Source organism: Marmota flaviventris, chromosome Y (assembly GCF_047511675.1).
Source record: "Marmota flaviventris isolate mMarFla1 chromosome Y, mMarFla1.hap1, whole genome shotgun sequence".
NCBI classification, from domain to species: domain Eukaryota; kingdom Metazoa; phylum Chordata; class Mammalia; order Rodentia; family Sciuridae; genus Marmota; species Marmota flaviventris.
The window spans coordinates 9,539,724-9,611,812 of NC_092519.1; positions in this window are offsets into that span (position 1 = coordinate 9,539,724).

Here is a 72,089-nt window from a genome sequence, read left to right on the forward strand (position 1 = left end):
AAATGCCCAGGAATGGCTGTATTTTGGGTTTAATATCTTTGCTAAGTGTTTAAGATGAAGCAGTCAAACTGACTTTTGTTTCTATCTATTGTTAACAGTCAGCTGAGCTTTTATGGGAATCATTCCTGGGGAAACTTGAGTGAAGCTTCTCAGTTCTGTTAGTGCCATTTGTGCTAGGATGGGTCCAGGTCTAACTTGACCATGTGGCTTCCCTTGGAAGCATCAGGGAGGTCTCCCTTCTCTGATGACTCTCCTCTTCATAGCAAATGCACTGATTGGCTTTCTGTTCTCCAGTGGTCTCATTAGTCTCCCTGATCGGGAGGTTATGTGGCCCAGAGTTGCAGAGCTCTTTAGAGAAGTCCCCTGTTCCCTGGATTCGGACTGACTCAGAGGGCAAGAACAAAATATTGTTTTTTTTCTGGCCCTTTTAATTTAACTTTAATTTTAAAACTTAATCTTAAACATCCAGCAAGTAAATTTTAACAGCCTTATATTAAGAGTACTGGGCTTTAATGTCTATAACTTTATAATTATTTATATTTTTATTAATTTATCCTATCTGTCTTATAGGTGATGGCTTATTATCTTAAATTAACCCATGTTGTGTTCTTAAAGCAACACTTCTGTAAAACACTAACAGGGAATCTTTAGATCACTTATAAGGAAATTACAAAATAAAATTAACAAGAGTAAAAACACTTAGTTTGTGTAATATCTACCCTGAATTTTTGGCTGAGTTATACATTATAACCCCTGTTTGAGCTCCTAGTAATCTTGACAGAAAAAAAAAAAAAAAAAAAAAAACATTTGAACATAACTTTAAATGAACTAAAATCTGGCCTACTGCTTTCGTAGTCATTCTCACATGTAGTAAGATGGGACACAGAGCCTTTTCTCAGGTAAGGCAGAGCTCTTTATAAATCTTAAGTGTTTTAGTTCTAAAGATGATCTTTTTTTTAAATATCATTTTAAAAAGTTTACATAAATTGTTTGAGGTCACATGAACATTAGCTAACACCATATGATATCACATTTAAAACATGAATTAAAGAAAGGCTGAAAGTTTTTTAATCTTTTCATAGATTAGGCTCTCATTAACTTAAAAATACATTTAAATTGTTCCCCAATATAAATAGTAACATAAAACTTTACATATCTTATTGATAACAGGTAAATAAATCCCCAATATATTTTTTTTACCATACAACTTCAGAACATCAGCTTGATATAATGGTCTTTTACAGTTTCTATCTTACAGACTTGTATACCTGGAAGATATGAGCACATTAATAGCATCACAATTACATTGATGTTTTTATATTAACCAAGTTTAGCTTTTTTAAAAAATGACAGTATAATGCTCTAAAATAACAGTTCTTAATTAACCAGTTGTTTAATTTTTATGGTTGCTTGCTCTAGAAAAAAAATAAAACTTAATAAACACAATGTTATGGGTAAACTTATGTTTTAAGAAATTTTTGTCTCTTTAACACATGACTGATTTTTACAATCTTATACAGACCTTAGTACAAACTTATACAGACCTTAGTAAATCAATCAGATATCTAACAAAAGTACTCATGAATGAGTAATCCCATATCAAATTTACTTTACTTATTTTATCAAAATATTAGACAAGTGTATTGAACAGTGCTAGCCATTTTTGTTGAACGAAAAGTCCTGGAACCAAGGCATATTAGACATTTTATAGACATTAATATTTTATTAGTTTTTTTGAACACCTAGAAAAACTTGTAAGCTTAAATTTAAAGACATTTATTTTTATCTGTTTATCCAATTTAAATTGAATCATTTAAGTCACGTGAATTAAAGATCTTTGGATCCACTTTTTAAAATTTTTTTTTTTATGAGCGCTCCTTATATATGCTATTTTGTATATCATGTATATGATATATGGACATATAGACATACAACACATAACAAAAGTGTGCACACATAACAATAGTAAAGGCCTTGTAGCTTTTCGCAGGTGAAATCTCCATTACAATGTTTCAAAAACTCCACAGTTGATCAAAGATAGAACTGATCAGAAAAATATTAACCTAGGTCTGTAGGATCAAAATCATGAGCTCAAAAAAATACAAAATCTAAGGAAAAAACAAGAGTCCTAGAAAAATAATACTGGCCAGTAATTAGTCAATACCATAAAATTTACTTTTTTTTTTTTTTTTTTTTTTTTTTTTTTTTAGGCCTCAGATCAGTATCCTACTGAGCTGGCAGGCTTCTTTCATTTGCATTTCAACATAAGTCCTGCCTGAGGTCTGAAGGAGCAGGAAAAAACTGCTATTCTGAGCAGACACCTCAGGCCTAAGGCATTTTAACCATAAGTCATAATTTTCAGGTTCCAATGTTGAAAATTATGATACAAGTTTAAGATACAATTCACAAAATTTCATATCTTTACATCTTGTTTTGTCAACAGATACCATACTATGATTTACTATCCTTGTCCAAATTAATGCACTGGTACACACAGTAACATTTTCACAGGCTACCCAATTCAAAATTGGTGAAAAAAAAGACTGAATGATTGGGAAGTTACTTGCCAACTTGGAAGTAGACTTCTTTAGTTTTCCATCCTAAGTATTTAAGTTCTCTGGCATGAATTATCTGAAATCATAAACTAAACAATTACCTTTACCCAACTTTTAACTGCAAGATTGTGCAATGCTTCAAAAACCCATTCAGATACCAGATTGTTACAATAAAACATCATCTTTTAGACACACATTCAGCCAAGATCATTCCCAAGAAACAATTTATAATATCAACACACTATTTCACATGTCTTAAAGGGCCAGAAACAAAGACACAGGACAGACAGAAAGGAGCTCCAGACTATGGCTGACAGAGAGAAACCTTTAAAACAGAGCAGATAAGAGAAAAATCTCCTACACCAGTGGCACCATAGATGCCCCCACAAGGGGACCAGATGTTTTCACAGAGGGGCAACCTGAAATGTAAAATCAAGGGTCTCCATGGTGACTTCACTGCATTAAGTGTCCCCTTTTTCTTTTTCTCTTTTTTTAAGAAGACAGAGGTGGCATAATCCTTACAATGCAAGGAAGGAAGGCGGGAATTCCCCAAAGCAACAGAGCTTCAGCAGCTGCTGGGAGTCCCTCAGTCCCTCCTTTTACTTACAGGATTAGCTCCTCTGGTTTGGTTCCACCCAAGGCGCGCTCCATCTCCTAACATTTCAGTAGTCAGCACTAAAAAGTTCGAGGGGGGGTGGTGGTGGTGGTGGTATCAAAATTTGTAACTGAAAATTTGGTTCCTGACCTTGAAGCCAATTAATGCCAATTTAATAATGAAGACAGGGTTTTGAGAAAAAGAAAAAGGGAGGTTTATTGCTTTGCTAACAAAGGAGAAACACAGGAGACTCTGTCCCAAAAATTGTGACTCTCTTTATCTGGAGGGACAAGGGGTTTTAAAGGAGTCTCACTTGTTAACCTGGGAGATACTCAGTTCTTTGATCCCCAGCAGGCATTGCCCTCTGCAGTGGGTGTGCTCCAGGCAGCCAGCTAGGGGCTTCTCTCATCCTGCTTAACAAAGGGGGGTAAAGTTCATTGCAGTTCCTTAAAACAGTCCAAAGGGGTGTCAGGCTTACTTGCTTTATTACCCATTTTCACGTCCAATATCCTTAAGTTTTTACCACAGAAATCACACAACAAAACACACAAAAACAAACAAACAAACAAAAATATAGAACACTGAACAAAACATAACAGAAACACGGCACCAAAACAGAAAAACAGAGGAGCAATGCAACGTCTTGCTAAAGCTCCGGGGTAGGAGTGCGTGCATGCCCATTGGCACCTCTCTACCCTCCCAGAGGAATTCCCTACAGAACAGAACAGAAGACAGAACAATTTCTCATTACTGTCCTGGACAGGAGTATATGTGAGCCTCACCAGGCCACCTCTCTGTCATCAGAAGAGATCTCCCTTAACCAGATACCAGATGTTATAAAGGTGCCACTTACCTGTGGAGGCCTCCTCCACCAGGTGCTTGCTAATAGTTTTAGTGAGGCAGTTCACTGCAGTGCTCTGGGGACTGAAGGCTCACTCCGAGGCCTTGGAACGTCTCAAGTTGCTCACCCCCTAGAGTGGCTCTCCAGCCCAAAGCCCTGGACTTAAGGCCAGCTTCAGAATTTCCAGCAGTCTGGTCTTGTGATCTGGTCTGGCAGGGTCATCTTGCTGGGGAACTCCAAAATGTTAGACCAGGACACAAGAAAAGACCATTGATTCCAATTAAAATCAAATTAAAGCAAGCTTATTATTTTGACCGGCTGGGCTGCTTCTCCCTCCCAAAATGGTGGGAACAAGACAGAACCCCGCCTTTTCTACAGCCCAGCTTTATAGCCCAGAAAGTTACACAAAGGGGGGTTACAGATAACAGAACTGTGACAAGCATCACACTAATGGTAGTTTACATTTTTTGCTGGCCCCAATATTAGAATTTATGAGGACCATTAGAGCCTCAGAGAGGGTTGTTGTCTGGTCAGGGAAGGCCAATATTTATGAGGTGTCACTAAAGTTTCAGAGAGGGCTGCTATCTGGTCAGAGAGCCAGGCATGGGTGAGTTCAAGGCATGGGCAGGCATTCCAAGCAGGTTCAGAATTTGTAGTAATTTATAGAAAAGCTGAAATTATCTTTTCATGGCTTCTGGGTGAGTTGGCTCCCAATTTTAAGAAAAGATCAGGTTGGGTCTATCAGATATACATAGATGTGGATTTTACTGGGGGTTATTCATACATGTACAGACATCATTTGGTCAGTCTTGTCACTAAGTACCTCCCTTTTCCATCCCTCCTCACTCTTTTGCAATTATGCTGCATCCTATTTTGACAAGACATGGTCTGACTGGCACTGTCACTGATTTACTGACCAACACTGAAAATGTCATAAAATTGAAGACTTGAATCAATAAGTACAACTGTCATGGGAGTTTCAGAGAGGATCGTCTATATTCTGCCATGAGTTCACATGCTTCTATTGGGTAATTGTTTTTAACATTTACGTTTTAGTTGTAAGTGGACACACAGTATCTTTGTTTTATTTTTGTGTTGTACTGAAGATCAAATGCAGTGTCTCAAACATGCTAGGTAAGCACTATACCACTGAGCGACAAACCCAGGCATAGTGGGTAATTTTTAAGTTTCTGTGTGTCATGGCTGACTGTGAGTACTAGGGCAAATAATATGGACTAACTACTTGTAAATTTGAGATTTTCAACAAACAAATGTGTATATCAATTCACATCATTATGTCTAAATCCATAATGAAATAAGACCAAGACTAAAATGCATGTTTCTGCACAGTCACACTTGCTATTATGCAATGAAAAAAAAATTGCTATCTATCATTCATATAAAAGCTACTATTTTTAGTTTGTTATTTTACTCAGTTTATGATACATAGTATATATAACTGTGATAAGTCCTTGAATTAAGTGATATATAAAAAATTATGAAATACAGAAAGGGATAGAGGCATTACAAAAAACATCAAAATTATTTGATCTCAGTTTTTATTAGAATTATATTCCAATAAATTGGATTCATATCTTTATATATTACATAAAATTTATAAAGTCTCTGTATAATCCTAGTTCATTCATAACATATCCAAACCAGACATGATTCTCACCAAAACAAAAATGTAGTTACTCCACTGATGTACGAAATAACAAAGAGAATTATTCAAATATTGAGATTTTTTAAAAACTAACTATATTACTTATAAAATACTAAAAATCCTTCAAGTGTGTGTCTGGAAGCCAAGACAGTATATTCAGGCCAGTGTGATGTCTGTATGTCTGTGTTTCTTATAACGTAAGTTCTGCATTTTAATTTTTCTATTTTGAGAGCAAACACATAGCCAAGTATTCCCCATAACCCATCATGTTCAAGTTTAGGAAATATTTCCCAGCAATCATCTGTAACCTAATAACAGTCAAAGGACAGACATAAAACCAAAAATAAAGTCAATATTTAGAATTGAAGACAAAAATAATCTTTAGGGATAAGAATCCCTTAATTTGATACTTTAAAAATAATAACAACCTGTCATGAGGGGGTAAAATTGTGACTTATGCAGTTGAGAGAGAAATAAAGAATGTCTACACATTTCTGCCCCTTTCAATGCTTTATTCACTCAAATTACACAATATAATTTCACTCTATAAATTCTTAATAAAGAAAACAGCAATTCTTATTGCTAGGCACTGCAATAGACAAAATCAATTCACAGCAAAAAATTCAGATTAATTAATCACAGAAAAAAATTCTAGATTATTTTGCAGTTTTATTCTAAGAACTGCAAAACACACTAAATCATGACAGACTAGTGACAGACATTCCCTCTGCATGCTAGGTTCAAAAGTATCAAGCCTTAGGCTTTATATCCAGCAGATGCACACTCACTAAAACTACAGTAATCAGGTCCAGAACCAAGTCAGTTTTTTTCTGGCATGGCGTGGATGACCTGTTGAGGAGAGGGTCTGGAAAAAAGTTGATGCTCTCACAGTCCAGATGAGGTTATAGAGTTTGAGAGTGAAAAGGATCTCACAGGGGAATGGTGACAAGTAATGAGATGTCAGTCCAGTTCCTCACCAGGCTTTCCAGCCCGAGTGCATCCCTGTTTCAGTTGGCTGAATCCCTGTTCATTAGCTCTATTTTTTTTACACTAAATTTTGAGGCTTTATGACCCCCCTTGAAATCCTTATCAGCTACCATCAGGACATCATTTACCCTGGGGTCAGAAACATCTGGCCTTGTGGTCTGCACCCTTATCTTCTCACTTTATCCTCTCATCAGGAGAGTGCAGTCTGCCAGAGGCTTCACTCTGTTTATCAGAGTAAGGGGAAGAAATTGTCTCAGGACATACTGGAGGGAGCTGTGGGTGTGCCTGGTGAGACTGCAGGTTTCAAACTGGAGTTTTTAAAATGGAATTACTTAGGCTCAGGCCTAAGGCCATTCTCACCATTCACCCACTTGATTCACATTGTACATCCTGGGGAAGGGGTGCCAAAGCTTGGCACTGTGAATCATCCATTCCATTGGCCAAAGGCCACACTTCACATATGTCCAAAAGTCATTTCTCATTGTGGTTCTTTGCATTGTTCCATAATCAACAATAGTAATCATAGTTGAATTACATCTGATTAAGACCAAAATGTTTGCAATGTACCCAGGGATTAAAATTACAATATAATCAAAATCAAGTGGTATGATACAGTTAAGACATTTATAAATTTCTTTTGCATGTAAGTCCCAATGGACTAATAATGTTACATTTTCTCAGTTGATTCTAATAGTCACTGTAAGGCTCTCAAATGCTCTGAGATATATGAAATCTAAATATTGACTAAAAAACCAAGAATGAGGATGGTTCCTCTAATTTTATATACGTAGGTATTGCAATTCCAACTTCCATCATTCTGTCTTTATTAAAAGTTGGACTCTGTCCTCAAGTCACCTCCTGGGCAACATGTAGGCAGAAAAACAAAAGATTGAGTTCTCACTGTTCCATTATAAGCTCAGGATTTAGATTTTCAATGGCTATTTGTGCTGAAAAAAATAATGTGACTTTCCATTGTTTTGTAGCCTGTGAGTGACACTTGCAGGCTTTCAGAAACTGGGAGAACGTGAGTCCATTTTTCAGTCCAGCCACATACACACCCCTATTTGCTCCAGCAACCTCCCTGCTCATTCCACATCTGCAAAATGGTATTTATGCTTCTTTGGATCCTATCGTGGTTTTGAGGATCAAAGAACAGGATGTGGGGATGAGTGGGAGACCCCACATAACTGGAAGCCTTGTAAAACCATGGGGGCCATGGGGCTGCAATTTGGGCCTGAGAGACATTAGTTTGCAATGCATGGCCCGATTGGCTTCTGGGGAAATTTAGCAGGAAACCTACTCTGCATTTATCATGCTTGTTTTGGTGCCAATAAACTCATAGAGAGACAAAGGGGCAATAAAAATGATTAGGCCGTAGTATGCAACCAGACCACATGTGCTTAGCAAGATTAATCTCTTTATGCTGATTCCTTGTTAATAAATAAGAAGAATAGGACCCACCTCATGAATTTTCAGGAAGACTGAGAGATATGTGTGGACAAAGCATCGAGCCTCATGTCTGGCACACAGTAAGCTCTGTAAATTTTATCTGTGTTTTAAAAGGCAATTTAAAATTTTTCTTCCTCCATAGACAGTAACATCCTGATATCTTCTCTTTCTGCTTTTAGAAGAGTGGACTTGCCCTCACTGTCCCTAACACAGCTCTAACAGGAGCCATAAAGGTTCCTGAACAGGAGTGACTGCAAGATGAACCTGGGAAAGGAAGTTAAGGAGAGGAGGCCATGGCTAGGAGGCTCAGGAAAGGCAGTATTTTAATCACCCCCAAGGGCAGGCATGTAAAGGGCCACTGAGAGATCACAGTGATAGAGTGCATGCTCAGGCCAAGCAAGAAGGACCAGGACCAAGAACACAGGACTTGTTGTTATATATCCACTGCCCACTCTGCTTGGTGCTTTACCCTGGCCAAGGAGAGCAGCATGATCAAGTCATTGCAGTCTTTTCCACTGAGTGAGCACTGTAAGAGTCATTGCCTTTGACTGACACTTGGCACCACCCATGTGCTCTCTCTAGAGGAGACAGGTTTCAGAAGGAAAGACCATGGCTTTTCCAGGAGTGGGAGATAAAAAAGAGAAAGAGAGGGAATGGAGTGAGAAATCCCAAGATGGAAAGACAGATACCTGGCTGCTGACCTAAGCACACAGGATAGAATGGAGCAATATCAGGTGAGGAGCAGACAGATTTAGGCCAAACTCCGAAGAATCATGTTAACTGTGTTAACCAATGGTCTGTTCCTGTAACAAAATCAACTTTCAAAGAGGAAAGGTTTACTTTAGCATGGAGTTTGGAAGTTTTAGTCAGCTGTTGGTTGGACCTCTTGCTTTTAGCTCCCTAGCAGAGGGAAGCACATCATGGCAGAAACATGGCAGAGAAGATCCTTTCACCTCCTGGTAATCACAAGAAAGAAAGACACCAGGGCCCCACAGTCTTCTTTGGGGGCATTCCCCATTGACCTAAAGCCTCTCATCAGGCCCCACCTTTCACAGGCTCTAACCCCCCCTCCCAGATCCTCCTACACTAGGATAAAGCTGCCAACACATGGGCCTTAGAGATACACTCAAGATGCAAACACAGCAATTACAAATATCCCTTGAACCCTTCTTCTGTGGCAGGCACACTGTGAGCCACATCCATGACCTTTCTCACTTAATCCTGACTATCCTATTGTGATGTCATCCACAGCACAACCCCAGCCTGTGAACAGGAAAATGAGCCAAAGGCAGCCATGATCCTCAGTCATGGAGATGAGGCAAGTAGGATGGCAAAGCCCAGCACTGCCCACACAGAACCTTCTGAACACATGAAAGACACAATTAGCACATAAGCACCCCATGAATTAAAAATGCAATGGACTTTGCATTGAAACCCAGGGCTTAATAGACACTTATTTTTAACACAGAGTTTTATGGCCATCAAAACTGAGGAGGAGTGGAATCACTTTTATTGGCCTCCTAGAGGGGACAGCACATGAACCAAGCACCAAGAACTCTAGGACATCCTACTCTGAAAAAGAAAGTGAACCCCCTGCTTGTGTCCAAAAGAGAACCAATTGCAGGTGCCACAATGAACACTTATTTATTTGATGACAACATCCACTTTCCCATTGCCTACTGCTGGTTGATATGTGGTAAGAACAACGGCAGATGGCTGTGTTTTTGTGAGTTTGTGCATGTGTGTGGGGGTGGGTGGGCATGTGTGCATATAGGTAAGTGTGCATGCATGCATGTAAACCTTTTGGTGGCTTTGCCAAATACGGCTAGAAACTGTACCAAATGACATCTCCAAGGAAGCATCTGAGCAAGGGTTTAAAAGGGTCTGGTTGCTGTGTCACATTACTTTGATTCATTCTTTTCTTTTTGCTTTTGAGTGTCAGTCTAATGAACCAAATAGTATAGCTCCAGAGAGCAGCTTATGTATTCTAAAAAAAAAAAAATCAGAGGATTTTGTAATCAGAGGTGATTTCTTAATAGTTGGAGGTGTCAGATGTTCAAAAGAAACACCATGTGGTGTATTCATACCCCTGCCCTGTTTAATGAGATTATTTACTGATAGATGGCAGTTTTCAAAAGCAACCCAATCCCATGAAATGGCACACATATTCATGTAAATGTTTGTTTATTTTATCATGGGTGTCTTTTGGGATTTTTTTTTTTTTGCTTTGAATTTATTATTATCATCAACTGTAATCAGTGACTTGTTGAAAAATGTGGGAGGACCTAATTTATCTCTGATGACACACAGTTGAGAAAATCCTTTCTGTTTAAAATTCAATGAAACTTATATATCTGTTTTCTGTGAGGCCAGAAAGGACTCCTGGGATAGAATTTAGAGGAAAACAATATTTTTTTTCTTAGCCCCTTTTCCTAAATACTTTAACTTTTAGAAATAAAACTGGCTAGCCAATGGAAACACTTCTTTGATAAAGACTAAAGATTTTAGATAAAAACAGCCAGGCAGGTTTCTACACACACACACACACACACACACACACACACACACACAGGGAAACCACTTTTAACTACACAGAGAATGTCACTTAAACCCAAACAGATGTGGTTTAATTTTGCTTTTGATCTTCTTGTAGATTCTCCTCAAAATGGTCACATATGGATAGACATAATGACTTTCAGATGAGGGAATTTAATTTATCTCTGTTAAACAGCATATTGGTGCATAGATCATGTACACCTCAGGCTCCAAGCCTTGGATCAGAGACAGCAGGGTACCAGGGAGAATATATGGTGGACTATTGGTTTAGTGCAGTAACCAGTGAGAAATTAAAAAGGGAGGAAATAAGCAAGGGTGCCTATATCATGTCATTTTGAAAACAAGGAAGTCACACTTGTCCCCTCTGGTGTCAGTAAATCATGGCAGAGTCTCTGCTCCTCAAACTTGGAAATGCTCCTAAGACAAATTGTATCATGATGCTCTTATAGAACCATGCATAGGGGATTCCTATAGCTGTCTGTGTCCCTTCTCTTTATCATCAAGATTTCCCAATATTATGGCTGGAGAAGTAACCCCTGGAGCCAAATTCATTCAAAACACAAAATGTCATTGTTAGTCATCCTGTAGAGGGACCTGCTGAAACACACTGACTTTACTTTCAACCTCAAGGTGGTGAGAACAGCCACCTCAGGCCTTAGGAGTCAAAGACTCAGACAGATACAAACCTTGTAAGGTTCCCTTGACCTTCTCCCTGTTTCCCTACTTGAATGACTCTCATGGTGAACCAGGAAAGCTGTAAGTGAAATGTGGTGGTCTTGTCTCCAAAGGTATCCCCAAGAAAGAGAACTCAGGGGGAATAGGATGCTGGGTAACTAACACCTAGCACCATCAAAGGACCTGGGGGAAATCCATGGGCAGCCCTTTTCCAACTGTCTCTCACTTCTCCATGTCTCCTTCTTAGTCAGTGTCATTTCCTACATGGTAATAACCATTGAGAAGACTGAAGAAGCCAAAACCAGAGGAGAAGGAGAGAAAGTGCTTATGTTTGTTGTGTGGGATTGTGTGTGTGTTTACAAAGACATGCATATGTGTGTGGGTGGCATGTGGCAGTTGCGAATGGGGTGAATGAAGTGGATGGTGGTGGCCTTGGTGGATTTGTGATTAAGGACTGGGAAAGTGGTCAAATGGCCCCAGTCTAAACACAAAAGTGGAATCCAATTCATCAGTGGTCAGACACTTTCTAGAACTCTGCTGGCTCTCAAGCAACACACCATTGCTCTGTATTATGTCCTGCCCTATGAGAAGCCTCCTCTGGGTAACTGTGTGATATGAGGCCATTGCTAGCCACAATCTAATCTACCACAATCTAATCTACTGCAGTCATCTACCATCTACCATGTGAATGCTTATTATTTAAAAAATGCACTTGTGTTTACATGGCTGGAGTCTCAGAGTCCTCCTCTTAACCCACTTGTGCTTTTTGTGTGGATGTGTTTCCTGGTCTCTGAGGAAGCTGCCCCTGCTCAACCCCACTCCAAAAGAAAATAGAAGACTCCCATGGCCTGTGTTGTGCTGATTCCCATGACAGGGGCTTCCAGGGTGATGTTCTCTACCAAGCATGATGGTGGCTGCCAGAGGATGGGAAAGGGGAACACAGGTTCATTGAAAGAGCAGTGGGGCAGTTCCTGCAGGCTGTGAGAAAATCTAGCCAGTCCTTGGGAAGCACTAGGGTGGACACTGAGGCAGGGCCAGGGTGGAGGACAGCACTGACTTCCTCAGAGTATGCTTGGGTCCTACACTCAGAGTAGGGGGACTAAAGGACACAGTCCTCTTATCTGACTTTAGAAGCAGAAAAAGAAGACATGAGAATGGCAGTGTGACTTTGGAGAATTGGAAGGCAGCTGAGTAAGAGTCAGAAAAGTCACTGGACCAGGGGGCCACACTGCTGACTTCTAGTCCCAGAGCTTTTTACCTGCATCCTATTACAGGCCACCTCCGCCTTCTCTACAGACCCAGTGCAAAACAAAAAGGTTGGATAGGAAGGCTTTAAAAACTCTTCCAGCTGGGGAACAATCTGAGCAGGACAGTTTCATGTCACTGCTATGACTCCAAAAACACAAACACTTTAACCACATGTGTGGCAGAAAATAGAAAGGGTAGGGAAGGTGGAGAGGGACACACCAGGCAGAATGAGCACAAGTGAAGCTACATGGTCACTGGGCCTGATATCTATGAGACTATATATAGAACAGTAGTTTATTTTTCTCAGAGTTCCAGGGGCCAGAAATTCCAAGGTGTGGTATCTAGTGCATCTCTGACTGCAACACAACATGGCAGATGGCTTCCCAGTCAAGACAGGTGCTAGAGAGAGCTCACTCCAAGGCTAACACATTAAACCATTAATTCAGGAATGGTTTCATCTAGTAGTTCAGGAATGGATTAATCTATGCATGAGAGCTCTGTTTCTCAAAGGTCATGCCTCTGAACACTGTGAAAATGGTCACCAAGTTCCCTATACATGAAACTTGAGGGACACATTGGAACCACAGCAATTTGTAATTCAAACTATTTTGGTTTTCCACTCCATGTGCTGATCTTAGAAATATTGAGACTACATCCATGCACACACATTGGTGTGTGTATCTCTGCTGTATCCTTGGAGACATCCTACAGGGCTAAGATTTGAGTGGAGTCACCAGCTCAGTCTTTACCTGGGAGTCTGATGACAGAAATACAAATAGATAATTTGTATGGAGGACCTGCCACAGGCCTGATACCCTGTGAAATCCTTGACAGACACATCTCCCTCTCTTTTTCACAACAATCTCATAATTCATTAGGCAGCTCATTTATTTTTATTGCCCACCTACTGTGTGCCAGAAACTCTCCTGGGCTCTAGACAGACAGCAACAAGTAAAATCAGTCCAAGTCTCTGCTGCCATGGGGTTGAATCCTATTAAAGAAGAGAGATGATAGATGTATATACATGATGTCAGATATTTATGAGGCCTGTGGGTAGAAACCAAGCAGGCCAGGGAAGTGAGAATGGCAAAAGGAAAGGTGGGCAGTGTAGGATATTCAGAGAGACCTCTGTTGAGGGCAAAGAGCAACAGACTGAGTCCCATGTCCAGGCAGAGAGAACAGCAGATGGCCCCTTCTATGGAGGGATACCCAGCAGCTCCAGTGTTTTTTAATAAGAGGTAATGATCCCACTACATCCCAACATGGGATATGCTTCCCAGACCAAAGAGATGTGGGTGGGGGACAGCTGGGACCACATGGGGCCAGCAGCTCTTCTTGCAACCCCACACATTAGGCCAGTTTCTTAATGCAAATACCCTGCCTGGAGACTGCCCAGGGTGGCTGAGGTCTTCTGCTCTCTGGGGCCAATGGAGTAAGAGCCAGACACAATGACAGGACAGAGAGGAACTGCACAATTTTCTGGTGTTTTTTTCTCCTTATTCTACACCAGAGCCTCAGGCCAAACAAAGAGACACTGGAGTGTGATTTTCAGACAGTATTCAAAGAGTGACCAGGGCCTCCACAAAAAGACAGATGGGCTTTTGCCACAGGTGACAGGGAGCTCAGTGACTGGAGCTCCAGGCTGCTCTCCAGAGCACCAGAACCTGTGTCTACCCACAGACTTTGTAAATGAGATTTCTGGGATTGGCACCACGTTTCACCAAGTGTGAAAGTGGAGGCTCTCCCTGTGAAGAGTAATCAGACACATTTGAGGGCAGGATTTAGCTCAGGAAGGACACTGATCCAATATTTCCAAGGGCCTGGCTTCTGTCCCTAGCACCACTACACAAATTGATAAAATAATAATAATAATAATAATAATAATAATAATAATAATAATAATAATAATAAAAAAGAACTTAGAAATTGTCTTTAAATGTAAAGTTTCTGAAAAATTTCCCAATGGAATTAAAGCCTCCAGGGGCAGCTTTAAAGCTAGATGGTGGGCACAGCATTCTTCAGGATGAGGATGCCTCTTTTCCAGGCACTCTAGGAAACTCTGATCCAAGGTTTGGAGGGGCCAAGGGGGCAAGATCACTAGGCAGGCACACCCTTTTCTCTCTGCGCTCTGCACTGATGGATATGATGATGGGTGTTATGGTTTGGAGGTGAGGTGTCTCCCCAAAGCTCCTGGGTTAATACAGAAATATTCAGAGTTGAAGTGATTGGTCTGTGAGAGCAGGAACCTAATCAGTCCAGTTGGAATGGATAGGCTGTTGGAATGGGTGTTAGCTGTTGGCAGGTGGGGCATGGCTGAAGGAGCTTGGTCTTTCTGCAGCCTCTTCTGCTCCCTCTCTGTCTCTGTATTTACTGACCCCACCATAAACTGAGAATATTTCTTCTCCTGGATCCTTCCCCCATGATATCTTCCAGTCCCACCTCAGGCTTGAAGAAATGAAGTCTGTCATCTATGGACTGGGACCTCTGAAACCATGAGCCCCTGATAAACTTCCCATCCTTTAAGTTGTTCTCATTGGGTATTTTGGTCAAAGTGATGCAAAAGCCCACTAAAACACTGGGTATGGCACACAGTGAATCCATGAAGGTGTACACATGTACACACACACACACACACACACACACACACACAGAGGTTTTTATTCATGACATGAAGTTTAGTTTTTTGGTTTTTTTTTTCAAGGTTTAGTGCTTTAAAATCAAAATTGGGTGAGGAAGGATTTTTTCTACTCTGTACACTTCAGAAAGCATATAATTTTTACACTAAAAAAACAAGAAGTATTATTGATCAAGTGGATAAATAAAAGGAAAAACCTTAAAGAGATGCTAAAAGACAGAGTTTGGTGTCTCACCCACAGCTGACGATTTCCCCTCAATTTCACTGTTGGTGTCTGTTTAAAAGGGTGTATAAGGCATATCCAGGTTTTCAGGCATCTCTGGCATAGCTCAGGTTGTGCTGGGTGTGCAACTGTGGTCCCCAAAGAGAAATACTGTGGAGTCTCCCAGCCCTCTCTTAATGGCCCAGGGAGCAGTGAACAGTCACTGATCTCCAGTGAATGTTGGCTTTTTCCTCCTTTTGGTGATGACAATTTCCTACTTTGGGGGGGGGGGGGTCACATAGTTGCCAGTTAGACTTGCACAGCCCACTGAGATCATGGGACAAGCCATCACTGTGGGACAAGTACTGGCAAGAATGTGCTTCTGAATGGCCTCTGTACATCCCCTCCTTTTCCTCCTTGGAGTGGTGATTCGGGTGAGCAGTGTGAGCCACCTGCGTGCACTGGCAGAAACATTTGTAGAGGGTCAGAGAGCAGCAGGGAGCAGCAGGAGGAATCTGGGGGTTTGGCACATTTCTTGGAGGGCAGCTACTGACACACTGGAAAACGTGCACACCTCTGGAATATTCCAGAAAGAGAAGCCTAATTCTGGTCTGTCTCAGCTACTACTTTTGTTGCTATTGTGTTTCTACTTTCTTTGTTTATCTATCTATCTATCTATCTATCTATCTATCTATCTATCTATCTATTTTTAAGAGAGAGAGGGAGAATTTTTTAATATTTATTTTTTCAGTTTTTGGTGGACACAACATCTTTATTTTATTTTTATGTGGTGCTGAGGATCGAACCAAACACCCCACACATGCAAGGCAAGTGCACTACATCTTGAACCACATCCCCAGGCCTAGCAATTTACTTTCAACCCTGATCATAACCTGTTGGGTTGATAAGACACTGAAGTTCAACTTGGACCCAGAATGCTGCAGTTTTGCATCCCTCTGTGCCTTCCTTTAGTGCACAGGTTGAAGGTCTGGACTGAGGTCTTCACTGCTGTCTCTGCAGCTCTCAGGCCTCTGATCCACACCACCTGCCATCCAGCCTCCAGCTTGACTGTGGCTCTTCTCAGACTGCATATTTATGTGAACCAGTGCTTTGTGCTGTCTCTCTTTCCTTCTCACCTCCCCTAGTCCTTCTCCTCCTTCATCCTCCTCTTTCTCACCCATCCTCACGTCAATTCTGATTCCTTGGAGAACTCTGACTCATGTGTGCACCACCACCATGCACATACACATACACAAAATCTGCATGATAAGGCCCTAAGGGCTCAGGGAAATTCACTGGCCTGAAACTTAATTTATGCCAAAGCTCTATTGTTTAATGTATGTTTTCGAGTCCCTGTGAAGTCCCATACTAAAACACAGGGCATCTAATGTTATGATTTTCTTGGTAAGATAAGTCAGTTCCAGGACACATGAAAATAAATAGTAAGAAAGAAGGTCCAAGCCCAAAGCAAGAGAGAGCTGGCCCAAATTCTGAAGCAGCACGATGTGGGCCACTGATGAAAAGATACACTTTATACATATAAATATAGAAAATAAATATTAAATATATTACAATATATTTTATGTATAAATGTGTAAACAAAATGATATAATTAGCATAAACATAAGGTATATAAATGAATATGTATTTATTATATAGGTCTATATACACACATGCATATACATACATGCACATGCACACATATGCCTACATACATACATACATATATATGGTCATTAGATCAGGTTTTGCTTGGTCCCAAGGAAGCATAAATAAATAAAACAAGCAAAACTAATAACTTGCTGGAATGTTACAACATTGGGTTGTGGGAAGACTGGAGACAAAGGAAGGAAGGCTCTGGAACCTTATTGTTACTGATGAAAAGACTCAACTCTCTTATTCTGTCTTGGGCACTTTACCTGAGGTTCTATGCCCTCAGTTAGTAAGAGGTCAGTGGATGTGGCTGGTCAGCTTTGGCACTGTGCACACACCACTGAATCAGGATGCAGCCAGAAGTAGGACAGGAAAAGGACATGCAGAAGCAGGCACCATGGCTGACCCTGACAGAGCAGGACAGGGGAAATTCCACAAGCAAAATCCTTGGTTTATCTCCCAAAGGTAGGAAAGATAATTCCTGGCTAGGCCAAAGCAATAGCTATTTATTATAATACTAGCTTCCACCTGGGGATTTCCTTCTAGCATTTCTTGGGAAAATGATATAGGCATATTTTTCTGAATCCCACATTCTAAGACATTGAGCTTGGGAAGTGAGAGAAATAGGAAAATGGTTTACAGTTTTCCACTGAGAACAAAAGAGCACCATTCCACACAGAGATGCTGCTCCTCAAAGGGACCCATTGGTGCAGAAAGAAAGAGACAGCAGGAGGTGCTGACATGCAGAACTGCAGGTCAGTGTCCTGATTCAAGCCAGGGCAGGAGAGAAGGGGCCACATGCTCACTCTCTTTGGGGTTGTGGGCAGCTGTGACCACATGATAAACACATATCCTTGGTGCTGTCTGCTGCTAAGGGTGACATCTTACAAAGTCAGCACTGTGCTAATCACACACCTCTCTTTCCTCCACTCCATGGTGGTTCTCCAAGAAATAACAGGCTCTGAAGCAAAACAAGCCCTTCCCTGGTATTTCTACATGTGGTTCTGTGCAGAGCTAGTCTTGCTAAAAGATTAGACCTTACATTAGTTAAAAACCACCCAGCAATACCTGCAGGTGTGTGCCCATGAATGAATGTTCAACCCAGGCTACAGCTCTCTGTGATTAGTACCCAACATACTTATGTATCTTACTAATTACACAATTTTATTGTCTTTCTCATAATGAGTTAAGCACATGAAGAATATCAGAAGCATTTTAACAGCAATTGGTGATTTATGTGTTTTTTTTTTTTTTTTTTTTTTGGGGGGGGGGGTGGGGGGCAATTCTGGTCTTTTGTTTCTAAATCCCTAACATCAATATCAGTCTGAAATTTGAAAATCACCAATCCCAGGAAGTGACATCATTCACAGAGCAAACAGGGAGATGGAGAATAACACTTCCAAGATGGGACGTGTCTTCCCCATTCAGTGCAGGAGACTCTAAGGAAGGAAGCCAGGGAAGGCAGGGGAATTTGGGCTGGGAGGACTGAGACAGAGGCATTGTGTGTTTGTGTGAGGCAGAGCTGGAAGGAAGGCAGGAGGAAAGGAAGAAAGGAAGGAAGGAAGGAAGGAAGGAAGGAAGGAAGGAAGGAAGGAAGGAAGGAAGGAAGCAAACAAGCAAAGGGGAAGAAAGGAAGGAATGCAGGAAGGAAGGAAGGAAGGAAGGAAGGAAGGAAGGAAGGAAGGAAGGAAGGGAGGAAGGAAGGGAGGAAGGAAGGAAGGAATAAGAAAGACATGGACTCTCTACAGGGAAAAAGGAAATCCTTTAGAAAATCAACTTTTTTTTTTTCCTTTCAGTGTTCAGGGTTACATAACTGCCCTAACAAAGCTATATTTTTTTAAATGTAAAATTTGTTTATATTAAATAAAAATTTGCTTTGGAGACTACATTTAAAATATGCTAGACAATTAATCTTATGTACAACATTATATTCTTAATAGGAGATAGTAGATAATATCTAGTTTGTTATAACATGCATTAGTGTCAGGTAATGATCACTAGTACATTTGTTCTTACATGTGAGAACATGTCTAATTTTATATACATTCATCTTTCCAGGAAAACTACAAATAATACGACAGGAATATTAACAATTATTACACCATGCAAGGCATTTTCCCTGAAATATGACATTGTCATACACTTGTCCATTCAATTAGTATGTAGAGTCCCAAAATGTGAGTTTTGATTAAATGGTAAGTAATAGGCAAACTGCCTACTTTTCATATGACTATTTTGATGTTAATCAGACAAAACTTAAATGAAAACATGCAGTATAGAAAATAGGCTTGAAAAATCAGTTTTCAATTGAGAATATATCCTAGAAAAAAATTTTAAAGTATAAATCTATGAATGCTAAACTCTTATATGGTACTTCATCTTCTTTCCTTGGGTATTTCATATAATATTCAAGGAACATACAGTCTTAAACCCTGTGCTATCACATTGACCATCTTGAATGATAAGATAAGATTCAACAGATCTTAACTTTATGAAACATATAAATTTATTGACCATCAACTATGTGAAAACTCTAAGGCTAGACTCTGGTATGAGGAGTTCTTTAAGCCACTGTGCATTTTCTAGCTTGCATGGTAATTGCTATCTAATTTAGAAGCTGTGTGATTACCAAAAATTTATTTAAAAAAATCTATAATTAGAAAGAGGCGTATAATTCCAAATTACTCATATAAGCATATATTACATTAATACATCTGAATAAATGAAGAATGTGAGATCACAAAACAAAAACATGGACCTAAAACTCCTCACACAGCTATAAAAAGTGCTGTAATTACAAAGCAAAATAATTGTCTTTTAGGTCCAAAGCAGGTTTTTTAAAAGTCCTGTGGCTAATAAATGTCTATAACCTCTTTATTCCAAATTTATTGCTGTGCATGCATTATTATAATTTGTTTGAAGAATCATGTTTTTGATCTAATGTTTTATTTCAAACAACTCTCTTAAGAGTACTAAGAATTTTTCTTGTAACATCCATCAATAATTGTATTAGTACCTTAGTTATACAGTGAATTTTGAGCCTACAGGAGATGTTTATTTAAAATTTAAATCTTCTGTGTCACTAAAAATGTAGAAGATATATTAAAGATGACTTTATTGTCTAGGAAATAGAAATATGCCAAAGAAATTAATTCCAGGTTTTTGGTCATTTTTGAGGCACTGATCTGTGTATAATAAGTAAAATTTAATTGTATTTGCAGATTTATGGAACTATGCTTAAAAATGAATGTGCCTTGAGAGAGAATATTAGTATATTTAGCTTCTACATCTATGTCTAGAAAATTTACATAATATCATAAAAATTACATGATTTGTGTAGAAATGCTATTCACTGTATCTTTATAGTATTTTGAAGAGATTCATAGATTTGGTATTTTTGCTTCAAATATATTTTGTCAAAAATAAACAGAACATGGTCATATTCTTTTTGTTATATATTATATCATCAATTTATGGTGACATTATTATTCTCTTTCAAGCACAACTATATATAAAAAAAATAGTGGTTTTTTTTTTTTTTTTTTTTGATGCCATGTTATCTTCCAAAATTCTTATCCTGCGTGAAAAACAATGATAATTTTGTAGTGCAAAATTAAATCCTTATAAAGCCTATTTTATTTTCTCCAATTTTAATCATGGGTCTAAATTAATATTCAAATGTATTGAACATTTTTGATTGTGTATTATAAGCCCATAAACTAAGCTAACTTACTTAGACATCTGGATCTTCAAATATACAAGTCTATTTTACCCACTATGAATTAAAGTAACAGTCAAAGAGAAGCATAAAATGAGATAAACATCCACAATGAAAAGAGGAGTTGATCTTCAATGACAAAAGACTTCAAAGAACTTCTGGAAAACAGAAAGTCTGGAAGTAGATTGCCGCAGTCTGGCTGGGCACAAAATCACGAGCCACTCAAGCAGGAACAAAGTTTATTTTTTGAAACTGCCGCCAATGTCTGGTAGGCACCCAGGAAGATTTTTTCCACCCACGCGGCCTCCTCCCCGACCCGCCGAGCAAGCTCCTCCCCCAGAACTCCCTCCTACTGTACTTCCCCAACCAATGGGAACTCTCCAGGAGTCCCGTAGCTGGCCTAGGTGAACAGCAGGAGTCCAATATCCATATGAATGCAAATCTTAACATAATCATATCATCTCAATGGCTAGCTGGCGTCACCTTTCGACCAAAAATGCCATGCATCATATACTTGGCTCTTAGCAGTAGATGAAGGATGCATTTGAGTTTTAATTAGGGTTTCCCAGGAGGTAGATTAAGACCATGACTTGGCATCTTGGAAGTCTATAAGTTATTGTGCTTCAGATCAGCACAATGGAAATAAAGGGAGAAAAGCAGGTTTGGGCACAGAATCTGGGGTTGCAATCTAATCTCAAAGGAGGCTTCTGCTTACCCAAAGTGAATGGGGTTGTCTTGCACTCTCACATTTGTTCCTACTTGAGACATGTAGTGTGATTTACATGAGTCTCAAACAGTCTTGAGTGTAGGAAGCCTTGAATGATTATAGCCAAAATAAAACTCTCTTCTATTGATAAAAATATTTTGAAAATACCACTTTCAGCAATTGTCTGGGAAATGAATCCCTTCAGTCCTAATGGTGCCATAAAGCACAGTTCCCTATAATGACACCACAAAAATTGACTTTTTTGTCTAAATGTTATACTTAGTTTATGGTACTGGTGAGTCTCTATTCCTGAAGAAAACTTATAAGGGAAAACAGTGCAATTAATTACAGTTTTGACAGCTGTGTAGACTGAATATCAAATTAATGGTCATCTTGTGTCTCTTCTGCTGTTCATTTTAAATCCTGTAAATGTACTTCTTTTGGTCTATATAACTTAGCTGATTGAGTGAAACTCATACTCATTCCCAAATCATTTGAGCCTCATCACCATAATTTTCTCAAAACACAACTACTGCACTGGTGCTTTTACAATTCCTTGCTGGGAGCCATTAGCCAAGTAGGTATGACAATTTCCTTGCCAGCGTATCCCATGTTGCTGACATGTTGCAGCAACATTGAATGTAGGTGACCTTGCTCAAGGACCAAGGCAGATTAGGGTGTTCCCGGTTTTAAGATAAATCGTGTTTAGGGCGTTCCCAGTTTAGGTTCCAGGTTTAAGGTTTAAGATTATTCCTCCTGGGAATAGGGCGTATCCTGCTGCCTGAGTTCCCCTTGAGTTCTCACGTGATTCAGACAGTATATTTTGGAGATAGAAGCCCAGTGGAGGTGAATTTGGGCAGAGAACGTGGATTTGGGCAGAGAACGTGGATTTGGGCAGAGAACGTGGATTTCCCCAGAACGTGATTGTAGACGGCCGGTGTGAGTTCGGGAATAAAGAGTTGCTGTTTGAATCTACAAGCTGTGTGGTGGCTCGTGATTGTGTGCCCAGCCAGACTGCGGCATTTGTGCCCAGCCAGACTGCGGCATTTGGTGGCCCGTACGGGGAACTTCTGAAGCTTAGAGGTAAGTGAAATTTCTCGCTCTTGAGGAAGAGAGAAAGAATGGGTGACCAATTCAAAAAACAATGTGTTATTGTTTTGATTTATCTTGTTTTTGTTTCAAGCTGCCTATCCCTAGAAATTTCTCAGGCAAACTGGAAAAAATGGTTGACTAAAGGTTTGAAGTTTGTCGGCCCTGAGGAAGAGAAAATTGATACAATGATTTTTTATTCCGTTTTTGTTTCATTCAGTTTCGGCTTTGTTTTGTGCTATCTTATTGGGTTGCGTTATCTTTATAGTAGATTAGAAATTAGTAAAAAACAAACCGAAAAGATGTTAAGTAAATTGTTAGAGGTTCAGACCATGGAGAAAGACATTTTAGATCAAGCAAAAGAGAAGGTCTCTCGAGCTAGTCAGACAGAGGAAGAAAATGTAAAGGAAAAGGGGTTGTTAGGAAAAAGGCCACAACAGGAGGCTGTTAGTAACTCCGTTTTATCACAAGAGGGCGTAATTCAACCAACAGCCCCACCGATGGAGACAGCTGAGTGGCCCTCAAACCCTGTAGTTGATAAATGGGATCCTGAGACAGGACCTCAAAGATTAGCATGCCCTGTACTTGAACAGGCAGGAGGGCAGCGAATTCACCGTGCTTTAGATTTTAAAACAGTGAAGCAGTTAAAGGAGGCTGTAACAACCTATGGTCCCCAAGCTCCCTTCACGGTAAGCATGGTTGAGTCCATTACTAACTTGGACATGACGCCAGCAGATTGGGCTAGCATGTGTAAATCTGTACTAAATGGAGGACAGTATTTGTTATGGAAGGTTGCCAATGAGGAATTTTGCGCGGAGACAGCTAGGCGAAATGCAACAGCCGGTTACCCTCAAAGAAATCTAGATATGTTGTTAGGAAAAGGACCTTATGAGGGTCAACGGCAACAAATTGAATATGATCCTGCTATATATGCACAAATTGCTGCAGACGCAGTTAGGGCATGGAAGACTTTACAAGGACATGGAGATTTACAAGGTCAGCTATCTAAGGTAATACAGAGAGCTAATGAACCTTACGCTGACTTTGTAGATATGCTAATTCAAACGGCTGCCAAAATTTTTGGGGATACAGAACAAGCAATGCCATTAATAAAACAACTGGCTTATGACCAAGCAAATCGTTGCTGCAGAGAGGTTATTAGACCATGGAGACATGAAGATTTAAACACATATATTAAATTATGTAGAGATATTAATGAACAAGGGCAAGTCTTGGCAGCTGCAGTACAACAGGCTTTAGATGCCAGGCCAAAAACATGCTATGATTGTGAACAAACAGGAAATTTTAAAAGGAATTGCCCCATAGGAGGAGGGTTTAACAAAAGTAGGTATCAAAGGAATAGAATACCGGGTATTTGCCCACGATGCCGTAGAGGGAGACATTGGGCTAATGAATGCCGTTCTCAAACCACCATAGAAGGTACTCCCTTATCAAAAAACGGACAAAGACCAGGTATTTATCCACGATATCGTGGAGAAAGGCATCAGGCTCCATTGCCAAAAAACGGACAGGGGGGCCCAATGCCCTGGGGCCCACAACCACAAATATACGGGGCAGTGGAGGAACCCAGCAACACCATCAGGCTAGTGCCCAGGACACATTGTCCATTAAATCCCTCATCAGACAAACCCGAGGGAGCGCAGGGTTGGACATCTGCGCCTCTGCCAGAGCAGTATTAACTCCAGAGATGGGAGTTCAAATCATTCCCACAGGAGTAAAAGGACCTCTTCCCCAAGGAACAGTAGGCTTATTATTGGGACGTAGTTCATCTACATTAAAAGGACTTATGATAAGTCCTGGGGTAATTGATCCCGATTATGTAGGTGAAATAAAAATTATAGCTAGTTCTCCAAGAGGTATATCAGTAATTTCACCTGGAGATAGAATAGCACAGTTGTTAATAATACCAAGCCTACATAATAAATTTCCTAGTCATAGTGTAGAAAGAGGTTCCAGGGGATTAGGCTCCACAGGTGTAGATTGGGCTATGTTGTCTTTAAATTTAGATTCTCGCCCAATGCTAAAACTAAATATTCAAGGTCATGAGTTTAATGGGCTACTGGACACAGGAGCTGACCTTAGCATCATATCTCATCAAGAATGGCCAAAACATTGGCCATTACAACAAGCCACTCAAACGCTTCGAGGCCTAGGAGTGGCGACTAATCCCCATAGAAGTTCTATGATATTAGATTGGAAGGATCCTGAAGGATGTGAAGGAACTATACAGCCATATGTATTGGATCATCTTCCTATAAATTTATGGGGAAGAGATGTCCTAGACCAATTAGGTTTGACGTTAACAAATAACATCAATCCTAATGTGCCCACTACTAGGGCTAGACAAGGCTTTAGGAAAGAAAAAAGATTAGGAAAACAAGGGCAAGGTATAGCAGCACCAGTACAAATAGATCAAGGAACAGAAAGACATGGGTTGGATTTTCAGAAAGGGCCACTGAGACAATCAAAATTACTTGGAAATCAGAAAGACCAGTGTGGGTTCCTCAGTGGCCCCTGACTAAAGAAAAGACACAAGTAGCCCATGATCTGGTCAAACAACAATTAGCGGAAGGACATATACAACCTTCCATATCTCCCCATAATACTCCCATTTTTGTCATCAAAAAGAAATCTGGTAAATGGAGATTATTGCAAGATTTAAGAGCCATTAATAATGAGATGGTTATTATGGGACCTGCTCAATCAGGGATTCCTCAATTGTCTGCTTTGCCAAAAACCTGGCATGTTTTAGCTATAGATATTAAAGATTGTTTTTTTTCAATTCCAATTCATCCCGAGGATAGTCCACGTTTTGCATTTACTATCCCTGCACTAAATCATGAAGGTCCTGATCAGAGATATGAATGGAAAGTACTCCCTCAAGGGATGGCTAACAGTCCAACCATGTGTCAAATATATGTTAACAAAGCAATCCAGCCACTTAGAAATCAAAATCCTGAACTACAAATATTTCACTATATGGATGATGTATTATTGGCACATAAAGATAAAAACATATTGCTGGAATGTTATGCCACACTTACAAACTTATTAAAAAATTATAATCTAGAGATAGCAATAGATAAAGTACAATTAAATTTTCCAATTAATTATTTAGGAGTTCTATTATCCTCAACCATGGTCCGTCCACCAAAAATTCAAATACGAGTAGATCAACTCAAATCACTTAACGACTTTCAAAAGTTATTGGGAGACATAAATTGGATAAGGCCTTATCTAGGTATACCAACAGGAGAGTTGGGACCTTTATTTGATATTCTAAAAGGTCCATCAGATCCAAATTCACCCCGCATGTTAACTCCTAAAGCAAGAAAGGCATTAAAAATTATTGAAACATATATGGAAAATATGCATTTGGATAGAATTGATATAAGTTTGCCTTTATTATTTATTGTACTACCAACAAAAAATATTCCTACAGGAGTATTTTGGCAAGAAGGTCCATTATTGTGGATACATTTATCTTATTCTCCTAACACTATTCTTACTAGGTATCCTGAGGCTGTAGGACAATTAATACTCAAAGGAATAAAAGCAGCGAAGGGAGTGTTTGGAATTTCTCCCAATAAAATTATTACTCCATATACTATGGATCAAATTGATGAGTTAGCTAATGAGTTAAATACTTGGGCAATAATCATGTGTAAATCTAATGTTACATTTGATAATCATTTACCATCTAATCCTTTGTTGTCTTTTTGGTCTAAACATCCTGTAGTTTTTCGTAAAATGACAAGAAAAACACCTATCATGAATGCTCCAAATATTTTCACTGATGGGTCAAATAATGGTACAGCAGCAGTAGTTACCCCTGATCAAACTTTTACATTTTTAGTACCCAAACAATCAGCTCAAAAGGTAGAGCTTAATGCAGTTTTACAAGCTTTTTTGATGTTTAAAGATTCTGTATTTAATTTATTTTCTGATAGTCAGTATGTAGTTAATGCTATAGTATCTCTTGAAGATGCTGGTAGGATTTCCCCTTCTTCTACTGTTTTCTCTTTGTTTTCCACTATACAAAGTCTAATCTGGGACAGAAAAGATCCATTCTTTAGAGGACATATTAGGGCACATACAGGATTGCCTGGAGCCCTTAGTTTAGGCAATGATTTAGCAGATAAAACTACACATGACATACATATTTTCTCTACATTTGAAGAAGCTACAAATTTTCATAAAAGGTTTCATGTTAATGCTAATACTTTACAAAAGCGTTTTAAAATAACTAAGGAACAAGCCAGACATATAATAAAACAATGTCAAAATTGTGTGACATTTTTACCACAAGTTAATCTTGGAGTCAATCCTAGAGGACTGATACCTAACCATATTTGGCAGATGGACGTCACACACTTGCCAGAATTTGGAAAATTAAAATATTTACATGTTACAGTTGATACTTCTTCTGGATTTTTGATGGGCTCCCTTCATGCCGGAGAAAAAACTAAAGATGTTATAGCTCATTGCTTACAAAATTTTGCCACTGTGGGCGTTCCTAAACAGTTAAAAACTGATAATGGTCCTGGCTGTACCTCTACCTCTTTTAAACAATTTTGCTCATCATTTGGTATTACTCATATAACAGGAATCCCATACAATCCACAGGGACAAGGCATAGTTGAAAGAGCTCATCAAACTATTAAAACATACTTATTAAAGCAAAAAGAGGGAATTGGAAAGGGGTATATATCCCCCAAAGATAAACTTAAAATAACGCTTTTTACTCTAAACTTTTTAAATTTGGATTCATCAGGACTTAGTGCTGCGGAAAGGCATATGTATCCAAAAAATGTACATAAGCCTAAAGTACTTTGGAAAGATATTCTAACAGGACAATGGAAAGGTCCTGACCCAGTGATTGTCTGGAGTCGGGGGTCTGTTTGTGTTTTTCCACAGGGAGAACAGCAGCCCATTTGGATTCCAGAGAGATTAACTAAAACAGTCTCTACAGATCGAAAAGAAGATGATTTGACTCAAATCCATAACAGCTGATATCCAGAACTCCAGCTTGGCCATTCTTACATCTGCGACAGTGATTAACCAGGATGCTTTTTTCAATAGCTATTTTATTATTGCATTTTTCCACATCATAAGGTTCTATTTTTATTTTTTGAGCTCATACAAACCTAGGTTAATGTTTTTTCTGATCAGTTTTATTTTTTGACTGTGGAGTTTTTAAACATTGCAATGGAGATTTCACCTAGGTAAAGCTACAAGGCCTTTACTATTTTCTTATGTGTTGTACGTTTGTGTACACTCTTGTGTTTTGTGTTGTATGTCTGTATGTGCGTATGTCCATATTTCTTATATGAGGAGCGCTCATGAAAAAATGGATCCGAATTATTATTATTTTTATTCACGTGATTTAAATGGTTTAATTTAAATTAGGTAAACAGCTGTTAAGGATTGTTTTTAAAGGTGGTTAACAGATCTGTTTGTTTACTAGTTTAAATTAGGTAAAAGGCTGTTAAGGATTGTTTTTAAAGTAGGTTAACAGATCTGTTTGTTTACTTTCACCTTTCCTTTTCATTATATTTAATAATTCTTTTCAGGATAATGTCTCTTTAGCATCATTGCCAGAATTCCTATCTCCATCCCAGTGCCGGTGAAGAACTCAACAAGTAATGCTCAATCAAAGAGTCAACTTACTTTGGGAGGAAACGGATTTTGGGAGGAAATGGACATATTGATAGATTCCTCTGCTTTGAACTGCTTGCAGAACTTGCCTGGACTATGTAACTATCGTTTGGTGCAGCGAATTGTGTTAATGCTGGCATATCTTTGCTGATGGTGTCACTAGTGATGCAATTTTTATTTCCTTGCCAGCGCACCCCATGTTAATTGTGGTAGTGCTGACATATCTTTGCTGATGGTGTCACCAGTGATGCAATTTTTTCCCAAGGAGCCGTCAATTGGCTTGGTGTCGTGGCATTTCTGTATCCTCCTCCCTTCTGCTAGTGATGGTCTAAAATTTGGGGGCCAATGGCTTATGCTGGACCGGTAGTCAGTGACGGGTATGATCCAATTGCAGTGGTATCAACCTAAGACAGGAGGCTGACGCCTAAAGGTCAGTTTTCCGATGACGGGTAAGAACCATATGTTGAATTGGACAACCTACCAGGCACGGTCCATAAGCCACATTAACCTCACTCCCCCACTGGCACCAAGGCCAAATTTGGGGGCCAACAGAGGTGAGGCAAAGAACCTCACCCCCCACTGGTGCATAGACCTATCCACAAGTATGGCTGTATGCTGGACCGGTAGTCAGTGACGGGTATGATTCAATTGCAGTGGTATCAACCTAAGACAGGAGGCTGACGCCTAAAGGTCAGTTTTCCGATGACGGGTAAGAACCATATGTTGAATTGGACAACCTACCAGACACGGTCCTTAAGCCACATTGCTTGTTGTTTAATTAATCAGAAGGGGGGAGATGCTGGGAGCCATTAGCCAAGTAGGTATGACAATTTCCTTGCCAGCGTACCCCATGTTGCTGACATGTTGCAGCGACATTGAATGTAGGTGACCTTGCTCAAGGACCAAGGCAGATTAGGGTGTTCCCGGTTTTAAGATAAATCGTGTTTAGGGCGTTCCCAGTTTAGGTTCCAGGTTTAAGGTTTAAGATTATTCCTCCTGGGAATAGGGCGTATCCTGCTGCCTGAGTTCCCCTTGAGTTCTCACGTGATTCAGACAGTATATTTTGGAGATAGAAGCCCAGTGGAGGTGAATTTGGGCAGAGAACGTGAATTTGGGCAGAGAACGTGGATTTGGGCAGAGAACGTGGATTTGGGCAGAGAACGTGGATTTCCCCAGAACGTGATTGTAGACGGCTGGTGTGAGTTCGGGAATAAAGAGTTGCTGTTTGAATCTACAAGCTGTGTGGTGGCTCGTGATTGTGTGCCCAGCCAGACTGCGGCATTTGTGCCCAGCCAGACTGCGGCAATTCCTGTTAAGCAAGTGAGTACTAAAAAGTATAGAATTGGATCATCTATTTTCAAATTGAATCATCTGATTTTTATCTCCATTGCAACATGGAATCAATGTCTTTTTGGTAACGAGAGTGAATTGACCTAGCTAGGATTGTAATTTCTCCTCTTGCTTTCTGTTTGCTTAGTACATAGAATTTAGAGTCCTAAGGTGCAGTTTAAATTTTAGTTGGAATCTTGTTTGACATCCTGTTAGAAAAGTGTCCTTTTAAATAATTAGTATTTCTAAAACTGGAGAATGCAGAGGCATGGCATAAGAAAATATAATTGCCAAGTGGGTTAAAGGGAGTGATCATGAGTGAAGATCCTTCAACATTGACACTCTGGTTCCTGGATCTATGTAGTCTATCTCTGGGTAGCACAACCTGATATAATGATGTGAAATTTAAGAAGTGTTATCAACACCATGACCTGTTCCAGAATTCTACCAGGCCAGCAGCTTTTTTTGGTAGATAATAATACAGTTGATACCATGGTCATAGATCAATAGTAATATCTTTATTTTTGTTAAGTGTGGTCTGATTCAATTTTAGGCATAATCTATTGGCAATTTATTAGTGGTGCTTGCTTAGTATTTATTGTCTGAATAAGCAAAATGTTAAAAAAAATGTTTGGGTATTTTTGGTTAAAATTACTTCTGGGTTAGAATAGGTCCAATTGTTAACTTATTATGAGAGAATGATGAAAAGAATGATGCAGTAACATCATAGACCTCTTCAACTGGCTGGATATTTGGAAGAAGAATTTGATAGATAAAATGTGGTGACTGGAAATCACTATGGTACTCAGTCCTCATTCATAATGTGCATAATCTGAGGCTGGGTAAAAACAATTAGCCAAATCAAGTTGTCAACTTGCTTGTCTTGTAGAATGTCCATGATGTATGTGCTTTGGTATGCAATAGCATGAAATCCAATGATATTTACAGTGCATTGTCTCTCTCAGAGATCCATCCTGATTATTGTACCCCCCAAATTTCATAGACTTCAAAAGTTCCTTCTAGACCCTTGACCAATCTTTATATATTTCCTATTAGTTTATGCACCTTCTTACCTGAGGTAACTTATTTTTTCCACGTGAAATTAAGGATGAAGTATGTTGCTAAGTATTCTGCTCTTTGGAAAGAGGTTTTTTTTTTTTTTCATATTTAATTTTCAATGCTAACCTTGAAAGATATCGTACAATGGTGTTGTTATTTTATTTCAGTTTTATTCTAAATGAAGCTAACTCATATTTATTTCTAGTGACATTTTGATAAAGGTTCACCAATTTCCTCTTTTATCTGATTCACAAAAGTGTCCTTTTCCCAAAGAAGGAAATGAATAGGTATTGTATCTCTTCTTTGCTCTAAAATTGATTAGTGTTTTCTGAGGAAGAGTGTAACATCAGTTACTATCTTCTTGGTTAGTTATTTGCTTAGTTATTGGTCACACTCTACAAGATTGACCTCAAGTGAAATGCCAAGGAAGATAGAGAGTAAAATAAGTAGAAGCTATCAATTAATTATACTTTTGTAACTGAAGTAACGTTTTTGAAGTACTATATGACTTGCATATCTTTCTGCCTTCCATTTAAAATAAAAATATAAAAGTCATCTTTATTTGTGTGTATCACCAATAGACTTCTAAAAATAAAATTTACACCTATTTTTTCTAATCCTATTCATGATTTCTCTATTTTCTTGATTATATGAATTTTTATAATTGATACTAACTTGATAATCTGTGTCATTTCCTGGTTTACAAACACTTATTGATTTTTGTCTCTTTTTAGTGATAGTTGGCCTTCAGTGACTAAGGGAAAGACCCCTTCCTCTCTGCTCCTCCCAGCCCTGCTAAAGCCTCTCAGCTTCCCAGACCCTCATGCAGTTGGTTTTAAATTCTTCCAAAAGCTGTTTTACTGTCTACTTTTCAGGCAAAAAAAAAAAAAAAAAAAAAAAAAAAATTCAAAAACTTGAAAAAAAATACTTCAAAACACACACACACACACACACACACACACACACACACACACACACAGAGAGAGAGAGAGAGAGAACCAGAATCATCTTTAACATAACTTTTTATATGATGTCTCAGATCCCCATAATTTTGCACACAAGATTCTGTGTTCAGTTGAATTGTAACTTTTTTTTTTTTTTTTTTTTTTTTTGTATTTGGAGAGAGTGTGACTATTGAACTTGAAACTTTTTATTCTGGGTGACTTGTGGTTTCTAGTGAGGTTAAGTGGGTGAGAGGGTGATGGGAAAGTGGGGGATTCTTTCCTACCATAACATGAAGTTTCCCCACAGTCTACTCTCAGGTTCCAGACCTCAAGTTTTTCTTACAGTAGTATAATTTGATTATTCTTACTTCCCCTTTACCCATAAGTTTTAACTGCATTTTATCAAACTGCACTTATTAAGAACAATTTTAAAAATAAAGTTATTGTTCGCTTCACCAGTCTGCACTTATTGCTAATGGTTGCACTAACCTGCTATGCTTGTTAATGATGTCTGAAAAAGACATATTATTTTCCATTTTTTATCCAGTTTCCTACATATATATTCTGGAAAGAAAATTAGGTCTGGAAATATTCGATTTTGATTGAATGGTATAATCAAGAAAATAAAATGTAATATGCTAAATATATCTCCAGAATTTCTCAAGTAGCTATGCTTAAAACAAGGAGAATATCTTGAAAATAAAAACCATGGTTATCATCAAGAAAGCAAGAATAGAACCCAAGTATTTATCATTAATGATGGCATATAGATGATAAATACAGAATAACCTCAAAATTTAAAGGAAAAAGAGTATTCAACCAGGTATTCTAAACTGAAGCTGACTATCAATGATAAATAAAAATAGATTTTCATAAATAATAAAATTCTAAAAAGCTATTTCCTGTGCCTCATTTCAAAGATAGTTACTCAATACAGAAGAAAAATAAAACAAAGGAAGCACAGTTTGTTAACAGAAACAGTGTCTCTTACTACAGAGCTCAAGAAAGTAAAGCTGATTCTGCAGTAGACCTTCAAAAGAGTTTTGTTAGCATATCTAAGTCCTACCTTTAAAATGATTGGTTAATAGAAAATTAGCTAGAGAGTAGTCAAGTGATTGAATGTAGCAAGAGTTAGAAGATTCTACCTGTCTATTTTCCTCACCACACACACAAAAAAAATTATATTAGAAAGTACAGGGCGGGGGGGGGGGCGGGGGAGGAAAGTCATGAAAAAAGAAAGTAAAAAACCACTAAAATCAAATAGAAAGTCAAGTTCTGCATATGAAACAGAGTAAAATGTGCACTTTTTGTAACATTTAATGGGATAGAAGAAAGTAGTATTGATTGTTCTTGATGATAGGAACATCCCTCCATGAGCAGCATTCATGTCCTGATATGGAATGTCAGAAAGGCTAGTAAATTAGAGAAAGAAATCATTCTTCTGTTGTGTATTTTGTGATAAAAACTATTTTAAAGTAAAATTTGTGAAAATTTTTAACCTTCATAAATTTTATGAAGACAAAGAATGCAACACATAATTATTTTAAAAAGAGAATAACTAACTGATGAAGCATGAACACAGGGACTTGTAACTATTAAAAATAGATTTGGGTGTAGTGATCTGTACAGATGCTGATACTCAGAAATAATAAAGTGTCCAATGTAGATTAAGCAAGAAATCACAGAATGCATATCATTATGATTACATAAATGATAATCAATCAAACACTAAAGCTTTTTAATATTTTATTCATTAGGCCTGAAGAGAAAGAAATGGCCCCTGAAACTAAATTGGTTTTCATCCCTCTCTCATTGCAATTAGAAAAAATAATGGGAACACCTAATACATTGTGAAGGGTCTTCTAATGTATATAGTTCAAGATGATGGTCAATATAAGACAACTAGTAGTATGTATGGCTAAATTTATTGCCTTTTAGAACTTTACATAGTCTCAGATAGAGTGGAGGTCGCTGATTTGGGTGTAAATTTTTTTAACTACTGTTTTATATTATACTAGAGATTTAACCCAGGGGTGCTTTATCACCCATATATATTTACAATTCTTTCATATTTTGAGACCTGGTCTCACTTTGTTACCAAGGCTGGCCTTGAAGTTTTGATCCTTCTGCCGTGGCCTCTATGGTTTTTTGAGATTACAAGTATGTTGGTACATGAGGCCTGGACACTACCTTTTTATTTTTTATATGCATCTAATAATCAAAACTATTTTAAATATTTTCACATTTTCTTTGAGATAAAATATTCAATGCTACCTTTGCACATTGGTTTTCACCCTCACATTTTTTTTTTTCAAAATGCCAATCTTCATGTTGAGTAGTTATACTTTTTTTGACCATAACAAGATATACTCATTAGATTCTATTCTGAATTAGCAAAGTCAATTTTATATATGTTTTAGAAAAAAACAAATTGCCATAATTTTTTCTGTTCATGCTCTTAATAGAAGTACCTCAGTCTTAGTCATCATCAAAAGAAAGATAGGAGGAAATTTAGTAAAGTCAAAAGATAAGATCCAACACTTGGCCAGTTCTTGTTTCAAGCAGATACTTATGATTTGATTGTTTTTCCTTTAAATTTCTTCATCTGATTGCTCTGATGGCCTTTCCTATGATATTTAATAGCTCCATTTAAAAGCACTAGTTTATGTGAAAGGTAGATACTAAGGGATATAAATATCTGAAACAAATTAATAGTACTCAATATGTTTCTCATGATTATATACAGCTTCCTCCCACTGTTCTGGGATTGCAATTCATAGATCTTTAAATGACTTCCATTCCTCACTATATTTCACTAATCAGCATATGCAGAAATAATTTCTCAACAAATTTATATTAAATAAGAGCAATTTAGAGAAAACAAGATATAATTTATTACACCTGTGAAATTAAAACAATATATGTGGCAGTTTGCCAAGGAATAATTGGCATATTCAAAGAATAAAATGAAGAAGTCTACCAGAATTGTTGCTTTCCTTTATGTGATAGGGCACAGTTCATTGTCATGTTGTTTCAAAAAGATATTGACAGTACCCTTAAAAAAAAAAAAAAAAAAAAAAAAAAAAAAAAAAAAAACAACAAAAAAAAAAGTTTTCATACTTTAACATGGATTTTACTTGAATTTTTTTTTAAAAAATTCTACCCTTTTATCTTGCACACTGAGAAGGTATTTGCTGGGGTGAAACACAGTGAGATACTGATCAATCAATTGTATTTTCAACTAATGTAAGATGCATCTCTGACACGTTTGCAATTGTTTTCATTTTATATAATAGCATCATGAACATTTAGCATGAAAAGAGGTTGCTCATTAATTTTGGTATCAATACTGGGTTTGGAACATTGAAAAGATGTTGAGAAAATTACATCTATAATGGTGAAATCTCCCAATTCTTTGTTTTCATCTTTCCTGTGGTGCTTCTGCTATTGATATTAGTATGTTAACTTTAATTTTCATTGCCTATACACTTTCTTAAAACATAAGACACTTAGAATTGAGGAAATCACAGACAGCATGTCTATTTCATAAACTGATATAAGACTCAATGAAAGATTTCAGCATTATTAATGTATATTTTATGAAAATTCCATTGAATCACAATGTGACATACAGTAGAAAATTTTATATAGCTAAAGGTTTTTTAACAAGTATGTAGTTCCAGTTATTCATTTGCTGAACTTCATTCATTTATGATATAATAGTTGATAAAAAAAAAAAAAAAAAAAAAACATCAGAGTGTCTGTTTGTTGAAAAAAAATTGTTTGGTGAATTACTAACAATGCAGCATGCAATTTTTATTTATTATTAGTTCATCATACCCACATAGTAAGATTGTTATAATATTCAATAAGCATGAAATACCACATATCATATTGTGCAGATTATATAAATGCTCTTATTATTTCTTCATCCTTTTCACAAATATTTATCAGGCATTTACTATATGCTAATTAGAACTAAATTCTTTCTAATTATTTCAGATATTTCAAAAAACTGCAAAACCTCATTTGAAAAGGGCAATATAGATTTCAGAAGTAATTACTGTTTCTCTAGTGAATAATGTGTATAGAAATCTGCTGAGGTCTTGGGGTATGCAAATATATTTGAGATGCATCAGAGATTGTATATAAAAAAACAGTACTATTTATCATTTTATATAAATGAAGTAAAATACCATACTAAAAGGTTAAAAAATTAACTTTTGGGAAAAAAGCAAATGGTGCACTAGTATTTGAAAAAAGGTAATAATAATTTTTACTAAAATTAGTTGTTTATGGGTCTCATTTCACTCTTTACTTTAATTATCTATCCATTTTGTTAAGTACCCCTACAGATGTTAAACTATATAAGGTACATTTATTGTGGTCTAAGGTGTTAGTGGAAAATATTGGCATTCAGTGAATACTGCCACCAATTTTCTGTCTGCAGTAATAAAAAAACTATTTCAAATTTATTTCAATGAATAGTTTTGTTTAAAAGTAACAGTAGTTTTTCAATGTATAAATTGCTAAGATAAATTTGGGTGTTCCCAAAAAGTCTGTAACAACCATTTTTGTTGATCTTTGTGTCATAGTGTATAAGAAAAATTGCTTCCATACCCCAAACCAGACATCATTGGAATAACCTTTTGTAGTATCAGCATATACAAGGTTAGATGAGGACTTTTGCATCTTTTCTCCTTTTACTTCCCACCTACAACATCACTTATTTATCACACACACACATGCATGTGCACACACACATTGGTGACAGATATATTTCAGTTTCATCTTCCTCCTGTTCAAATATTGACTTACAAAATCATAAATTGAAAAAAAAAAAAAAACACACTAGCACAGTGGTAAAGGCTGCTAAAAAGATGGATAATGAAGTGCAAAAGTTCAAGATTGGAAAGGAAATAGCTATGAGGCAAAATAATAAAGCACAGTGACAACTCATTTGGCGGAGCCTGGTGATGTGTGAATACACTCAAGGCTGAGAAAAAATGTTTCCCAACGAGTTGGTTTTTCAGGGGCCATTTCTAGGTTAAACTGAAGACAAAGGAGATTTTTCCTAAAGGTCTCTGAGAAAAAGAAAAAAAAAAGATCAAATTATGCTTGAAAAACAAGAGCAAAGGTCAATAATTCTTCTCTCCCTCCCCTGGCTCTTTCCCCAGATTTGCTTCAGGGAAGCTTTTCCTGCTAAAGGCCCAGCTTAGTCTTGTTCTGCAAACCTGGATATTAAAACAGCACATGCCTGGGAATTGTTGGCAGCCCAAATGATGTTTCAGTAGCAGAAAGTCTGTAGCTGCTCTATTTTGTAGTACTGAGGTTCGGAGTTCTTTCATCTCTTGATTAATTTCTGCTAAAACTTGTACCGTAAGGTTAGCTGTTTTGCTAAAACTACAGGCTAATTTAGTGATTTCTCTTTGAATTTCTACCATTAGTCCCAGGACTGGTAGAATGAAAGCTGCTGCAATTGCAAAGTCTAGTGGGTCCATAAGGATTACATTTTCATTGCAATTGGGGGGCAGACTTCGGATAACTCGGTGGGGAGATGCCAGGGATGGCAGTAAAGGAAAGATCCTCCCAACAGAGTAGATTCCAGAGAAATTGGTAGGCAACACTTGGAAGGTTGTCTTATTACAGAGAAAAACCGATCCTGTAGGAAGTCGTTTGCCATTGGGTAGGGAGATATATTATTCAATAGAACAATTTGGTGGGGATCGAGGAAGGGTGCAGTCTATGCATAGACAATGTTTCTGGACAATTAGTGAAGCTGGCAAGGCTGACTCTGTATGAGACACAGGCCAGTTTTGCTGTGTAACTCTATCCCCAGTCACCTTATCATAGACATCATATTTTATAGAGAGGCCCATAAGATTATTAGCTAACAATTGATGGACCAAACTTCCTTCTAGTATGCAGAAGGAACTTTTGTTCATAGTATCAACAGCCAATTGTAGCCAGAAGTTCTGGTTACTTACAGACTCTAGGGGGCTCACAGAAACAATAACATTTAAAGTGGCACTTGGATAGACAGTATCCACCAGGGCTCCCTTTTTAAGCTTAACACAGGAATATTGCCCTGAATCTTGTGGGTGAGCTGAGTATTTATAGATTCCAAAGTTTATATTACCTCTTTGGGACTGATCTGTGAGGTTTTTCCATGGTCCCTCCCTGAATATCTGACTAAAACCTTCTTGGTTATCTTTACACCATGTGATAGGGCTAATTATTGGATCCTGACAGGAGTAAGTGCAATTTAATATTAGTGGGGATCCTGCAATGGCAGGTCCTACCTGGGCTATAGAAGGGGTGCAAGGTTCACTGAAACTGGCATAGCTAAAACCCAAGAATACATATATATTACAACAAGTGAAAAACATTAGCATAATGTTTACAATGACAAGGAAAAAAGTGAGAAGTTAATGACAAAACATTAACCCTTAGAAATTTTAATTTTAAAGGGTCCACGTTTAGTCACTTTCCACCTTTGGTTGCTTGATTCTCCTCCAGTGGGTTCTGCAGGTGCCTTCTTAAGCTGTGAATGGTGACTCCATGCAGGAATGCCAGCAACTTTGATGGCAGTCAGAGTGCGGAGAATCACGATGTAAGGGCCTTTCCACCTGGGTTCAAGACTGTTTGTTTTTAACCATCTTATCAGCACAGCGTCTCCAGGCTGGAATGAATGATCAGGCGATCTGTGTCCGATGGGTTGAGCAGCCTGAACCTGAGGAAAGATCTTATCCATGATTGGTTATAACCCTTTAAGTGCTTCTGAGACTGGAATGTCTCCCAGCAGATCTAGATGTATTCTGGGAACCATAGGCAGTGGCCGCCCATAAATTATTTCATAAGGGGTAAATTTTTTCCACCCCGATAAGGAGTACAATGGGCCCTCAGCAGGGCAAAAGGCAGGAGATTAACCCAGTTACAACCCGTCTCAAGAATTAATTTAGTCAGTGTTTCCTTCAATGTTCTATTCATCCTTTCTACTTTCCCTGAGCTTTGAGGATGATACATACAGCGTAATTTCCAGTTTATATTAAGGGCCTTTGAAATCAATCGAGATAATTTGGCCCTGAAGGCCGGGCCATTGTCAGACCCCAAAATTAGAGGGAGGCCAAATCTAGGAACAATCTCAGTTATTAGCTTTGTAACTACTATTTGTGCTGTTTCCATCCAGGTTGGAAAAGACTCTACCCAGCCTGAGACAGTAACAAGAAAGACTAACAAGTATTTATATCCATATAGTCCAGGTTTAATTTCAGTGAAGTCTAGTTCCCAAAATTCACCAGGTACAGTACCTTGACTCCTGTTTCCTTGTGGAAGTTGGTTCCTTTTAGCGTGTACACTTGCACATGTCATGAACCGATTTGAGATATCTTGAAGCATCTCTCGATGTCCTGGTAGTCAGACATAGGGTGAGATCAATTCTGACATCTTCTTGGGGGATAAAAGCATGGCTTGATGAAGATTAGGTAGTCAGACATAGGGTGAGATCAATTCTGACATCTTCTTGGGGGATAAAAGCATGGCTTGATGAAGATTAGTTAACCATTTTCTCCCTAGTAGCTTAGGTATATATATATATATAAATCTGGGATTGTCCACCAGCCATGACAGTTTTACTGGGCCCCCATTGAGGAGTATGAGTTTATTTCTTCTGTAGTGTATGACGGGGCCTCTTCCCAAAATTTAACTGGAAATTTTGGATAATTGGAGAGTTCTAGGACAGCTTGGTATTTTGGCTCTCCAAGAGCTATTTCCCTGGCTGTTTGATCTGCCAGGTTGTTAGCCTGGGTCTGAGGACTATCGTCTTTGCGGTGTCCAGGCCAGTGGATAATAGCCAATTTGTCTGGTAACCAAATTGCCACCGGTAGTTCAAGAATTTCTTGTTTATTTTTGATGGTCTTGCCATCTGAGGTTAGAAGTCCCCTTTGTTTATATATTTGTCCATGCACATGTGCCGTAGCAAAGGCATAATGGCTGTCTGTGTAGATATTCACCAGTTTTCCTTTTGCCCATCTCAATGCCTCTGTCACAGCAATGATTTCTGCTTTCTGGGCTGATGAGACCCTGAGCAGAGCCTGGGCCCAAATAACATCTTTTTGACCTGTGACTACAGCTGCCCCTGCAGACCTTATTCCATCCCGGACATAGCTGCTGCCATTGGTGTAAAGGTCTGTGTCTCTGATGGTGAGAGGAATGTCAGTCAGGTCTAGTCGAGTACCTTGGATGACATCCAGCATCTCTGAACAGTCACGAATTGGCTCCTCTGGATTGCTGTCCAGCAGCAGAGTTGCTGGATTGATAGCCAGGGATTTACTAAAGGTTAATCTGTCTTTATCTAGGAGTAGAGCTTGATATTGAGTGAGGTGGGCATTTGACATCCAATGATTTGTGGCATCCCTCAATAGAGCTTCCACTGCATGAGGGGCAGTCACAGTGAGAGTCTGCCCTAGGGTAAGCTTGTCTGTTTCCTTCACCAGAAGTGCAGTAGCCGCTATGGCTTGTAAACAAGGGGGCCATCCTGACGCTACTGGATCCAGCCTTTTTGAAATGTAGGCAATAGGCCTTTTCCATGGCCCTAGATTTTGGGTAAGAACCCCTTTTGCAATGCCCTTTTTCTCATGAACATACAGATGGAAGGGCTTAGAGATATCAGGGAGGGTTAGGGCTGGAGCCTGTGCCAGGGCCTTTTTTAGATTTTTAAAGGCTAATTCATTTTCTTCAGTCCAAACTAAGGGTGAGTTGCCCCCTGCAGTTGCAGTATATAAAGGCTTGGCAATCTCAGCAAATCCAGGTATCCAAAGACGGCAGTACCCAACTGCCCCCAGGAACTCCCTAACTTGCCTTTTAGTAGTTGGGATTGGGATCTTCATTATGGCCTCTATGCTTTCTTTTTGGAGACTCAGTACCCCAATTGAGCCAAGGTTCTCAATGAACCCTGGGTGGCCCTTAAACAGTCCCTCTCATCCCTTTCTGCTAGTAAAAGATCATCCACATATTGGAGCAAGGTTATCTTGGGGTACTCACTGCGGAAGAGGCTCAAATCTTTGTTGAGTGTTTCATCAAAGATGGTGGGGGAGTTCTTAAATCCTTGAGGTAGTAGATTCCAGGTTAGTTGTCCTGATATCCCCTGTTCCAGGTCAGTCCATTCAAATGCAAAGATGGGCTGACTCAGTTTTGACAAAGAATGGAGAAAATTGTATCTTTCAGATCTAATACGGTGTAGACTGTATGTTCTGGTGGCAACATACTGAGCAAGGTATAAGGGTTTGGAATGGTTGGGTGTACGGTTTCCACCCGTTTGTTTACTTCTTCTAAGTCCTGTACCAGTCTGTAATCATGAGTCCCAGGCTTTTGGACCGGCAGCAAAGGGGTGTTCCAGGTTGACTGGCATCTAATTAGTATTTCCTCTTTTAGGAGATGTCTGATAGTGAGTCACTGTTCCTTGTCCTACATCAATAGTCCGATCTGTGGTCCATCGATAATTTTTAATTTCTCCTTGTACTTCCATAGTTTCAATAGTGAGGGGTCCTAGGGGCTTCTGTAACACCGAATATGAAGCCCCTGTATCCACCAAGACATTTACAGGTTGGCTCCCAATTGTGAAGATTACCATTGGCTCTTGGGAGCCTAGTTTGAAAGAGCCATGGTCCCCCTATTCTTCTAAAGTTAGAGCCGGTTTTGGCTGAGGGGCTCCAGTCTGCAGTGGGGGAGTCTTTTCAATCTTGTTGGGGGCACTGATTTTTCCAGTGTCCATATTCCCGGCAATAAGCACACTGATCTATTTGGAGGGGAGTTCGTCTTTTGCCTCTGCCATGTGCCGCCTGCATCTGTCTGGAATTGAAAACTTCCGGAGACCTTAGTGCAGCTACTGTGGCCCGATTTTCTTTCTTTATCAGTAGATCATCCCGGCTCTCTCTGTTTTCAAACACCTTTTGGGCTATCTCCAATAATTCTGACCTATTCTTCCCTGCAAAGCCATCTATCTTTTGAATCATTTTATGGATGTCTGGGGCTGACTGAGCTACAAAATCCAGGTTAATTGCCTTTAGATTTGTCAGGTCCTCAGGATCTATAGGAGCCTCTAGGAGCCGTTCGAGAAACGCTGAAGGCGATTCGTCTGGGTTTTGTTTCACCTCTGCTACTTTAGAAAGATTGGTGGGCTTGCGAGCTGCCCTCCTAAGACCCTCTAATAGAGCCTGGTGGTAATCGCTGAGTGCTCTCCTACCTTCAGCCATTCCATAATCCCAGTCTGGTCTTCTTTTAGGTAAAGCCAAGTTGATTACTTCCATTTTCTAGTCATGCATAATAGAGTTTATTCCAGGCAGCACATTAGCTGCTTCTTCCAGGATTCGCTCCCTTTCCTCCATAGTGAAAAGGGTATGCAGAATCTGTTGGCAGTCATCCCAGGTGGGGAGATGATTAAAAAAGACAGAATCAACCAGGGAAATCAGGGAACTAGGATCCACACGAAACGGGGGATTCTGGTTTTTCCAATTGTAGAGATCTGTTGTGGAAAATGGTACATATATATAACGACCTTCTGGAACCTGACGGAGAGGAAGGACAGGGGCGGGAGTCACCTCTTCCTCTGGGATAGAAATAGAAACAGTGCCTGTGGGGCTGCCTGGGGAGGGGATAGAATCAGGCCTTCCATAGGGGCAACCCTGTCGGGTATGGGGAGGGGATAGAACAGGGGCTGCCTTATTTGGGGAAGTGATAGCAGAAGGAGTGGTGGAATGAGGTAGTTGCAGTGACTCAGGGGATGGGGAGGGAAGCGGTGGTGCAGTTTTTGCAGCGGTCTCCATTGTCCCTGCACAAGTGGCAGGGAGATAAAGAGGAGCCCCAGTGTACGGGGAGAGGAGGAAATCCCCCTGAGTGTCCTGTAAAACAGGGTTCTTAATTGAGGGCTCCTGCGAAGTTTTTTTGGTCACAATCAGGGCCTGCCCTCCCTGTCCATTCTGGACCATACAAACCTTCATCCAAGGGGGTGGGTTAATTGTTGCTTCTGCCCAGGGTAGGATATATCCTATTTGATCTGGGTGTCCAGGGTTGCCAAGAGTGGCATTAGTTACAGCCCATGCCACCTGGGGATCAAACGTGCCCTCAGGGGGCCAGCCGACTCCAAAAGTGGGCCATTCTGCCTCAGAGAAAGTTCAGAGGTGATTATTGGTGATGGGATAATCATAGCTCTGCTTAACAAAAGAGGGGTAAAGTTTATCAAAATTCCTTAAAACACAGTTCAAAGGGCTATCAGGCTTACATGTTTTATTACCCATTTTGATGTCCACTTTCCTTAAGTTTCACCACAGTAGTCACACAACAAAAGACAGAAAAAACATATACAACACAGAATAAAACAAAAGGAAACACAAATCCAGCACCGAAACAGAAAAACAGGAGCAATGCAACGTCTTGCTAAAGCTCCGGGGTAGGAGTGCATGTGTGCCCGTCGGCACCTCTCTACCCTTCCAGAGGAATTCTCTACAGAAAAGCACAGAGGACCAGAACGATTTCTCATTACTGTCGGAACAGGAGTATATGTGATCCTTGCCAGGCCACCTCTCTGTCATCAGAAGAGATCTCCCTTAACCAGATATCAGATGTTATAAAGGCGGCACTTACCTATGGAGGCCTCCTCCACCAGATGCTTGCTAATTGTTTTAGTGCGGCAGTTCACTCCAGCTCTCCAAGGACCAAAGGCTCACCCTGGGGCCTTGGAACGTCTCAAAGTGTGTACGCCCTAGAGTGGGTCTCCAGCCCAGAGCCCAGGAGCGAAGGTTGGACTTCAGTATTTCCAGAAGCCTGATATTGCAGTCTGGTCCTGCAGTTTGATCTCGCTGGAGCCTCCAAAATGTTGGACCACGATGCAAGAAAAGACCACTGACTCCAATTAAAATCAAATTAAAGCAAGTTTATTATTTAAACTGGCCGGGCTTCCTTGCCCATCAAAATCGTGGGAGCCAAGGACAGCGGTGAGGTTTCTTTGTGGCCCAGTTTTATAGCCCAAAATGTTACACAAAGGGGGGTTATAGATAACAACCCTATGAGGAGCATAACACAAGTTTACATTTTTCCTGACCCTGGCATCAGAATTTATGGAGAGCTTAGAGACTCAGAGAGGGTCGTTATCCCTCCAGGGAAGGCCAAAATTTATGAGGCGTCACTAAGGTTTAGGAAAGGGTTGTTATATGGTCAGGGAAAACCGGACATGGGTGAGTTCAGGGCATGGACAGGCATTCCAATCAGCTTTACAACATCAACTAATGGCCAGGCCATACAGACATCCTGATATTTTTACAGAAAACAGAAATGAATCCTTCATAACTTGTGACAAGCTGGCTTCTGATCTATTGAGATAATTAGGCTAGGTATACCATTTTTCAGCAGACATGGAAAAAATTTATATAAAATAGGTTTTAGAAAAGGCATTCTGCCTACCACATGGGTTCACTTTCATCTTTTTTTGTGACCCTTGCAACTTCACCAAGAGACAAAGGACTTTGTTGAAGGTGTTCCTAAAAGTGAGAATTAAGGATTTTTACATTTGAAATAGGCCTTAAAGTTGCTCACTAACATATCTTCCGGTTAGCCTCCAGTTGTGGGAGATGAGGTCTATTATCCTGATTACATTGTCATTTTACTATCGCTTCTATTTTATACTTATTCACTATGAACAGAGAACCCTAGATTTGAATATGTGAACAGAGAGCTAGAAAACTAGGGGTTTATTCTCAGACCTAGGAAGAGCTAAGCTGAAGTTCTGGAATTTATATTTTTGTTCTGAAGTTGTGATACTGCTTCCCCTACATTTAAAAAGGTCAGGAGTCATGAGGAGCATGAGTTGTTATCTAGCATCAGCAACTTAATGAGGCCCTAAGAAGCTCAAAGGGACACTGTCTCCATATAAAAATATTAAAAAATGGCTGAGGATGTGATTCAGTGGCTGAATGCCCCTGGGTTTAATTCCTGGTACCAAAAAGAAAACAAAACACACACAAAAAAAAAAAAAAAAACCTCATGAGTAACTAGCCCTAAAATCATATCCTGCTTGTGCATGAATACAACAAATGGGGTTGGGGTTCTCTCCAGATAATTATCACAGTCTTCAACACACAATCTGGAGATATGCTGGACTCATGGCACATGGATGCCCACAAAGGGCTTTAGACAGAGCCTGAAAACGCCATACAATTATGGAACAAAATGTCCATGTTTTTAACTGATGATCTAAGCTTTACTAGACTAATAAGAGGTGGGGTGAAGGTTAAGCTGCCACAGAGACCCTCTGAAGAGTCCTGTTAAAGTGGCTTTAGGCCTGAGCCTACACAACTCTATTTTTAAAAGTCTCACCAGGCACACACACAGAGCACTCCAGTATGGCCTCAAACAAGCTACTTCCCCTTACCCTGAAAAATAGAGTGAATCTTCTGGCAGGCTTTACTAGCTTGATATGGGAGAAAGGCAAAAAGATCATGGTGGAGACCACCAGACCAAATGTTTCTGACCCAAATGGAGAAAACTGGTGGTAGCTAAAGAAGATTGCAAGGGCAGGTCAAAAAGCCCAAATTATATAAAAAATAATAGAGCTAATCAACAGGGATTCAGCCAGCCAAAACAAGGATGCACTCGAGCTGAGCTGGAGAGCCTAATGAGGACCTAATATCCCATCATATGACTTCATTTCCTCATCCTCTGTGTGATCCTCACCACTCTCAAACTCTACCCCTTTCTATGAACCCTGGTGAGAGCTGCAACTTCTCCCTATAATTCTCTCCAGAACCAATCATCTTCTCCACACCAGGATAGGCCTGCCTTTGTTTTTAACCTGATCTCTATGGTCTGAGTGAGTGTGCATATGCTGGACATATAGTCTAAGGCTTGAGGCTTTTGAACTTAGCATGCCGAGGGAATGTCTGTAATTAGCCTGTTATGATTAAGTGTTCTTTGCAATGATTAGAATTAATTTATAATTGTTTCTGAGAATGAATTGTGTCTATTGCAGTACCTAGCCTTAAGAATTTTTTTTTGTTTGTTTTCTTGATTAAGAACCTATAGAGTGAAATTGTATTGATTAATTGAGTGACTAAAACATTGAAAGGGGCAGAAGTGCATGGAAATTCTTTATTTCTTTCCTGTACTGCATATGATACAATTGTTACCCCCTCACAATAAGTCCCTAGCCACAATTTCCAGTTTCTGCCATTGCTACTCTTGCCAGCTTAAAACAACCTACTTATTTAGTCTCAAGGCACACTTACCATTTTCTTGTTTTAGGGTGTTCAGCATTCTCCCTGTGACTTGTTTTCAGCTTCTTCTTAGCACAGAGACTTGGGCTCCTGATCCAGGAAAGAAAGCCTACAAAATGATTAAAAGAATGGTGGCTCCATAAAAAAAGGGAACAGATTTTAGAAGCCCTCCCTGTCATCACTGGCTGCATGAGGATTGGAAAGTTCTCACCTAAGAGACTGATTGGACAAGTCTTCAGGCACTGCCTCCAACCTAGGCCAAGTGGGCCCATTATCAAGTCCAAAAGGCAGGCTGTTCCATTTTCATTGTTAAAAGACTAAGGATCAGGTCTGAGAATATAGCTTAGTCAGTAGAGTGCTTGTTTTGCTTATATAAGGCCATTGATTCAGTCTCCTGCACAACACACACACACACACACACACACACACACACACACACACAATGATTAAGGAAAGGACTGTGGGGACTGAGGTTATGGTTCAGTGGTAGAGCACATTCTTAGCATTTGTGAGGTACTGGGTTGAACACCCAGCAACACATTAAAAAAACAACCAACACACAAACTAATAATGGTATTTTGTGCATCCACAACAAAAAGTGTACAAAGAAAAGACTGTGTATGTACTTGTTCACCCTCACTACAGAACCCCATAAACATATATATATATATATATATATATATATATATATATATATATATATATATATATATATGTATATATATATATGTATATATATATATGTCTTTAGACAGGTTATAAAATTCTCCTGTGATGGCTTTTCAAGTAACTTATATTACACATACACTTCACAACCCTGGAATTACCCTCACCCTGCTTATTATTATTATTTGAGTGACTGTAAATTGCCTTAAGTGCTTCAGGATGGGGTTATTTTTAAGGCAATGATTTCTCCCAATAGTAGGAACTAACTCAGATAGAAGTGCCTTGACACTTATCACTGTATATAAGATTAAAGAAATTTGTGAATAATTTGTATATATTTATATTTATGGAAGCAATATCACAATTACTTTAAAATTTTATTTAACTTTTCTGTTCTCTGGTCTTATAATAAACAAAGCTTGAGCTTTAAACTTATTAGCAATTCTTTGAGGCAGCAATGTTCCCATATTCTTTCCTCTTGAAAAAGTGACTCACAAATGTAATTTTAAAGTTTCTACTATTCACACTAAAAATGGACAAAAAAATGTTGGGTGAAGTGGCACACACTGGTAATTCCAGTGGCTCAGTAGGTGGAGGCAGGAGGATTGTGAGTCTGACATTCCCCTCAGTAAAATTTGAGGAAATAAGAAACTCAGTGAGACCCTGTCTTTAAATGAAAAAGAAGGAGGAGGAGGAGAAGGAGGAAGAAGAGGATAAAATAACAGCTTAAAACAAGTTGTAACAACTAAAATCACTATATTCAAAATATTATCATGGCTTGACATTATGATTTTTCTAAAACATACATGTACTTTTGAAAATCCATCTTAATATTCACAATATTTTCTGAAGTCTCAGCACATCTAAGTTTACTCTATCCAAATTTTATGTATGAAAGCTAAAATTCCTTTAACTCAGTGAGGTAACAGGCCTGAGCCACTCATTTTATGTCCTAAGTGATAGAATGCATTTCTTGGACATATTCTCAACAGGACCATGGAACAGAAAATACAGTGAATTGTGAGACAACTGGCAGCTCCAACACAGAAGTGTACAAATTTGGGCATTGTTTCTCACTAGATTCTGGGCACAGATCCAGTCTAACTTCAGATATCACATGGTAAACACAAACAATTTGTGTCCCAAGAGGTGGATGGTGCCAGACCTTTAGATTTGTAAGTAGCCCAGACTCTAGAGTATAAACACATGAAAGGGAAACTTATTTGCAATTTTACCTTGAGACTAGAAGCAGAGTTGATAAAGCAGAATTGATATATCTAGTCCCCCCGCCCTTAGCCTGAGGTACTGGTAGAATATTAGCACAATTAAAGGCATATATGTAAATAAGTATTTCTCTATAGTTCAATATTGACCATTAAGAGAGACAACATTTTAATAATGAAAAAATAAATCACTATCTATAAAATGAATGCTATTTTCCATCTAACATGATGTGATTGAATCCTGGCATCCAGCCTTTAGTGGGCAGATTAATTAATTATCTGTGATTAGATAACAACTCACTCTAAGATTTTGTTAGTTCATGTTTGGGCTGGTCATCAATTTATGCTGGGTTCATTTGGGATCTTTGCCACATGTGATTTTGAGACAGAATCTTACAAAGATGCTTCCTTGTGTACCCACAATTTTTAAATACATATCAAGATCAAATATGCCTGACCCAAAGGGAAAACTTACCTCCTTTCAAAGCCATGATTCATCATTATTTTTAAATTCTCTTAAGAGTTAAGTAGTGACATTTATTCAAAAAGAGTGGGGGGAGGTTTACACACATATGGTGCCTCATGTCAGCAATCTGAATAATTTGGAAGAACTAAGGAGGAGGATCACAATTTCAAATTCAGCCTAAATAATATGAGAGTGCCCTAAGCAACTAAGCAAGATTTTGCCTGAAAACTAAAAATACAATTAAATGCAATTAAAAGGGGGGTGGTTATACAGAGGTTTAGGAGAACTACTCTGGGTTAAGTATTCATTCTTCTCTCCTTAAAAAAAGAAAAATAATAAGAAGAAGAAAAAACAAAACAAATTTTTTACAGCTTTTGAACTTTCTATTCAATGGAGATAATATGTTTGAGAAAAACTTCTGAAGCTTATAGCAAGGATTTAAAATTAACTTGGGAAATGGCTGAAAACTAAATCAAAAAATCAAGAAAAAGAAATTTTTTTTTTTTATAATTCTTATCAGGAGATATTTGAAAATTGGTATATTTCATGACAGTCATGATAAAAATGTATCATGCTATGAAAAATACAACAAAAGTACTGTATCTGTATCACAAAAGTTTTGTAAATAGAGAATATGAAACACTACATAAAAAATGAGGGAGAGACAACATTAAGGCAATATATGAAATCTAAAATAAGTAATACAGTAAATCTCCACTATATGAATATTATTTGGGAGTATGTCCACAAAACAACACAATACTCCTTGCATAAAGCAGAGGATTTGTGATAGTCTCAAATAGAAAAATAATTTTACATCTGTGGCTGCTGTTCAGGGGCTCATATCAAAAAAGCAAGGTTTGGGGCTCAAGCAGTTGAAAGAAAATGTGAGGAACTTTTGTGATGGTAGGCATGCTACTTTCAAAGGCAGTAATAGCCCATAACCAGACTCTAGCTTCTATCCTTCAGCCCCCCAAATTATTAAATAGAACTTTTTTAATGCAGTGAGACAAAAAAGGCACATCGACAACATTTGATTAATGTAAGAGTATGCTCACAAACAAATGTTTTTGACCTTGAGTACATACATTGAATCTCAGTGTTTATGACATTGGCTACTTGCTTAAAACATAGCCCTCTGGAAGCCTGGCCAGGTACTATCATAGTTGGTCTTCTTTTGTTGCTAAATGCCTCATGGCATTGAGCATTTTACAATTTTTACTGTAAGGAGCAATGCTAACCTCTCCATTTTTAGGGTGCAACACAGAATGCTGTTTATCTCTAATTCTTACAGACACAAATTAATAATCTTGCTCTCTTGCCACCTTGGTAAATTACTTTTTTTTTAAGTCCACCAGTTCTGCTTAACAAGTAAAATGGGGTAAACTTGGATACCTGGGCTGGCTATGCCAGTTGTTCACTGGAGCCATTGGCTGCTGTTGTTTCATTTTATGCATCATCCATTGACTGGACTTGAAGGCCTTTAACCTCCTTCTTCTCCCCAGACTCAATCATCACTAGGGAGAATGTTGATGAGTATTTTCAAAATACAGAGATCTTACTCTACTGGATGTACTTTGGATACCTAGACCTCTTGATTATCTTGAATTTCTCATTCTAGTAGTCTCTCATACACTTACATCAGTTTTTGCTGTCAGATCTATAAAAACTGTTCATTCTATGGCCAGAGCAGCTGCACATGACTCCTTTGACTACTTTTCCAAGTCATCTATGCCACTGCTGCCATTTTTTTCTTATGCCAGGGCCTGGGGCCTGGACTTCAACACTTCATTGACAGCTCAACTTGCAGGGTTCATATTTGCACACAGTGTAGTCAGAATCCTTATTTCTGTTTACAAGGAACTTATCCCATTGTATCACAACTCTCCATGGGAGTACACTGTAATAGGACTGAGGCAACTAAGTGTTGTATGCTTCTTGGTGTCCATAGGTGCCACCACTCCCCTAACAGCCTCCATTAATCTATCAGAACTGAGATATCTCTCACCTGCAAATATCCTAAAGACTATGCCAGTTGCTGTGTGGGTGTTAAGACACAGGATGTAAAATTTTGGTCTCTAGCAATTGAGAGATGTGAGGCAGAGTTGGCAGTGTAGTCATGCTTATGCAAAAGAAACAATAGCTTCCAGATATCCCACAGCCTTTAGCCCTCAGACTCTTGCATCATTCCATAGGCCTTTTCATATATAGGCCAGAAAACAAAGGTGCATGTTCAATTTTACATAGTGAACACATGCTCAAACGAAAATGTTTATGACAATGAATGCATACACTAAATCAGGATATTTATTTCTTGAATTAATAATAATAATAATAATAATAATAACAACAACAACAACAACAACAGCACAAACAACAATGTGTTGGAAGCATAAACAAGAGAGTAGTTATAGCCATGTTTGGCCTTTCCAATGATTCACCCATTTAGGATTCATCATCAAAAAATCTACTCACCTGGCATCTTCTGCAATGATCTATTAGCAAGGACGTAAGAGCTCTGCATCCACAGGCCACAAAAAAATATGCTGCATTGTGATATGACCAGAACACAATCCCACTGCCTAGAATTACTAAACGCCATCTCCAGATGGTATCTAGACAAGCTCATCATTTTTGCAACATATCATTGATCAACTGCTGTGTGGCTACAACTAAAGATTTCATATGTATTGAAGTCATATTGATATTATTTTGGTGACCTAGAGTATATATACAACTGAATATGGCAGAAAACCATTTCTGTGCTACTGTTAACAAACCAAGTGCCATGTGATTTTGCAACACAACATCTTGTATTTGATATTATTCTTTATTAACTAGAGATAGAGCCTGCTTTGTAAGATTTAAGGTTTGGCTGCATACTCTGTATCTTATTTACCAAGGATACATAAAAAATAACAAAGAAAATACCTCAATGGAGGAAGAAGATGGCGGCGAGGGGAGTGCATTGCCCCCGTGTGCCGCGTCACTGTGTGGGAGTATGCCGAGTCAGGACGGCTAAAGGCTATCTTGTTAGGAATTTCCAGCAATATTGGGGTGCTCCGGAACCTGGAGGAAGGATTTCCATCGCATGAGGATTGGCTACGGGGACTCAAACGTGAGAGATTTGTTGCACAGAGGGTAACACTGCTTATTCAGCAAATCACCCCGCGGCTAGAGTCTGCAGCACACTCTGGGAAACGAGGAGATAGCGGTGCAGGGATACAGTGCTGCAGTTTCTGCCAGCCATGCAAGCACCGTACTCAGTGCTGAATTCTGGGTTCGAGATGGGGGAAGGAAGCAGTCCATTTCGGTTCCCCACACTGGCCAGACCACAGAGGAGGTTAGTGGACACCATCTTGGAGAGCTGACGTCACCATCCCGGTTTTCGACTGACCGCAGCTCATTCAGCCATAGAACAGGTAATTTCAGGCTGCCATTCACCTGCGGCTTGCAGACAGATTACTCAGGCTCAGTGCCTGAGTGCTTCTTGGAGCCTGCTCTTATCAGAGCATACACCAAGCACAGAGCGGCCGAGTTCCGGCTCCCAGAGCTGCCCTGGCCCAGGGCTAAGGAGCCCACGGAAACTGCTTCTCTGTCTGGGTCCTGCTGAGGGCCGGTCAGGAATCACCCGTTGCTTTGGTTACCCGGCAAAGGGAACGAAATTCTGCCATTTGCATAGGACACCAACATGGCAGAGATCTGATGTCATCAGAAAGCGGCGGAGGAGAGAACTTCATCAATACCAGAGGCGCCAGAAACAGTTGGTCTCCTGGTAGGGAGGGTGAGGCACAGACACCCGAGTCTCTCTCGATTTGTCCTCGAGCCAGAGGGGAGGAGCCAGGCCGCCGCCCGCCCCCAGAGAAGGCCCAGCGGCTCACTGGCGTGGGGGTCGCGTGACCCCAATTGGAAAGGGGGCAGAGTGGAGCCACCACACGTGCCCGCAAGGTGGGCAGACCCGCAACCCAGTGGTACACGGGCGTGATAGGAGGGGCAGGGCAGAGCCACTGCCCATGCCTGCAAGGTAAGCAGACCTGAGACAGACTGCCGGGTCAGGCCCAGCGGCCTGCCAGCGTGGTACACACGTCACCCCAACTGGAGTAGGGGCAGAGCAGAGCCTTCACCTGTGCCCGGATCAGGCCCCACCGGTGTGGTGGTCACGTGACCCCAATTGGAGTGGGGGCAGAGCAGAACCGCCACCCAAGCCCGCAGGATGAGCAGACCTGCAAACAACCTGCAGATCAGGCCCACCGGTCCGCAGGTGTGGTAGGAGGGGCAGGGCAGAGCCACTGCCCACGCCTGCAAGGTAGGCAGACCTGCGACAGACCGGCGGATCAGGCCCAAGAGACTGCCAGCGTGGTACACATGTCACCCCAATTGGAGTAGGGGCAGAGCAGAGTCGCCGCCCATGCCAGGAACAGGCCCAGCGACCTGCCGGCGTGGTAGTCACGACACCCCAATTGGAGTAGGGGCAGAGCAGAGGCGCCACCCGTGCCCGAAAGGTGGGCAGACCTGCGACCGACCAGCGGGACAGGCCCAGTGGCCTGCTGGTGCGACAGACACGTCACCCCATTTGGAGTAGGGGCAGAGCAGAGCTGCCGCCCATGCCCTCAAGGTAGGCAGACCTGTGACCCACCGGTGGAACAGACCCAGCGGCCGGCCGGGGTGGTATGCACGTCACCCCAATTGGAGTAGGAACAGAACAGAGCCTTCGCCCATGCCCAGAACAGGCCCAGTGGCCCGCGGGTGTGATAGACAAGTCACACCAATTGGAGGGGGGGGGCAGAGCAGAGCCGCTGCCTGCACCTGCAGGGTAGGCAGACCTGCAACCGACCGGGGGATCAGGCCCGGTGGCCTGCCGACATGGTACACTCATCACCCCAATTGGAGTAGGGGCAGAACAGAGCCGCCGCCCACGCCCGGAACAGGCCCACTGACCTGCCGGCGTGGTAGTCACGACACTCCAATTGGAGTAAGGAGAGAGCAGAGCTGCCGCCCGCGCCTGCAAGGTAGGCTGACCACCGCCTGACCTGCAAGGGAGACTTTTCAACTATACAAGAGCAATATAAATATATAGGGGAAAAAAAAAAAAAAAACATTTCAAAAACACAACAGTTTCACCAAGCAGAAAGAAACACAAGGAGTATGAAAAGACAAGGAAAAAAGGACCACAAGCAATGCAGGTCAACTCAACTTTAGAAGAGGTAACAGCTGCAGCAGATGGAATGTCAGATAAAGTATTCAGGATATACATGCTTCAGATGATCTGGAGTATCAAGGAAGACATTAGACAGCAAAATCAGACAATGAAAGATCACTTCGACAATGAATTACACAAACAAATCCAGGAAGCAAAGGATCAACTATACAGGGAGATAGAGGTTGTAAAAACAAACAAACAGAAATCCTAGAAATGCAGGAAGCAATAAACCAACTTAAAAACTCAATGGAGAATACTACCAGCAGAGTAGAACACTTAGAAGATAGAACATCAGACAATGAAGACAAAGTATTTCAACTTGAAAAGAACATAGACAGCTCAGCAAGACTGTTAAGAAACCATGAGCAGAGCATCCAAGAAATATGGGATAACATCAAGAGACCAAACTTAAGAGTCATTGGGATACAGGAAGGTACAGAACTCCAAACCAAAGGAATGAGCAATCTATTCAATGAAATAATATGAGAAAACTTCCCAGACTTGAAGAATGAGACAGAATCCCAAATCCTAGAAGCCTACAGGACGCCGAATGTGCAAAATCATAACCCACACCAAGACACATTATAATGAATATGCCCAACATACAGAATAAGGAGAGAATTTTAAAAGCTACAAGAGAAAGGAAGCAGATCACATTTAGGGGTAAGCCAATCAGGATAACAGCTGATCTTTCAACACAGACTCTGAAAGCTACAAGATCCTTGAATAACATATTTCAAACACTGAAAGAAAATGGGTTCCAACCAAGAATTGTGTATTAAGCGAAATTAAGCTTCAGGATGAAAGATGAAATTAAAACCTTCCACAATAAACAAAAGTTAAAAGAATTTGCAGCTAGAAACCATCTCTTCAAAACATCCTCGGCAAAACATTACAGGAAGAGGAAATGGAAAATAACAATGAAAACCAACAGTGGGAGGTAGGACAGTAAAGGGGGCGAAAATAATCAAAGAGGAAAACAAACCATGTTTAGTAACATAAATAAAAAATATTGCTGGAAGAACAACCCATATCTCAATAATAACCCTAAATGTTAATGGCTTAAACTCACCAATTAAGAGACACAGGCTAGTAGAATGGATCACAAAACAAGACCCAACAATATGCTGCCTAGAGGAGATGCATTTGATAGGAAAAGACATACATAGGCTGAAGGTGAAAGGTTGGGAAAAATCATATCACTCATATGGACTTCAGAAACAAGCAGGAGTGTCCATACTCATATCAAATAAAATAGATTTCAAGCCAAAGTTAATCAAAAGGGATAAAGAGGGACACTACATACTGCTTAAGGGAACCATACACCAACAAGACATAACAATCATAAATATATATGCCCCAAACAATGGTGCAGCTATGTTCATCAAACAAACTCTTCTCAAGTTCAAGAGTCTAATAGACCACCATACAATAATCATGGGAGACTTCAACACACCTCTCTCGCCACTGGACAGATCTTCCAAACAAAAGTTGAATAAGGAAACTATAGAACTCAATAACACAATTAATAACCTAGATTTAATTGACATATATAGAATATACCACCCAACATCAAGCAGTTACACTTTTTTCTCAGCAGCACATGGATCCTTCTCAAAAATAGATCATATATTATGTCACAGGGCAACTCTTAGACAATATAAAGGAGTAGAGATAATACCATGCATCTTATCTGATCATAATAGAATGAAACTGAAAATCAACAATAAAAGAAGGAAGGAAAAAAGCATACATCACTTGGAGAATGAACAATAGGTTACTGAATGATCAATGGGTTATAGAAGACATCAAGGAGGAAATTTAAAAAAATTCTTAGAGATAAATGAAAACACAGACACAACATATCAGAATCTATGGGACACATTGAAAGCAGTTTTAAGAGGAAAATTCATTGCTTGGAGTTCATTCCTTAAAAAAAGAAAAAAAAAAAACAACAAATAAATGATCTCATACTTCATGTCAAAATCCTAGAAAAAGAAGAGCAAAACAACAGCAAAAGAAGTAGAAGGCAAGAAATAATTAAATCAGAGCTAAAATTAATGAAATCAAAACAAAAGAAACAATTGAAAAAATTGACAAAACTAAAAGTTTGTTCTTTGAAAAAATAAACAAAATCGACAGACCCTTAGCCATGCTAGCAAAGAGAAGAAGAGAGAGAACTCAAATTACAAGCATACAGGATGAAAAAGGCAATATCACAACAGACACTTCAGAAATACAGAAGATAATAAAAAAATTATTTTGAATCCTTATACTCCAAGAAATTAGTAGATAGTGAAGGCATAGATAAATTTCTTAAGTCATATGATCTGCCCAGATTGAGTCAGGAGGATATAGTCAACCTAAACAGACCAATATCAATTGAGGAAATAGAAGAAACCATAAAAAGACTACCAACTAAGAAAAGCCCAGGACTGGATGGGTATACAGCAGAGTTTTAAAAAACCTTTAAAGAGGAACTAATACCAATACTTTTCAAGCTACTTCAGGAAATAGAAAAAGAGGGAGAACTTCCAAATTCATTCTACGAGGACAACATCACCCTGATACCTAAACCAGACAAAGACACTTCAAAGAAAGAAAACTACAGACCAATATCTCTAATGAACCGAGATGCAAAAATCCTCAATAAAATTCTGGCGAATCGGATACAAAAACATATCAAAAAAATTGTGCACCATGACCAAGTAGGATTCATCTCTGGGATGCAAGGATGGTTCAATATACAGAGATCAATAAATGTTATTCACCACATCAATAGACTTAAAGACAAGAACCATATGATCATCTCGATAGATGCGGAAAAAGCATTCGACAAAGTACAGCATCCCTTTATGTTCAAAACTCTAGAAAAACTAGGGATAACAGGAACATACCTCAATATTGTAAAAGCAATCTATGCTAAGCCTCAGGCTAGCATCATTCTGAGTGGAGAAAAATTGAAGGCATTCCCTCTAAAATCTGTAACAAGACAGGGATGCCCTCTCTCTCCACTTCTGTTCAACATAGTTCTCGAAACACTGGCCAGAGCAATTAGACAGACAAAAGAAATTAAAGGAATAAAAATAGGAAAAGAAGAACTTAAATTATCACTATTTGCCAGTGACATGATTCTATACCTAGCAGACCCAAAAGGGTCTACAAAGAAACTATTAGAGCTAATAAATGAATTCAGCAAAGTGGCAGGATATAAAATCAACACGCATAAATCAAAGGCATTCCTGTATATCAGTGATAAAACTTCTGAAATGGAAATGAGAACAACCACTCCATTCACAATATCTTCAAAAAAAAAAAAAATACTTGGGAATCAACCTAACAAAAGAGGTGAAAGACTTATACAATGAAAACTACAGAACCCTAAAGAGAGAAATAGAAGAAGTTCTGAGAAGATGGAAAAATATACCCTGTTCATGGATAGGCAGAACTAACATCATCAAAATGGTGATATTACCAAAAGTTCTCTATAGGTTTAGTCCAATGGCAATCAAAATCCCAACGGCATTTCTTGTAGAAATAGAGAAAGCAATCATGAAATTCATATGGAAAAATAAAAGACCCAGAATAGCAAAAACAATGCTAAGCAGGAAGTGTGAATCAGGCGGTATAGCGATACCAGACTTCAAACTATACTACAGAGCAATAGTAACAAAAACAGCATGGTGCTGGTACCAAAACAGGCGGGTGGACCAATGGTACAGAATAGAGGACACAGAAACCAATCCACAAAACTACAACTATCTTATATTTGATAAAGGGGCTAAAAGCATGCAATGGAGGAAGGATAGCATCTTCAACAAATGGTGTTGGGAAAACTGGAAATCCATATGCAACAAAATGAAACTGAATCCCTTTCTCTCACCATGCACAAAAGTTAATTCAAAATGGATGAAGGAGCTTGATATCAAATCAGAGACACGCTGTCTGATAGAAGAAAAAGTTGGCTACGATCTACAGTCGGTGGGGTCGGGCTCCAAATTCCTCAATAGGACAACCATAGCACAAAAGTTAATAACTAGAATCAACAAATGGGACTTACTCAAACTAAAAAGTTTTTTTTTTTTTTTTTCAGCAAAAGAAACAATAAGAGAGGTAAATAGGGAGCCTACACCCTGGGAACAAATCTTTACTCCTCACACTTCAGATAGAGCCCTAATATCCAGAGTATACAAAGAACTCAAAAAATTAGACAATAAGAAAACAAACAATCAACAAATGGGCCAAGGACCTGAACAGACACTTCTCAGAGGAGGACATACAGTCAATCAACAAGTACATGAAAAAATGCTCACCATCTCTAGCAGTCAGCGAAATGCAAATCAAAACCACCCTAAGATACCATCTCACTCCAGTAAGATTGGCAGCCATTATGAAATCAAACAGCAACAAGTGCTGGTGAGGATGTGGGGAAAAGGGTACACTTGTACATTGCTGGTGGGACTGAAAATTGGTGCAGCCAATTAGGAAAGCAGTATGGAGATTTCTTGGAAAGCTGGGAATGGAGCCACCATTTGACCCAGCTATTCCCCTTCTCGGTCTATTCCCTAAAGACCTAAAAAGAGCATGCTACATGGACACTGCTACATCGATGTTCAGAGCAGCACAATTCACAATAGCAAGACTGTGGAACCAACCTAGATGCCCTTCAATAGATGAATGGATAAAAAAAATGTGGCATTTATACACAATGGAGTATTACTCTGCATTAAAAAATGACAAAATCATAGAATTTGCAGGGAAATGGATGGCATTAGAGCAGATTATGCTAAGTGAAGCTATCCAATCCCTAAAAAACAAATGCCAAATGTCTTCTTTGATATAAGGAGAGTAACTAAGAACAGAGTAGGGATGAAGAGCAGGAGAAGAAGATTAACATTAAACAGGGATGAGAGGTGGGACGGAAAGGGAGAGAGAAGGGGAAATTGCATGGAAATGGAAGGAGACCCTCAGAGTTATACAAAAGTACATACAAGAGGAAGTGAGGGGAAAGGGAAAAATAATACAAGGGGGAGAAATGAATGACAGTAGAGGTGGTAGAGAGAGAAGAGGGGAGGGGAGGGGAGGGGAGGGGGGATAGTAGAGGATAGGAATGGCAACAGAACACAACACACACTAGTATGGCAAGATGTAAATCAATGGATGTGTAACTGATGTAATTCTGCAATCTGTATATGGGGCAAAAATGGGAGTTCATAACCCACTTGAATCAAAGTGTGAAATATTATATATCAAGAAATTTGTAATGTTTTGAACAACCAACAATAAAAAATTAAAAAAAGAAATCAAAAGTATTTGTATATAATAAACTACGCTCTCATTAGTTAAAAATTTTAAACATTATATGCAATATATGATGAAAAACATTACGTACTTAGCGATAAATCTTACAATATATATAAAATATGTGTGTACTAAAAAAGAGACACTGATGAGAGAAATTAGGAAAGATTTAACCAAATGAAAAATGTATTGTTTTCATGGATTAAAAGACTTAATTTGGTTTAAATACCAGTTGTCCACAAATTGATCTATTGATTCAATGTAATACCAATCAAAATCTTGGTAGGTTTTATCTTTTTCATGTAAATTGAAAAGTTAATTTTGATATTTATAAGGAAATGTCAAAGATTCAGAATAGCCAGAATAATGTTGAGAAAGAAGATACTTGGTGGTTTAACTCTTTCTGATTTTGAGACTTATAAAACAGAAATTAAGACAGGGTGGCATTAGCATCAAGAGAGACAACAGAATGGTGGAATAGATTAGATAATGCAAAAGTGATTTTTGACAAGGCTGTAAAGGAAATTCGGTGTCAAAAATATGCTCTTGTGAACAAGTGGTGCTAGAAAAGTAAGATATTTATATAAAAATAAACTTGGATTCATATCTATCACCATACAAAATTAACAACTCAAAGTAGATAATAGAATGAAAGGTAAATTTTAAAATAGAAAACTTGTGGAAAAAACCAGAATTTTTTGTGTAACTAAGTTAGATAAATGAAGACTTCTTAGAGATGACAACAAATAATAAAAGAACAAACTTATAATTTTCAATTCATTAAACTAAAAACTTTTCATACTAAGTAAACAGAATAACCAGAAACAGAAAGGGAGAATATATTTTCCAAGCTTCCATTTGTTAGAAAATTGTATCTAGTATAATAAGGAAGTTTAAAAATTCAATAAGAAGGAAACAAACACCCCAATAAAAATTAGACTAAAGATCGGAAAAGACAGTTCACTGAAGAATATTATGGATGCCATATGAGCATATGGAAAGATGTTCAGCATTAGACATCAGGGATCTGGAGTTAAGAGCATCACAAGGTATAATAACATACCCATGAGAATGGATAAAAATCAAAAGCTGGCCACACTTAGTGTAGACAAAGAGGTAGAGAAACTGGAACTCTCTTACACTGCTGGTGGACATGTAGAATGGTAAAGCCATGTTGGAAGAGTATGGTGGTTTCTTAAAACATTAAAACATATACCTATTATGTGACACAGATGTTCTATTTGTACCATTAACTCAAGAAAAATAAAAACATTCCATAGCTTGTCTGTGAATATTAAAAAAAAAAAAAATACCTCATACTGGTAAGTTTAAAATTTTATTTATCATATAATCTTCTCTTTGGCTATAACCACACCATAATTGTCCATAGGCAGTATGGTTTTAACCTAGTATCCTAATAATGCTAGCAGAAAAACCAGAAGTTCAAACATATTGAGCAACATTTTCAAATTAAATAATAGTTTAGACAGTAAAAAATTGTCTGGATAAAATGGAGATCAATAGACTGTTGACTACAATAAATAGATAATGTTACCTTCAATATACATTGAAATGTGTGTTTCAATACTTAAACTTTGGGAAATAAGCCAGAATTAAAAAAGAGGTGATTGTAATAGCTGCTTCTCTGCTTAGCATTTCAATTTCACCTATTCATAAACCTGGAAACAAGAGCCAATATTGTAATGCATGTCTGTAATTTCAGTGACTCAAGAGGCTGAGGAAGAAGGATTTTAAGTTCAAGGCTAGACTCAGCAACTCATTGGGACTTTAAGCATCTTACTGAGAATTTGGGTTGCCTTAAAATAAAGGGGTGGGGGGCTGTAGATGTGATTTGTGATAAAGTGCCCAGAGTCCAGTCCTTGGTTAAAAAAAAAAAAAAAAAAAAAAAATCTGCTTTTTTGTGCCACCATCTAACTTCTAAGACAATAATGAAAGATTGATAATTCATGTGGTCTAGAGGATGTGAGTTGTGGCTTTGGGGTCACATAGAGTTGATTCTAAATTCCAGTTGCTTAATATTTGTGAGAACTTCCAATTATTCTTTCATGCTGTACAGCTATGTAAACTTCATCTGTTACAAAATGCAGAATGATACTGAGTGTCAACTTATTAGCAATCTTTAGACTTATCTGTACACATAAATTTGACAATGTGTTTTACTCCTCTTCTAGCCAAAGTGCAGAGTATGTTTCCTAAACTTTGGATCTGAGCTCTTGTTTATTTTTGTGTAACTTATATAAAGCTTTGACATGAAAGTGTATTAGTCAGGAAACATTTTTAATACTTTTTTTGCTTTCACAACACTGTCATCTCCATGAGAATGAGACCACCTTAATTTATTTGATTCAGAGATGAAGGGTGCTTTTATTTGGCAACCATATCTCCTTCTGAAGTTCAGTAACCTTATTAAATATCACCTAATTATATGCATTAAAAAGATACCATATGAACCCAGCCTTAATTGATTAAAGTCCACACATGAGACAATAGTTGTTATATAGTTTCTTCTTACTCAGTGATAGATAAGTAATCCACTAACCATATGCTAAATGCCAGGATTCAATCACCTTTGGAATAAAAGTTATGTGAAAAACACATTCTGCCTTATAGGTAGTGGTTAAATTTTTATTAATTTAAATTAAACTTTAATCTCTTGGCAGACTTTATTGAATTATATAGAAATATTTGTAGACTTCTATGCCTTTAATGTTTGATGATATTCTCACAGTACCCCATACCAAAGAAGAAAATTAAAATCACAACCCTGCATTAGGCTAAAGAAAAAATTGCAAAATTAGTTTTTCTTTAAAATGTTTAGACTGTAATTTCTGGGTTACTGATTATCTAATTACCTAGAGTCTTATCTCCAATGATATTCATCCCTTTTGGTTACAGTATGATATCTAAAATGGAAATGGATCTGTGCCCAGAATCCACTTTTGTACACTTCTGAGTGGTAGATAGCAACTCTCTCAAAGTGCACAGTTTCTACCTTTCTTTGGCCCTGAAAATATGTTGTTTGGTAAGTTTATTCCATAACCTATGACATAGGACTAAGTTGTCCAGTTTCTTCCCCTTGCTGAGGTCAGGGTATTCATAGATCTCAAACATGGAATATAGCTGTGGTGACATAGATATCCCTGAGAGGTCAAGAGTGAATTCTAGGATGAAGCTTGAAAAATACATTTATTTATTAGTCAATTTATATTGTCAAAAATAATATTTTGGATATAGTGGTTTAAGTTATTACAGTTGATTTAAGCTGTCCTTCTTAATTTTTAATATGAATACTAGAAATTTTTAAATTATACATATGTGTTATATTGTTTTTCTGTCTGGGGAAATATTACTGCCTTAGGACATTGCTTAGAAATTTACAATACAATTTGCTTTCTCATAAGCAGGAAAGTTAAATGAAATCTTAAAGTAATTTTGATGAAATTTTTATTCATAAAAATATATATGTTGGGTGTGTTGGAGACCTTGCCTCTTGATTTTAATATCCTCATTAGGTTTTGCTCCACTGAAGTTAAGTTTTCATCACATGAGAAGAACATCATGTAATCTTTTACCCTTCCCCATCTCACTAAAGTAATTATGTGTCTGTAGAGTTTAAGAGTGGTGAGGATAATGCAAATGATGAGAAGTGATGATATGTCATTGCAAGTCCTCATCCGACTCTCCAGCTCAAGTGCATTTTTGATTGAGCTGGCTAAACATGTGTTCATCTGCTCTATTATTTATACTAAATTTTGAGGGTTTTTTACCCCTTTTTCAATCCTTATTAGTTACAACCAGATTTTTTAATGACATCTTTTACTCTAGAGCTAGAAACATCTGGTCTGGTGGTCTGCACACTGGTCTTATCACCCTTCTCTCTTTTTTTGGTGAGGACAACCTGCCAGAGGCCTCACTCTGTTTATTAATGTAAGGGGAAGTGGTTTGTTTATGTCTGAGGGCAATACTGCAGGGCTTCTTTAGGCATGCCTGGTGAGACTGCAGGTTTCAAACTGAAGTTTTTAAAATGGAGTTGTTTAGGCCAGGCCTAAGGCCATCCTCACAATAGTGTAGTTAATTTGTCCAAAATTAAATTTTTGTTTGTTTGTTTTTTTGTTTAATGTATTTGTCCTCAATTGAGTTTTTTTTTTTTTTTTTTTTTTTTTTTTTTTTTTCCCAAGGTATTTAACTCAGGGGAACTGAGACACATCCCCAGCCCACCATTTATTTATTTATTTATTTATTTAGAAAGAGGGTCTCAGTTAGTTGCTTAGTGCCTTGCTTTTGCTGAGGGTGGCTTTGAACTCATGATACACATGTACAATTTTCCTGAGCCACAGGGGTTATGGCCTGTGCCACCAAGTTTGCTTTCAAGTGAGTTATTAAATATGTAAGACAAGTTTATTAAAATGACATTTGGAAGCATTCCTAATATTCAAGCAAACTCCTTTGTCCTGGTGAGGCAGGAAATGAAAGTGGAACTGGACTTTAATTTAAATTACAAGCAAGTTCAATTGCAAGGGCTTAATTGGAACACAGTTAATTAGAAGGTCACAGGCCATGGCACTGTTGTGTAGTTTTTTAAAATAATTTTTTTTAGCTGTAGATTAACACATTATTGTTGTTGTTGTTGTTGTTGTTATTATTATTATTATTATTATTATTATTATTATTATTATTTTAATGTAGTTCCAGTATCAAACACACTGCATCATGCTTACTAGCCAAGAACTCTACCACTGAGCCACAACCCCTGACCTTACCTGATATATATTTTTTTTAAATATTTACTTATATTTTATTTATTTATATATGGTGCTGAGAATTAAGCTCAGGGCCTCATATATGCTAGGTGAGAACTGTACCACTGAGCCACACCTTCAGCTCTTTCCTGGTACTTTTTAAATACCTGCTTTACATAAATTTTAATTAGTAGACTTAACCTTTTTCCAATATCTTTTTGAATTAAATCAATAACCTAGAAATCAGTGAAGCTGAGAGCCTAGTGTTATCTCAAATTCTGATTTTACTTACTCTTTCTTCCCCACACTCAGACACCTTATCACAGTGTCTGAGGTAAGATTCCCCCTTGAGGAATTTACTGTGTGTTGTCCACATTCCAGACCCAACATTTACCTATTCCTTAGTTTTAGAAAAGTCTTACACACACACACACACACACACACAAAAAAAAAAAAAAAAAAAAAACACATTACAATTAGACAATAAAAAATGAAATTTTCCACTGCTTAGGAGTAGAAAATTGCCAGTCTTTTTAAACAAAGCTCTTCTAACTATGGGATATCTTTGTCACACACACACACACACACACACACACACACACACTCATTCACACAAAGTGATTATAATCTTGCTTAATACAACATAATAAGTCTTTCAAAAACAATCAATATGTAACTATAAAACATTCATTAGTTACTATATAAAAAAGGAAGTTTTATTGTGAATGTGTCAGTACATGCTCATAATATCAACTGCTTGAGAAGGTATGACAAAACCAATCCCCAAAAAACAAATGCTGAATGTGTTCTTTAATACAAAGAGAGTGATTCATAGTGGTGTAGGAGGGGGCATGAGACGGGTAGACAAACTTTAAATAGGGTAGCGGGGTGGAGGAGAAGAGAGGTGGCAGAGGGTTTACAATTATGGGGGAATCTGATGAAAACCATTATCGAAAGTGCATTTATGAAGACACAAATAGGTGTAAATATACTTTGTATACAGCAAGAGACATAAAAAATGTGCCCTATATGTGTAATAAAAATTATAATGCATTCCACTGTCTCATATAAATAATAATAATAAAAGAAATTTCATAAAGATAATGAACAACTTAATGAGACTCTTACAGAGTATGTTGTTCATCATCTCTATGATCTAGGGTCTAGTTTTAAATAGAAAGACACCCTTGATTTGAGTCATAAGAACCACACAGTAATGGGGAACTTACTTATTTTCAAAATTGCACAAAAGAAAATATTACAAAATTAATAAATTGGGCATTAAAATAATCAATAAATGAAGTCATACCATTAAAGGGTACAAAGTAACAGGTAAAATAATTTACCTGATGCATGAATAAATACATTCAGTAAGAAAAAGACAATGACACCAAGAGAAGAACAAACAGGCGACTTGATTATTCTCTTTTTACAGATGATATCTAAGGGTTCAGTAGTCATAAACATGTCAGCATCTTAAAAAATTTAAAAAAATAAAATAAAATATAACCAAATATGTAAAACTAAACAGTGTTCATGAAGATGTGGAATGAAAAGTTCTTGTGAACTACAGATGAATTATAAGTTGCTATCTGTTTGTAAAAAATGTGTGCCTATTGAAGGACATGATGCTTCCCCACCAGTAGCATTAACTTATAAAAATGACTGCTCTTAACAACCATAATAATATATAAAAGTAGAGCTGAATTGTCCATACAGTTGAAATCTGTAAGGTGAAAGAAAATATAATGTGCACATAATCAAGATAAAAATAATAAAGTATGAGTAAAGTGGTTTCTACTGTCAAGACACATTTTTGCCACACTACATTCAGCATAACAAACAGTGAAAAACACCATATTTGTATACTACTTCACACATTGCATATACATTTTAAGGGAAAATATCTAGAATTTACTGGTAAATAAAAGCTTGAACTAGGACAGAAAATACCCAATTATGTATTTAGATACTACACATCATTACAAAGACAACAGTTTTCCTTGAATGTAATCTGTAATATTTTTTCATCAATATTTTAGCATGTAGGGCTGGGGTTATGGTAGAGTGTTCACCTAGCAAATGTGAGGCACTGGGTTCAATCTTCAGTGCCACTTAAAAATAAATAAATTAAATAAAGGTATTGTGTACAATTACAACTAAGAGGAAAAACATTAACAAAGACATTACAGCATGCTTCTACTTTAAAAGAAAGGGACTGAAGAAAAAAAAAAACCTGAAATGAAAGTATTTATGAAACACCTCCAAAACCTCTGCTTCAGAGAAACAAATGAACTATTAGAATCATTAAGAGACACTGATGTATATAATAAACTTATAATACATTATTAAAGACCAAGGAGTCATAGTACAGTATGAACCAAACACAAAGATGAATCCATATGTATGTATTTTTTTTTTTACTGTTAAGAGCAATAGAATGGGCTAAGCCTATCCATATAAAAAATGACACTAGAAATAAATGAATAATACAATACAATCTAAAGTTAGAAAGGGTAAAATTTTCCTGAGAATTGGTGTGCAGAATATGCAAGGTACTGAGTTCAAACTCATCACAAAAAGCAGATATTAAGCTGATATCAGGTTAGAAGTTGTTTTCATTGCCTTTTTCAACAATGTGACTAAGAATTTGACCAAAGAAATTATAGAGGAATAAATGTTTATTTGCAGGCTTAGGGTTTCAAGAGTCTTAGTCTATAGAAGACTGCTCCATTTCTCAGGGCTCAAGATGAGGCAGAACATCATGGCAAAAGGGTGTGGTAGGAAATCAACTTATATAGTGATCCCAGTAAAGAGACAGATTTTTTTTTTTTTTTTTTTTTTTTTTTGGTGAATATACAAATTTAGATTCCAAAGCTATATCCCCAATTCTTACTTTCTTCAACAACACACTATCAACTCAGTTACCACACAGTTAATTCATTCAGGGATTAATTCTATTAATTAAGGGTATAATCCAGTCATTTTTCCTCCAAACCTTCCTGCATTGTCTCACATATGAGCTTTTGGGGAACAACTCACAGCTGGACCATAACAGAAATATAGCAAAAAAGAAGACTTCTAACCCACGCTTTCACTACTGATATACTGATACACATCTACTAATGTTATGTGTGTTACTTTGACAAAGTTGTAAATGAGTTCTGAGATTTACATACATTGGAAAAGTAAAAAAAAAAAAAAAAAAAAAAAATACCTACAATCAAATGAGTAGAAAAAGCTAGGATACATGTGGGCATTTGAGTTGTTTACTGAAGTGCCATATATTTGAGAAACATACCTACAAATTTGAGGGCACCTTCAATAAGGGGAGATAGAGATCACATATAAACTGACTTTAAATTTTTTTTTTGTGATTTTTATCTTAATTTATTCATTGGATAAAGAAGAAGCAAAATATAAGTATAAAAAATGACAAAGTTTTTTTCTTCTATGACTAAGTAAGTCTTTTGATTTGTTTCACAACCTGAAGTCAGGGCAGAGAAATTACACCTCAAAGGTGTCAGTTTGTCCCAAAAAGAGATTTACCAGTGGTTTTGCTAACCTCTCTTGCTGGTAGAATTACTTCCCTCTTGATTCAATTAAGAGTACAAAAGGAGAAAATTAATTAATCTCCTGATAGACTCAGTAAGATTTGAGCACTTTCTGAGCCCTGACCTACCCTTGCTCACCCCAGTAATAATTCCACTCCTACCAATTGGTTTTTGGAAGAAGTTTCTCCATGCACTGAATGTCTAATATTAGTGACTTCTGTTCAAGGGATTATATCCCAAACTTTAAATTTCTATAAGCAATAGAGGTTGAGCATGGGCAAATCTTTATATATTTCAAACCATTGGATTTGCATTGTTTGTAACTATTTCCAAAGACAAAAAAATTTTCAGCAGTAATCTTAACAAAGTTTTCTAAAACACAGATCCTTGTTTCATCACAGAAAATAATTACAGGACACTCTTTCTCTGGCTACTTGAAAGCCTGGAATCTAACACATTTGCATTAGTAATTTAATGTATCACTCAAATAAAAAAATATACTGCACTTTGTGCAATGTTGTCAGAATGCCTATGCTAAAAATCTCAAAGATTGGGGCTGGAGTTCTGGTTTAGTTGTATAGTGCTAGCTCAGCACATCAGAGGCACCGTATTTAAGCCTCAGTACCACATAAAAATGAATAAATAAAAGTCATTTGCCTATCTATGACTAATAAAAAATAAATAAAATATTTAGAAATAAAAAATAAAAATCTGAAATATAGTAGGTACTCCAGAGCATACAAGCATCATATAAAAAGACTCAGTTGAAAAAATATTGGTCAGAATATTAATTGAATAAAGCTATTTTTGAAAATGGTAATAAGGTTCTTCAAAAAGTTCAAACAAAAAAGGCTTATGTTCCACTAGTAGTAATTCTGGGTATGTATCTAAAAAAATACTGGAGTCATTACATCACAGAAAACACTGCATGTCCATTTTCATTGTAGAATTATTTACAGATTTAGATAAATGGTAGTTTGGTATTGGTGCCACAGCCTGTATTTTTAGTAGCTTGGGAGGTTGAGGCAGGAGAATTATGAACTTAGAGCCAGTCTTAGCAACTTATCCAAGAAATACTAACAAAATGAGTGAGATCTTGTCTCTAAATAAAATATAAAAATAGGGCTGGTGATGTAGATCAGTGGTAGACTAGCTCTGGTTTCAACACACAGTACCATAAACAAACAAACAAACAAATAAATAGGACCAACCTATTGACTCTATGCTTTATTTTCTAAGAAGCAATTTACTTGCATCCTTTCTGGCTTAGCTGGACAGGATATGTCACATTCCTTAACAAATTGTTATCTGCAGGAGAAATGCAGTTTTTCAAAACAATGTTCGAAGAGCAACCTAAGTTACCCTGAACAGGAGAATTTTGTGACCATGTTAGACCAGATTCTGAAAATCAGAGAAACAAGGGTAATTCCTATTAACCACAAAATCTGCAAGAATTTATGCTTATGAGTTCATTTAGAAATGGTGAGCATGAGTCTAATTAACCTAAAATTGTCATGGCAGTGGATACTTGAGAGTTTGATGTTATCCAAACTGTCAGTACAAAGTCAAGAACTATACTTGGGCTGGACCCTTTGAAATCTCTATTTAGATCTCCAAGAAAACTGGAATGCAAGACAGCTGTGTAAGGAGACATGTTCTCTCTTCAGAGAGAAAACTCTCTCTCTCTTTAGAATGTCACCTTTTTCCTCTTTCACATCACTTCTAATAAACTCATTGCTTGAAACTCTGATCAGTACGTTTGAGAACTTTATGTCTTGATTGAAAAAAAATCTACATTTTAAGGGGTGTGGTCTTCACAGTACCTCAGTTTCCCAGAGGGTCCCAGCCCTATATCACTAAAAGATCCTTGACATCTGAAGGGCTCTCAGGGACTCCCTGGAGTGACCTTCACTTCATACTTTATACTGCTCTCTAGAAGGAAAAAAAAAAAGAATGATATTCACTAGACACTTCAACAGACTTTAGATATGGTGTCTCTTCACAGCTTTTTGTCAAGCAGTTATGAAACCCCCAAGTAGGACAATATGTGAGGTTAGAATGAGCATGCATCACACAGAAAATTCTCATAAGAAAAATTTCAAATCAGAAATTTTGATAAGGTGTCTGTGCCTGGGAAGACAGAGAGGGGAGAGACACATTGTTTTTATTTTTCAAAATTTCAAGTTGCTTGTCTGCTTTTCTCTCATGTAAAATGCTCACAAAGAGAAAGCAAAATATTTAAACTGCAATCCAGTTCTTTTCAAAACATTATAAATACTTCATTCATTTGGAATGTAGAATAGAAAAAAATATAATAGTTGACAATTCAGAGAGGGAAACCTGGCATTAAATATGTGAACAGAACCGAGTGTAGTGGTGCACTGCTGAAATAAATCCCAGTATTTTGGGAGGTTGAAGCAGGAGGATTATGAGTTCAACTCCAGCTTCAGCAAACATGAGGTGCTAAGTAACTCAGTGGGACTCTTTAAATAAAATATAAAATAGGGCTGGGGATTTGAATCAGGGTTCAAGTGGGCCAATAAGTTATATAATGACTTGACATACAGTGATACATAACTATTCCAATATTATTGGCTGGATTCCAGGATTCAATTACAAGTTCCACAGAAGTCATATGAAGTCATATGGTGTCTTATAGATAGTGTGGTGAGGGTGTTCCTGAACCCACTGACACGGTCACATGGGGGATGCTGTGTCAGAGCAGAAACACATGGAATATGGAAACATAAGGAATTTTAAGTGTTTTGTTTATGATACTCATGATATAAATAAAAGGGCATACATCAATCAATAATAAAATTATGTGTTGCCGGAGATTGCAGAAAAATTCCCAGAATGAGACTAAGGGTACAATTAAGACATGCCCTGAGATATGTTTCAGTATCTCTGAAGATACAACAATAGTTTTATTTCTCAAGTAGTTTATGGGGAAAAGATTGCAAATCAAGGTTCCTGAGAAAAAGCTTAACAATTTACACTAAGCCCCCCATTCTAAAGCCACAACCTGTGTGACATACATTCCTCCAACTAACAGACTCTCCTTTGCTTTACACAGGAGTTCATGATAAAAATAGGAAATAAATAGTTAATATAAATGACAAATGGTTTGAGGTGCAGAGCTGCCCTTTAATTAAAGATTACAAAGACATGAGAATTGGTGTACCTTGACCAATGATCAAAGAAACTCTTTAAGAAAGCAGTTAAGTAGGTAATAGGAAAAAAGGAAATTACCTTGGAAATTAAAAACTTAATAATGTAAAATTAATAGAGACATATTTTTGAGACAGCTCAGAGTAGTTAGCTTTAAAGTAATAGGATTTCACTCTTTTAAGTGTGTTTTATTGGGACTTTAGTTTAGAAGTAAGAAAGCTTACCAATAATTAAAAGTATGCTTTAAATTTAAAGGTCACTGGAATAATTATAGGTATGATTTAAAGTTGAAAGGTAATAATAGGTCGAGGATGGGTAGTCAAGTTGTGTATTTGAGCCCCTAGGTATTAAGGTAAAAATGTAAAAGCTTAATCATGATTGGCAAAGGTTACAGGAAAATATTTTAAATAATGTGCTCAATATCTTAGATAATTAATATATGTCCAAAAAATTGTAACTCTTGAAATTACATAAACCAAAGAAGTTTTGATGCTATATATTAATTACCTAAAAAAAAAAGGATAAAAATAAACACTTTCTAGGGGCAGCAGATACTTCTGAAGGCTGCTCATAACTTGCAACCTGTCATCCTTTCTCCTCTTCTTTCATGGATGCCACTTATCCTTCAGCACCTGTTGTTCAGGACACTAGATCCCTACTGGGGCTTGACCTTGGCAATAGTGATTTAGTTTTTCTTCATTTAAATTCAAATTTGACTCTGTTGATGGGTTGTATTAAGTTATGGGAAAAGAGATAGATGAGAGAGAGAGAGAGAGAGAGAGAGAGAGAGAGAGAGAGAGAGAGAGATGCCTGTGATTTGTGCTAATATTCTCATAGTACTCCATACCAAAAGAAAATAAAAGACATAATCCTTTGATTAGTCTCAAAGAATAATTATTATCTAGTTACTTATACTCTAGGGTCTGGGATACTGACAGATATAGAGACCTGGCACCCTCCACCCTTTTTCATTTTTAACGTTAATAATAGAAAATTTAAAATTTTACCTGTGCCTCCTTATTTGTAGGGGATGGTGATATTACTGCCTCAGGGAATTACTTATGAGTTGAAATCTCAAGCTGTTTTCTCATGGGACCAGAGAACATGAATATTAAAGAAAATTTTAAATTGTAATATTTATTTTTTATAAAAATATATACATATGTATTCATAAATTGATTTAACTTTATTTTTTTTTATATTTTCAATAATCATTTATTTTAGATTTGTAACAACTCTTTGTGTATTTTTCCCCAACGACCTGCTTAGTTTAATAGCTTCCTTTCATCTTGGCAATCATTTGTCCATCAGTTATACTGGAGTTGATACATAATACTTTTTTTTTTTTAATTGGTTGTTCAAAACATTACAAAGCTCATGATTTAACTTTATATACAGTGAAAATTTTACTTCTGTCTATGCTGGATCTATGTGTTTGGAGGAAATTCTGCCATAAAATAATTCTGTCCTTAGGCACTTAATGCATTTCACAGCAAATAAAAAATAATCAGGGCTGTGGAGACTTCCTGAAAAATCAGTTAATTGAAAAACCATCACAGAAGAATTTGATACCCTGTCCCAACACTCTATCTATGTTTCTATCCATCCATAAATCCATTAATCTGTGATCATGGGGCTCAGCAGTGAATACCCCTTGATCTGATCCCCATTGTTTTTTGTTTGTTTGTTTGTTTTAACTGGGAATTGAACTGAGGGACACATGACCACTGAGCCACATCCACAGCCCTATTTGTATTATATTTAGAGACAGTGTCTCACTGAGTTTCTTAATGCCTTACTATTGCTTAAGCTGGCTTTGAACTCACAATCCTTCTTCCTCAGCCTGTACAGGTGTTGGAAATACAGGCATGTACCACAACACATGGTTGATCCAAAGT